Source organism: Cryptomeria japonica, chromosome 8 (genome assembly GCF_030272615.1).
Source record: "Cryptomeria japonica chromosome 8, Sugi_1.0, whole genome shotgun sequence".
In the NCBI taxonomy this organism is placed as follows: Eukaryota; Viridiplantae; Streptophyta; class Pinopsida; order Cupressales; family Cupressaceae; genus Cryptomeria; species Cryptomeria japonica.
The window spans coordinates 34,240,996-34,313,084 of record NC_081412.1 but is presented as its reverse complement, the minus strand read 5'-3'; the positions used below and the strand labels follow the sequence as shown (position 1 = coordinate 34,313,084).

General features: G+C 32.5%; 2 pseudogenes; both read right to left on the bottom strand.

Moving 5' to 3' along the window:
* Positions 1 to 19,188: 19,188 nt before the first annotated feature.
* On the bottom strand, positions 19,189 to 41,031 carry LOC131064593 (sesquiterpene synthase Cad-like; annotated as a pseudogene).
* Positions 41,032 to 68,665: 27,634 nt separating this feature from the next.
* LOC131064594 (sesquiterpene synthase Cad-like) overlaps positions 68,666 to 72,089 on the bottom strand; it is a 24,854-nt pseudogene continuing 21,430 nt past the window's right edge.

The following is a 72,089-nucleotide window of genomic DNA, read 5'->3' as shown; positions in this document are numbered from 1 at the left end:
CAGAGAGGCATTGAAACTAGAGAGTCTAGGGGAGAATTATCAACCTTTGAAGGATGACTATGAAAAGAATGTGAATCCTCACCATCACTGTCACCATCTAAAGTGGAGGAAGATGACTCCTCATCAAGATTTGGAGGATTAAGATCCTCAGAAGAACTTTCATCATCATGCAATGTCTCCAATGTGATAGTGGATGGAGAAGTGGTATGAGAAGAAATAGAAGAACTCTCCTCAAAACGAACACTCCTCTTAATGAACAACTCATGTGTAGAGGGATGGATAAGTCTATAACCTTTGACATCATCTAGATACCCAACAAATATGCAAGGCTTGCTCTGCAGATCCATAGCCTTGTGTTTCTCTACTGGAATGTGGGCCCATGCAAGAGAACCAAACACTCTAAAATGCTTAACTGTAGGTTTCCGACCAGTCCAAGCTTGAAAAGGAGTTACCCCCTTCACAGCTTTATGAGAAACTCGGTTCTGGATGTAACATGCACAATTGATGGCCTCTACCCAATACTGAGGCGCCAAAGACTTGGAGTGAATCATACAATTTTCCATCTCCTTCAAGGACCTATTCTTCTGTTCTATGACACCATTCTGTTGAGGACTGTATGGAACGGTGTGCTACATGTTGATACCTTCTAAAGCACAAAATTGTTCAAATTGATTATTAACATATTCACCCCCATTATCTGTACAAAGAATCTTGATGAACTTCCTAGATTGTTTCTCTGCAAAAGCTTTGAAATCTAGAAAATTCTCAAATAGCTCAAACTTTTGTTTGAGAAAGTAAACCCATGTAAATCTGGAAAAGTCATCAATAAATGTTAAGACATATCTAGCCCTACTGAAAGATGGTTGTGGAAATGGTCCTGCCAAGTCACTATGTACCAACTCCAATAGCTGTGGAGCTCTCCATGCTTTGCCTTTATCATACTTCTCCTTAGGATGCTTACCAAGAATACATCCCTGGCAAACTCCATCAGAAAATCGAATAGAAGGCAACCCTAAAACCATGTCCTATTTACTGAGTTGTTGCAAGTAACAATAGTTCAAGTGGCCAAATCATTGATGCCACAAACAACTAATCTCATCTGCATGAGTGAGTATAACTATCGAAGGAGAGTCAAGAACAAAGTGAGAAAACTGATATAATCTGGATTGATGATCTACTTTTCCCATAGCAATAGTAGACCCATTATGCATTTCACTGAGTACCATTGTATCTGGTGTGAACTCAACTCACTTGCTAGAACCAGTGTGAGTGATCTGATAAACAGATAGGAGATTAGTTGATAAATATGGAACACAAAGGACATCCTTAAATGTTCCTTCACCCACATCAATAGAGCCTCTCCCATGCACTTCAATAGGAGTGTCATCACCCATTAGTATGGAAGGCATAGAACATGGCTCTAAAGAGGTGAAATCATCTTTTGAAGAAGCCATGTGGTGCGAAGCACCCAAGTCAACTATCCAAGAATTGGTTTGTGAAGCAACAACAACTAGGGCCTTACCCTTTCCTTTCCCTTTACTCTTATCTGTATCTTTAGAAGATCCTTCTAATGAACTCTTTTTGACTGAATCAGGCACCTTGATATAATTCTTTTCAAGAAGATTTTAAAGGCGATCAATTTGTTTCTTTAAACACTTATGTTCATCATGACCAAGCCTCTTACAATAAGAACACTTGACCATCTCCTTCTTAGGTTATTCACCTCTTGATGAAGAGGTCTGATTATCTACTTTTGAAGTAGCAGATTTCTGATCTTTTTTCTTCTCTCCTTGGTTCTTTTATTTCTTATCTTGCTTACTAGACCCTTTTTGTTCTTTTGTGCCTTGATTTACAACTAAGGCATGTGACTTAGAGAGTTTTATTGTACCCATTTGAACCAATTTGTCTTGCTCCCTAGTGAGTTCTGCAGCAAATTCATCGAGAGAAGGAATTTTGAATGTTGTACCTACGGAACATTTTGTAGCATAGAATGTAGAAACAAACACTGAATAGTTAGGACCAAGCTTAGAAAGAATACTCAAGATCAGTTGTTTATCATCTTTCTTAGTTCCACAACATTCCAACTGCAATCTTACAGATATAAGTTTAGTGAAGAAGTCTTGTATAGTATCAAAATTGGTTGGATTCAACCCTATGAGTTCATTCTCTAACTGATGACCTCTTAGCTCATCTTGCTTACCAAAGAGGTTTTCCAAAGTGGTCCACACTAGATTTGGTGTAGTGGCAGATTCAATGTGAAAAAGAAGGTCTGGAGAGACTGACATACATAGAGTACCAAAAGCTTCATCACATTTATTAAACCATTTAATCTTTTCTGCAGCATCTTGAGGTTCAATTTCAAGTCCCATAGCAACACGATAATATCCATGTCTTTTCAGATATATTATCATCTTAGATTTCGATTCAAAATAATTATATGGTGTTAAAAGTGCAACTATAGATGCATCCATGATAGTAGAAAGAAGATTGCAAAGAATCAAGAAAAGTGCAAGAAAGAAGGCACAAGACACAACCCCCCTTTTCACTAGTCTCAGAAATCACCCCCCCCAAATATTACAAGGTTGACACTTTATAATTAGTGCATTTACAAGGCTTTTTATCAGATTACAATTCTTTTAAGAAACCAATAGAGATTTTAATTACAAATAATTTGAGACAATATCTGAAACAAATTATCCTTATAATTGCTTAATTTATCTTGATACCTTTCCAACAACTATTAGTTTTTGAAAAACAAAGTTGTGAGGAGAAAGATATGACCAGTTGAAGAGAAAATGAAGTAGCTGATAGAACCTTTAATATCTGATAGAAAAAGGCAAAAAATTTCAATTAGACCTACAATAATGGAGAGTGCTCATTTCCATCTTTGTATCAAGTATTTGTTTGCAAAAATCTAACACCCGAGGCAAAAGTTGTACAACTTTTAAGAAAGGTTGCTGAATTTCCCTCATAGAAAAATGGCTTAGGCCCTATTCAAGCTTGATTTTTGCAAAATTTATTAATTTTCTAGAAATACCATCTGAAACCTAGATGTTTGTCGATGCTGGGAAGAAACCCCAAAAATCATTTTTTGTGAAAGTGATTAGAAGTTGGAATACTAAAGCCAAAATAAAAATAGCTCCAGTAAAATAAATTTACTCTGATTTTTATTGTGTCCTCCAAACTCTGATTTTGGTGAAGTAAAAGTCACTTTTGACTTTGTCAAGCCTTATGGACACTCTGGAAATTCTTATTAAGCTTCCAATATTACCACAATGCTACAATCACCCAGATCTTACAAGAACACATACATGTAAACCAGATTTAACTAGAAGTTATTTTCCTTTAAACTGTTCTGATTCTCCAGATCACACGAGAATGCAGGAGAAGAGCATACTTAGTTTTTAAGGAAAATATTAGCTATATAAAATTCTCAAATCCCTCAAATAAATTAAAAAAAAGCAATGAGCTATACCAGACAATAAGCTCTCATACCATGTGAGATTCTGCGAGAAGTGAGAACTGAGCCAAGCTCTGATGTCAGTTGTAGATCACATGCAACTCCTCATGCAATAGATGATCGAAGATGAATGAAGATAATTTTGACATGAGAGAGAAATAGAGACAAATAAGATAATTTGGAGAAGACTCTCACCGAGCTATCACTTCATCTGCTTCACTAGTGAAGGTGAGAGTATAGTACTTATTATATAGAAAAAATAAGCATATACATCCAAGGGGTGCATTAATTCCTATTCCCCATAAAAAGTGGGAGTTTTTACCTTCTTGGTAAATGTAAAAACATGTGACATAACCTCCTTACATGAAGACAAAAAAGGAGTTGAGAAAGTTGGCACATAAGGCCAAAAGAGGGTGTGAAACCCAACTACCCCATAACCCACTTAGGAAATGATAAAATAGTGGTTATGAGAGGTGGCACAACAAGCCAAAAGAGGGTGTGAAACCCAACTACCCCATAACCAATTTAGGAAATGACAAAATAGTGGTTATGAGAGGTGGCACAACAAGCCAAAAGAGGGTGTGTAACTCAACAACCCATGTGAGGTGGAGAGTTATACATGTAGCTGAAGTATTTCGCCATGTGTCCTGATATAAACCACTCCTATTAACCTAAGAAAGCTTAAATAATATGTGTAGGAAAAATAAATACCCCCTAACATAAGGAAAATAAAAACCTACACTAACACCTCTAACCAACCTTTCTCTCCAAGACCTCTGCAACTTGACCCTTCCTAGCCGGGCACTGTCTAGTCTCACCTAGGAGTGGTTCTTTGTATGGCCTCCTTGCATTTTCAAGGGCTCTTCTTGCATTTAACTATAGTATAGGGTCTATACTCTCATTCCCCTAGTTTCATGGTGATTCCACAATGGGGAATGGAGTTATGAGCCCATTTATTCAAACCAGTCCAAAACTGGACAGAGAGAATGCAAATTACAAACTATTTACAAACACACCTCACTTACAAACCATAACCTGATCTAATTGATCAAAATGAAAGCTAAACACCATACAAGACACTCCACATAGTTTTTCATGAAAATCAATCCATTAATGATCTTTCTTTACTCCGTTTGTGCCGACTGGCAACAAAAATTGCAGTCACAGTTAGTTAGTTTGCTTGGGCCGTACAACATCTGACATCCAACCCATTAATTTATGGTTTTCAAATACTTATACTACCCTCTCCTCGGTCTATGTTCCCATACTAGGGTTTTCCACCCTAACCTAAATATTTTGACCTCATGGTGGAAAAGTTGCCTGACAACTTTTAAAAGTTGTTATGCAACTTTTGAGCAACTTTCCCAATGTTGCTTTTCTTGACTCCTAGACCCACATTGGGCCAACCTAAGGACACTACCATGCTATGAAGGACCCGTAAACACCTCAAAGTCACACATAGCCTCAATTTTCAAGAAAATTTCAATCTTGACTTATGACCCTAAGACCTCAACCAGGACCCTACCTAGGACAAATGAGCACATGGCTCTTTATTTTATATACAATGGGTTCATAAAGAAGCAAGAACACAAAAAAAACAAATGGTGAGAGCCCTTTGAAGGGTGCTCTTGCACCATGTTGTCATGGTATATTCCCTTGGAATATTTATTCAAGAATTTTCCCAAGAATATTTACACATGCATATCTCCTAGCACCTATCACTTGTCACTCACCACTTGAGTGTCTCTCTCACTTTCCCCTCTACCACTTGTTTGTTGGAATCGGTTCCCTACATGACTATGCTTTCTATTTTAGCCCCTAGACACTAGCTCCTAATTATATTAGAAACTAGGGGGTCAATTTAGACCTTTGTTCCTTGTGGTGGTCTCCTAGGCAACATGAGCTATTTTTAGCCCTTTCTTTTCTTTTATGGCCAAATTTTACGACATGGGTATATCTTAGGCTTACAAACTTTGATTTATATGAGTCATATATTGTTGGAAATATGATTCCAAGTTGAATCTAGTTGTGATGATGAATTTTCTAGAACCTTATCTTGGTGATTTGTACAAGCCTCTAAAGTTATATCAAGTTGTAAATTAGATCCTCTAGTGGCTAGTTGCTTTCTTTTTGTTATTTACAAATTTGAATTTAGTTTGTCAATTTTGTATATCAATTTCCTATAAACTACAATTTTACAACCCAACTGATTTTTGACATAATAGAGGTTTAAAGGTATAACTTTTACACATTACAAGATCATATTTGTAATGGATTGTAGGGTCATACTATTTGGTCTATTATGATTTTATGAACATAATATGTTGAGGGATGAAATGGTGTGTGGGGATATGATAATATAGTATAGTTTGATGGTTGTAGATTCCAACATGTGGCATAAACTCCTTAACTTAGTTATAGTGGATAAATTATTATATTACAATGCTAGGAGACCTATATGGGTATGTTAGTTTACTCCTCATTAGGTTATTAGGAAAATGTCTATATAAAATAGGTGAATTCCATTGTAATAATGTGAGAAATTTTGATGTTTTGTTATTTTTTTGGTGCATAACAACAACATTGCTAATTATAGATAAAATTAGAGAAATCTTAAATGTTTGTTTGTTAGATCCTTAATTTTATATTTTAATCCTAGTACATGAAGCATTATTAAGATATTCCTTCTCTTTTTTTAGTTCTCAGGTTATCCATTAACAATCAATATGGGATTCTTCTCATGTGTACCTCAATGCATATTTTGTGCATATCCTTGTGTTTTTTCCACTATGCCTAATTTCTCCACATGGTTTAAAATTTACAAGCTATTTTTTGTCCTATTTATGTATGTTTGTTAGCATTTATTTATTTTTGTGCAGCATATCCTATATTTGTGAATCCTTTATTCAAGGTGCAATGAGATCTCATAAGATATTGGCCAGAACCTCAATTATGTGCATATCTTGTTTTACTCTTTTTTTATTTGCTAGGGAACTTGTTTCATGGCATTTAACAAGATTTACACTCACAAATTCTTAGTCCCATGGATTTGTTTGATACATTACTTAAGCCAATGATTTCCACACATACAAGATGTTGTAAATTTGATAATAATATTTTGGTTTTCCATTGACTAAAGTGTTGTGTATTCAATTGTAACCATTATTAAAGTAGGATTAATGTGTTTTTTATTAGGATAAGCAGGTTTTGAGGGAACCAGAAACCCCATACAACAAGTTTTGAAGGGACCTGAAACCCATAGATTTTTCACAGATCCAGAACCAATAAAGGGTAGGATTAATGTATTAATACCAGGCCTGACTCTAATTTTAAATGAAATCTTAACCATAACAATAAACCAAATTAAATTGTAACTATAAATGAAATTTAACATTTGATCTAACACAAAATCAAATTGAACCATAACCAAAATTGGTTGAATTCTAATCCTAATTACTTAATAGTGTTATTTAAACTCTAATCCTTAATATTGAATGAAAATTTTATTAAGGTTCAATTTTCTTTGTTATTAAGGTTCAATTTGATTTAGTTTAATTCAAGTTATCAATATTTGTTTTAATGTTAAATTTGATTTATTAAAAGTTTATTTTAATGGCTATACATTAGAACTAATTCTAATATTTAAATAAATTATTATACTTACAAATTAATAAATGTTTCTTTGATATACCGGTAAAGGTTAATATAAGTATATTGATGGACTGTTGGTCATGATATAATTGTGATATGATGCTTTATGATCAGTTATTTGTGTTGTCATTGATGGCAACCATGTTTGTTTATGTTTGGTATGTCATCTAAGTTATCTAATTTTAGTCTAATCAGTAATAGATTGAGATGAACAACAAACTGCTAAGCGGCAGTCAACCGGTAAGTAGGAACAGAGAAGGAGATGGTCAACAACTTTTATTTGGAGGGATTTAGATGAGATTTCAAATTCTCGCAAGGGTATTAAAAATGACATAATGAGAATTCTAGTTGAACCTATCTTTTTCTAGAGAAAAAGATACAATAATATGTTAATTTAATGCTATCGATAAGTATGTGTCATATGAGCCTGGTGAAATTTATTTAGAAAACATAAGTTGTAAGACTATAAATGAAGGTGACAATCATGTAATTATTTATATATAATTTTATTAAACTATTTTTTAAATAATTATTTATCAAAATTACAATTTTAAATTTGTGAATTTTGAACTTTGAATTTTATGACTTTTTGAAACTCCTTTAAAGGTGGATTTCACTATTCACTTAGTTTTTGATAAATTTTGGAACTTTTTTAAAATGTAATTTTGGTGAAATTCCAATAGAATGTTATGTGGAATTATGAATTCATATATGGAATTTCAACTTTTATCAATTTGGATCTTCTTTTATGAAGTTGATATGTTTTGGGAAATTGGGTGAACTTATAGGTAGTAGAGTTAATGATGAGAGTAGCTCCCTATTTATTTTGAACTTTCAGAAAAGGAAATTCATGTTGCAAGAACACAATATTTGACATTGTGTCATGCATACAATCAAACATAGGTGCTACATTATTTGTCCTTGTAGAAGGTGAGACAACTATCTTCTACAAGGCTTAGTGGAGCATCTTGTGGTATGTAGGTGAAATTTGAATCAATTACCAAAGGGAGATCTTAGCTAGGGTAGCACCGAGTTTCTCAACAAGATCATACTCCTCACTGAAATGTTGTGAAAGATAACGGGGTAGAGGAAGAAAAGGTTGAGAAGGATGAAGAAAATTTGTGTCATGTTTATTGTTATGAGTGTTATATGTGTGAATAACTACATGATAATGAGGTTGTTGTGAAATTTTTTGATTAAGTCTACTACTTTGAGTGGGTTGTTTTTCAAAGTTTAAGTAGTCACTAGGAGCTATAGGTGAGTATTTAATACCTTTGACAACAACCATTGGTTTCCTTTTTGGTTGGGGAATTGAGATTCCTCTAACAGTAATAAAACATGTATTTTGAGGTTGGGAAATATAAATTGTGCTCACTAGATATTGAATAGGATCTTTATTCACTAATGCTTCATCTCTAGAAGGGAGATTATTGAGACAAGTGAAATTGATATCATCCTCTTGCATCAAAATATCCTCATAAGAAGGATAATGTTTTTGGAGAGAGATAAGTATGATACATCAATTATTTATTTCTATAAGGTAGATCATTGGAGTGAATATAAGGTAAAGTGTCATTAAGGAAAGTGTTAATGGTATCATCCTCCTATTCTAAAATATTATCATGGGTAGAGAAATTTTGGGAGATGTAAAATCATGATCCATCAATGGTTATATCTATATAAGGGAGAGCATTGAGAAAAGTGCTAGTTCTATCATCCTCTTATTTTAAAATGTCTTTATACCTAGCATGAATTTCATGATAGGGATGGAGTCACATAAGAATAGATAAGAAAACATCACATCCATGCAATGTATTCATTATGAAATTAATTTAATCAACTAATTAAATACACAAGGGAACATTCAAAGAAACAACATTTCTCTAAACTATCATATATGTAATTAGTTAGGCAATTAAGCAATATAAAATAGTAATAGGAAATGTTGTCATTAATTAACCAATTGATTAAGAATTTTGATGTAGAAATGTTATGGTTAATTAACCAATCCAAGTACATAATATTTTTTTTATAAATAATTGCATCTAAATAAAAAATATTATACAAATAGATTAGATCACTACGTTAAAATCAAAAAATATGTTCAACTAAGTTCCTAATTGGAGAGATGAACACTTGGGTGTATATTCAAGTTTATTGCAATGAAATTGAGATTGCGAAGTGTGTGTGAATTAACTATATTAAATGATAGAAAAGTGGTGATTTTTAATAACAATAATAAGATACATAACATAAAACCGACATAGGCCAAATCTAGATATAAGACACAAAGAGGAATTTGGATCTAAAAATGGTAGATTGGTAAATTGGATGCCCTAGTTCAAGGGGTCTTCAAATTGATAGAATGAAGAGTAAATACATTTAGAAGGCCTTGTAGGCCTATCTCCCAAAAACATAGCATAAAAAAATTGTTACACATGTTGAGCACCCTAGTCCATGGTTTCTCACCTTTTCAAAATATGGGACTATCCATAATGATCTTCCTTGCACTCATGTAACACTTTTTGTTTTCAGATTTAAATCTACACAAATGAAAATGAGAAAGAATGGTTCTACTATCTAGGGGATTGCATAAATAAAAATTTGTGTAAGTGTTTGAAACTCCACATAAACTATAGTCAATGCAAAAGCGAGCTTTTCCTAGGGAGGAAAAATACTAAACAGTAATGAAAATGTTAAAATGAAATGATTATACTTTAGAAATTAAATGCTCTCATGAAGTCTCACACAAAGGTGATGATGCGATTTTTTTTGGACAAGTCTTGCAAGTTTAGTGAAATAACATGATAGACATAAATCATAAACATGTTGATTTAATTTGATTGGATAATGATTTCTCTTAGTAGTTATCTTTATGAATGATAATTGGTTTTCTTCATATACGCTTAACAAGGTATTTTCGATGACGAGTAGGATTAGGACTAGGGTTTCAAAGGTGGAAAAGTGCTCTAACAGTGGGGAGATTATTTTCAGCTCATTTTTCTCTGTTGGCTTTAACCTGTGGGTTTTGGGAATTTTCCCAAAACTCAGTTTGTTGTTGGTTTCGGGAGCTTTCTCAAAACCCATTGTGGTTTGCAGGGGCCTTGATATACCCTCTAGTTGTGGGAGTCATGCAAAAACACAATCTCTTGAATGTTATGGGAGCCTTTTAAAACCCCTATGTCTCGATTCAAATTTTAATGCTTCTTTTATGCAATCGCTTCTAGCTAGATGCTAATAGTTTTCGAGGGCCCAACATACACTATAGCTATTTTTGGTTAAGAGATGGGATAGCCTTTTGCTTCCTATTTTTTTAGAATATGGGTAGGGGATCCTAGAAAATCCTTGATGTTTGGTTGTGGGAGTCTATCAACTTCATCTAATGCTTTAGTTTGTTATGCCGGGTGATTTGGCACTGGTTTTTTTTTCTTTTTTTTGTTGTGCTATCTTTTGGCTAGTTCTAGCAAAATCTGTTGTTTTAGTCTGTTGATCTTATTTGTTTATCTTTATGGCAAAAGTTTCTTTGTAGGTTCTATATCCTGGCAAAATTATAGGATTTTGGGTCCCTTGAAAACCTGATGTGCGGGGTTTCTAGTCCTCTCAAAACCTATTTTCCCTTAATAAAAACAAAGTATTTTCAGTTAAAAAAAAAGTTGAAATAAAATAGTCAAGTACAAAAATTAAGACCAAAATTCAAATTATGAAAGCAAACATTTGCACTAACGATAATTTTAGGGAATTTTGATAAGATTGGTGATCTAGGAACCTAGGTCCCATCAAAATAGGATCCCCAAGAGAAAGACACAAATTTTTAGGTTTTTCTTTGTTATATCTAGTCCTAGTTTACGTATTTAACAATAGTTAAACTGTAAAATTAATGATTAAGTTCTAGAGTAGAATAGGGCTCAAATAGGGTTATAATGATTTAGGAAAAATGCACTTAAGTAGTTCCCAAATAGAGTGTGAAATTGTAAAGGGATATAATTTACTATATTAAACTTGCAATAATATCCTAATATTTGAAACTTATAAAATAGTTTTTCAATTTATTTCTTATTTTTGGAAATATATATTGTCTTGTGGAAATTATAAATTTCTTTGGAAATTGTGGATGTGTAAATTTGGAGACAAGATTCATCTAAAACACAAAAAAATATTATTAGTAACTCACAACCTTCTAATTGGGTTTATCATACCAATTCCTCTTATCTCTATATTAGTCACATTTATTGATGTTTCTAGAACTTATGTCTTACAAATCTTCAAAGTCAAGTTGATTTTGAACCTTTTTTCTTGCAAGAAGAATAATTATTACCTCTCAATAGATAAGATTTAGGAAGTGTTACTTATGGAGTTTTAGAATCCATTTTATTGGATGTAGTGTAATGCCCCGCCAGAAACCCTTAAGGAAGACAACACAACTAGGCAAATAAAGGGTGAAATATTTTTATTTTTATTTTTTTAAAATTTAAGTGTATTAATTATAACAATAGCACATTTAATAACACAACGGAAGTCTAACACCAGATTTCCTAAGGTTTACCAATGAAGATTACTTCATAAATTATATTAACACCATGGTTAATCCAATTGTTCATCTAATTAAGAAAATTAAATACTTAAGATAAAGCCTACACATACATCTAAATTCAATAATGAAAGAATTAAAGTAATAAAATGCATTTATTTATCCATAATTCATTTATACATAAGATTTAAACCAATTGAATTAACATACATTCCAATGATCAAATATTACAATATCCATCAATACATGGTTTCCAATAATACCACGGATTACAAGGTTGCAATGTCAAGGTTACATAATTGTTTGATACAATGACCACATGCTCTCAACTAAACAATGATCATGAACAAGAGCTGGTACATGAACCACAAACTAGAAAACACTAGTGAAACCTTTCCTTGCCTGAAGATACAATCCAGAACATCCGATGGGAAGTGGCACTACCACCCGACCATGTGATTCCGAAAGGGAAGCACCCCACCATGTTGGAAGATAGTAGAAGACCCTCAAGAAAGAAAAATAAGACAAGCACAATAGACTACATGAATCCGCAAACATTCATGTGACTCAGCTCATAAACACTAGTGACTCTAAGGAGAGAGTGTCATCGCATGGCTTAAGGTGGTTACCCTAGGTAGGCCTCCATAGGTCTTGACCCCCATCCTGGGTTATCCTAGTAACTTCTCCAGAACCCCCGGCCCCATCTAAGCATCATGCGGACCCTACCAATCCTTTCACGAAGACAAGGTGGTAGGTTTTCCATTCCAAGCCTTCCCACCACATCCTGAGCCTATACAAGCATTCAACCATGTGCAAGTAGCATTATCTTAATTAATATTTTAGCTACCCACCCCCTAATCAATTATTAGGTTATCACTTCTTAACTAACTTTTGAGGGGTTATCCTGCCATCCACTTTGGTCGTGGCCTCCACTCAAAAGCCACTCTCTCTCACAGGACACTAATAGGAAAGGTCTCTCTCTATGAGAACACTATGGTGAAATTGACAGCCATAACTAATCCTGACCAAATAACAAGTGAAAGGTACACTATCAGTAAACCAGGATTGACCATAAGGAATAGAACACACTATGGCTCACATCGACGAGTTTACACAACAATATCTAACCAAGGGGTATATCCATATATGACATGATGACAAGTTAATCAAAATTGCAATGAAATAATGCTTGACTGAAAATATCATTAACACTAAGATTCTAAAACTGACAATATTTTCTTAAAATAGCCAAGAGCATAAATAACTTGCAATTTAAGTGATTTCAGAAGGTAAGATAATACACTCTATCATAAAGGAATTCCAAGTTTCCATTTGTACAAAAGCTAAATTTATCACATTGAAATAAACCCCTAACATATTGCCATGATTAATTAGGAATCTAATTATATGCTTTTCTGAAAATAAACTAATTCTGAAATAATTATATATTAAACATAACTATTTGCAGAATATTTGATTATTCCCAATTAATAAGATGCCATTTCTTAAAACATAATTATATAAATATATAAATATATATATATATATATGTACATATTTTCAATAAATAAAAGAAATTGAATCATAAATTGTACAAGAGGCATGCGTAAACATAGGGGCGAGTTAACTTTTTGGCATGGCACTTATACTAACCCACGGTAGCCTTGCTATCACATGGTAGCAGATACTACCATAGGTAGCACTACTACCTTATGGTAGCAGGTGCTACCGCCGGTAGTACTGCTACTGTTCGGTAGCTTTGATACCATCAGTAGCAACTACCGACCCCCCCTCTTAATATTTTTTTTATTTTTATTTTAAATTTAAATTAAATTTTAAGAAAACACTTAGATCTCCAATTTACAAAGCCCCTTTCTTTTTATTTTAAAAAAAGGAAATTTTTACAACAGAGAATATAAAAACCAATTTCCATAGAATGTATAAATCAATTTTCATAGAGGTTTAAAAAAAAATAGTTTCCATAGAGATTAAAATCAATTTTCACAAAGATGCACAATTATTTAAAGAACAACCATAGCCAATAGCAAAGATAATCAAATCTCTAGATTAAAAAAAAACTTCGAGATAGTACAGGGAAGAGAAAAAATCAATCGCGGTCCAAAATTATCAAAACTAATACCAAGACAAGATGAAATATTTTCTTTGGCAAATCCCATTTTCTCCCAAAACTTGCAACTTTTTATGCATAGTAAAATTTCTTGGCAAAATTTTGCCAAAATAACTTTTCCAAATTCCTCAAAATATTTAAATCTATAATCACCCATGGAAATAACTTCTTTGCAAAAACTAAAAATAATTTTCAAGCAAGGATTTTAGTCCAGAACATGAAATAGCCAGAAAGGGGTTTTAGATTTGAAAATTTATTCTTAACACACAGAGGCTGAAATTTTTCTATAACTTTCATAATATTCATTTCCAAAACTACTACATGCATTCTAAACATCTATTTTTTAATTTTTTTTAAAAACACACACATCATTCAGAATGAGGGAAGAACTAAAATATTTTCTTTAAAACAGCCATAAGAGGCCACCCAACCTGTATAGCTTTCCTAGAAGAACTTTGTTGGAGAGATTCTATCCTTCAACAAGCTTTAAATCCTAAAGTCCCAGCCTTCTTCCAAACAACTCCAAAATCTTCCCCTTCTCAAGAATAAGCACTCCAGAAAATTTTAAAAATTCCTTTCATGCACAGTCGCCTCCTTCCCGTGAAACCCCAAAAAGAAAAAGATAAAAACCATTTAACCTAAACTTTTAGGTTTGCACATTATTTTTTAAAACCTAATATTTTATTATTACATAAAAATAAATTTTCTTTTCTTTTCTTTTCTAATTCCCACCACAAAGATAATTAAAATGAATATGCAAAAATCATAATCCCTTTCTTTCTTTCTTTCTTTTTTTTCTTTTCTTTTCTCATACTAAATAATTAAATTTCTAAAAAAGAAATAAAGCAATACTTTAATTCTAATTTATTCATTTATTATTTAAAATTCTAGGAAACAATAAATGAAATTAATCTAATTTATTTTTTTACTAAAATTTAAATAGGATATATTTCTAATTCAATGCAACTTGCAGCCTAATTTAATAATTTCTTTTAATTAATTAAATTTAAAATCTTAATGCATAAAATATAATATTCAAAAATACCAGCCATGAGATAACTCCATAAATTTAATTAATTAACTAAATCCACTAAACACACAAACTGAGCAAACCCCAAGCAAAGACTTAGAAAAAGTCAAACGACAAAATACGAAGGCTGAACAAACTAACAAGACAACCAACTAACATCACTCACAAGAGTGTAATAGGGTAAAATAGGGTCAACTACTACCTTCTCCACTTCCATCAGACAATTATAAGGCACACTCAGACCTATGGAGCCAGGTGGAGATGATACCCTGTACCGACCTAGTACTTGTACCTGCAATATCCTGCATCACCGAACCACACATGCATATATACAATATAGAAAACACGGCATGTACACCAATGAAGGAGAATCACGATGCTCCCTATCTCACCGGAGTGAGTGAAGGAAAATTGTCCCCTTGCATCCAATACACTCAGAGATAGGCAACATATAATTTCACATTGCATAGATAAAGTAAAGTGTCAGTACATAGAAATAATCCATAAAATGTCATAAATCATAAGTACTGAAATACCGCAACTAAATTATGCATCTCATATCTAGATAAAAGAATGAAATAATATCATATAAGTTTGAATAACACATAATAGTAATGTATCCATTGAAAGTAAGCAATAGTAAAATATGAGTCTAAATAAGTTCAACTGAGGAGGGGTACTACACATAGGGGGTTCTTGTCTCTTGAAAAACATATATCTTTATGCTTTTATGAAAATTTATATAATTAATGTCACAAACATATGGTTGCAATTAATTTAAACATTAGATATAGTCATTTAACATAAAGATATTACGCAAAAATGTGAATTAAAGATACTATTTATATTAAACACTATGATAACAAAATAATATCTTGTAATTTAAAAATATTAATTTTACTCCAACAATAAATATATTAAAATGCAAAAACTAAAATAATATCTTTAATTTAATGAACATTTTTTCCTATTATTGTTTATAATTATTCTCTAAAAATCAAATGTAAATCTTCCCTCATTTCTTATAGATTCTGAAATTTAGAGAAAAATAGAGATATACTTAAAAAATGCATCTTTAATATTCTTGGATCCTTCTTAACTTTTGAGATATTTCACGTTTTCTTGTTTTACTAGCACTCTTACAACATAGAGGGGATGTGTTGTTGTGCCTCACGTTGTTTTGTTTCTATTTTGTGGATGGTGTTTGATGTTCAATTGAACTTAATGCTTATTATTTCTCTTGTGCAAGGGTTGGGGCCATTTCAAACTCCTTGTTTATCTAATAGAAAACACATATAGGTAATGATTCATCCCTTGTGGCTAATAATCGTGTCTACTCCCATGCAAGCTCAAGTTGTTGTCCTTATGATTTATTATTAATTTTTTTCACAAATTAATCTCATTAAGAAGTTTTTCTAGGTGTTCCTATTTATGATCCCATGGTCTTTTTCTCCTAGTCTTCTATAGGCATATTGTTTAATATTAGTCCTCATATTTAAGAATAACAAAATTTTAAAATGTCCTTTATTAAATTAGAATTTTATTATTGAACATATTGTTTATATTATTATTTTAATTATAATAGAAATAGTTCATTCAATATTTGTCAAGTCATGTGTATACCATTAGCATTATTGTCAAATGCAATATAAATATATTGTTTAAATTACTGTTTCACATAATTGAATTAAAGTTTACTATTCTTTTCAATAGTGTTAGAATTAATGATATTATTGTATATGTAGATAATTATGATAAAATATATTTATTTATGTGTAGTGTTTTACAATTGAATACGCTCTTTTATGGAAAAATTCATGAAATCATATTTATAGGAAGCTCTCAAGGATACATTAGATGGTCAATTTGTTGGAAAACAAAAATGATGATGGTAGGTCTCGTTCACTTAGATATACCCCGACATGGATGAAGAGAAACCCATGTGAATGAAAACGATAGCAATGCATTGAGAGTTTACTTCATAGATTCCACTAAATGTAGATGTATCCATTCAACAACTTAAAATATAAATATCAATCATGTTATATACTTTCACTACATACAATATGATAATAATATATTTATGATTCATATTGCTCACTAATAACTACATACTCAATAAGTACACAATGGTAAACTTTGATGTAAAAATACAAAAAGTTTTAACGGATGTTTCGTGCCTAGAAAAGGTGCATGAGTTCTCCCCATGCAAGCCAAATTGGTTTTCTGCCCCACCATTATGATAATAATATATTTATGACTCATATTGCTCACTAATAGCTACATACTCAATAACTACACAATGGTAAACTTTTATGTAAAAATACAAAGAGTTTTTTTAAGGGATGTTTCGTGCCTAGAAAAGGTGCATAAGTTCTCCCCATGCAAGCCAAATTGGTTTCCTGCCCCACCATTCCTATGATGTCTCTCCTCGGTTCACAGGGATGACTACCAACATGGACGACTCTATAGCATTTCATTTATCAAAAGTAATACCAAAGGTCTATTTGGGATCATTTTGACGGGGATGATTATCTAAAGGATCATGCCCTCATCTACAATTTACAAAGACTTTGGCAAAATTTGTGCTAGGAGGTATCGAAGAAGAGGTTTACATTTATCTTTGTGCCAGCGGTTTTCCTATCCTTGAATTTGACTCACTAGAAGACTGGAGGAAGGTGTTGAATATGGGCCCATTGTCTCTCAATGAAGATTTCTTATGTCTGAAATGTTGGTTACCTTCCTTCGATCCATGTTTAGAGTCTTTTTCCACAACTTGCTTTTGGGTTTGAGTCGCTTACTTGCCTCTATAGTATTGGGAATTTGAGAGCCTATGAGAAATGGGAAATAGCCTTGGGAAGTATTTTTGCTCTCCTAAATGATTAACTATGCAAGCCCAACCTGTGCAGGCTTATGTGTTGAAATGGTGGACCTCTCTATCGGTCTTCCTATTGAGATAGATTTAAAGGGAGGTAACAAAAATTGTTGGCAGCCTGTAGCATATGGGAGAATCCCTTTCTGATGTAGAATTTTTTTCTCTATAAATCATACCACACCACTATGTAATAAAATGGCCTCTACACAAGGGGATCTGACCTCAAGAGATCGACCCATTTGGTTGGTGGGGATGGAGCCTCACCTTTATTTCATCTCCCCTCAGGGTCAAAATATTACTTCAGCACACTCAGATACTCCTAAGGCTACAACAAAATTAGATTATCCTCCTTTAGCAAGTTTGTAGGATCCATCTTTAAGACCTTCTCATGACGATGATTGTAATGGTGGTAATGCAGGGATAGACAATTGCTTGGCTCTACAACTTCTCCGAGTCTGTTATTGTTTTGAGGGGCTTGGAATAGATAGTAGGGAATGGCTATTTAGTTTCTAGAATGCATTAAGGTATCATTATGTTTTATACATTACAAATTCATTATAATATATCTTTGGTACATATTAAGGGTTGGATAACCATTTTCTAGATAGTAAGTTGAGACTTTTAGTATCTTCAGGACTGATGATATCAAGATTGACGAAGCTTGGCGAGTCGTTTTGAAGCCAGATTATCCTAGAAAATGAAAAAATCTTGAATTTCAATAAATTCTAGTGTCCATGTTAAGATTAATTTGTCATTAGTTCCCATGACAAATTGTTAGATTGCATGCTTTCGTTATTTTATGCATCCTATTCTTAGGGCATGCACTTCCAAATTTTTTCTTTGTTATATCGAGTACTCTTCCTTTATGCTTCTTATGATTAAAAAAATAACTATACAATAAACATTTAATAATAAGAACAAAATTGTGAGCAATTTTTGAGAAGTTGACAAGAAACACTATAAATAATTAAAATGAATTATTAAATGTAAAGTTATGAACATGTGAAAAAGGCATATAAAAATTATTTAATAATATTGTATTCAAATGAATTTTTTTCAAAATTTATGCTCCTTATATAGTTTTTATTTATATCAAAGATTCTTATTTTTAAATTTAATTTATTTATTATAATAAATGAATTAATTTAAAATATATTTTTAAAATCTAATATGATTTATGTTATATTTTATTTATGATGTAGTATTTAGGTTTATTAAAATAATTTATCAATTTTAGATTAAAAATCTCATTAATAAGAAAATATGTTAGGCTCAAATAAGGTTAATTAAATAATAAAAATTTCAATAAATAATATTTAAAATAAACATTCCATAGATTTCAATTGTGATAAACAAGAATTTTTTCTAAGAACAATATATGCTAATGATTACATAATTGTCACATTCATTTACAATCTTAAAACTTATATCTTTTAAATATTTTTCATACATATAATACAACATACACACATATCTATGCTACTAAACAAATCTATTAATTTTTCCCACTTATACTCTAAAAATATATAGGTTCAACTAGAATTTTCATTATGTCGTCCCTAATACCCTTGCTGGATTTAGAAAATCTATCCATATCCCTAAAAATGAAAGCTACTAACCTATACATATAAAATTATAATCTCTTGCAAGTAGTTGGTATGTCATACTCATAGAATATATGGCATTTCACCAATTCTTCAAAATTTAACTCAATAAGCATATTGATATGATCTAAAGCTTGCTCCCTTGTTGTTCCAGGATTGTCCTTCATATAACACTCTATCTATGATGCATTCTCTCCATGCTCTTTCTCATCCTTCAAAAAATAATTGAAATAAATATTTATGTCTTTTTTTATTAGAATGTATACTGAATGAATAATGAATCAACACTATTTACATAATAGTGGATATGTACCTGAAAATCTTTGGAGTCATCAACTAGTCGACATCTGCATGCAACACAACTTTAGAACTTATTCATTTTTTCAATAATATCATCATGAAAAAATGTGTCAATTAAAAGCATGGGAAATAATGAGAGCACTAGAACTATTGTAGATGGTACATAACTCTTTAAATATTCAGTCAAACTTGGATGATATTGTTTAGTGATCCACTCAGCATCTTGAAGTTGTGCCTGAATAATAGTCTTCTACTTCAATTTAAAATAAAAAAATATACCATTAGATTTACGGTAAAAAATAATTTCAAACAAAATCCAAATGAACTAATATTTTTTAGATATTTAAACTCTAAATTAGATTTTGTTACATTCAAATAACTTACATTATCAAGCATCCACTTTTGCACACATAGACCATGTATCTTCTCTACCTCAACAACTATTTCCGTGTATGTTTCGTGGACAAATTGGAGACATGTTTTCATATATTATGGAAGTTGATTCATCATTGAAATGTCCCATCTAACATTAGAATTATAATAAATAACATATACATAAATAATACCAACATATACAAGAAAAGGTTATCATAATAACATATTATATAATATATTTACATACTTGATCAAAGCTGATGCAAAACGTACAAGCTCATCGATGGTTCCATAAGTGTCAAAAATGTCATAAAGAAGAGTAATGAGTGTACCCACTTTAGCAAAGAAAAGCCTAATTGCAGAGAGTTCTTTCTCATAAATTCCACATGTATACAAAAAATAGAACTCCACATGTCATTGCCTGAAGAAATTTTGTTCCTTTATTTTTGTGTCATTCCACCATCTATTTATTTGTATCCCAAAAACCAAAATATTTGACCCTATTAGCATTACAAGGAACATAATGAAATCCTTAAATAGATTAATTTAAAATTTATTTAAAACTAATAGCGGATGGTTTAAACTAAACTTTGATGGTGCCTCGAGGGGTAACCCGAGGTGAGTGGGTCTTGGTTGCAGCCTTCATAACTCAAATGGGGATGAGGTGGCCTATATGGCCCTCCCCTATGGCAATTGTACAAATAATGTAGCAGAAATGCAAGCACCTGCTATTGGAATAAATCTAGGTATTATACTCAATATTAAAAGGATCATCATTGAAGGAGACTCGGCCATTATCATCAATGCCCTTAGAAAAGGGGCAATGCTTGATTGGAAGCTAAATGCCTCCCTAGCTAAGGTATTAACAAACATTAAAACATTTGACAGGGTCATCTTTAATCATATCTATAGGGAAGGCAACAAAAGAGTTGATTCCCTCACTAACATGCGAGCTGATGGTAAGACAATAATTCATGTAGCTCCTAACATTACCCCTTAAAACATTATTTTAAAACTAAACACAAAAAATATAAATAGTTTTCATACCACATGACAGCTCATATAAGAGGCTCATATACATAAAATCAGTAGGAGCCAAGCCTTACCTATCCTCAAAATCCTTTGATTGAAATCTTCTAAGGCTCCATAGTAATTAACTAATATACTTGACAATTTTATCAAAACCTTCTCATACACAGAAGACTACAAATATTTAAACCATAATTAGATAAAAACATCCACAATTAAAAGTACATCTAGAAGATATATATATATATATATATATATAGATATCTGTGTATATATACAGATATATATACAAAGATATAGATATATATAGATATATAAACACATATATTGACTCTCATAGAAATTTATTATATTAATTATCAGAAACTAATAGTAATAATATTTATATAACAAACATATCAAAATTAATACATATATATACCTTAGATACATATATTTCTATACATGTATACTTTAGAAACATATATATATATATACAGACATATATATATAGATATTAATTCATATATAAATTAATTCATATTTACAACCCAAAACCAATAATAATAGTTAGTAAACAAATTATCATATTTAAAATTTACACAGACATACCTATAGAACATTTTATCTTAAACCTGAATTAATTAAATATACATTCATAAACACTATGCTTAGAGGCTTATATGTCTCTCATCTCACGGAACAGAGGGCAATTATTAACTTAGTAGGCAGAGGCACTCATATCTAAACATAGCAATTATATAATAATAAACCCTCTGATAGGAGTGCCTGATCATCAAAGCGTGTATGATCCTCAAGAAATCTTGACCATTATGACAAGTCAGGGCTTCGGTGTGAGGTGTACTCGTTTGATCATCCGCCAAAATTAATCATGGCTCCTCAACACAATTTTCCCAGAAACAGCGCATCATTTAAGGATATGCACTATTTCTTAACCAATAAGATTCATCCAAAGTGGGCTACGGCTCACATGTATTTATAATGAATGAGTAAACTTAGAACTTTCACATCATTAACCCATTCGGCTATTAAACCAAGCTTTAGGTTAAATTAAGAAGCTCTGTAATCCAACATAGTCCTAGAATTGAGAAATAATAGGTGATGGATACCCCAATCAAATTATGTAGTTCGAAGATGCAAATGGCTTTTGAAGGGGCTATTACCATAGACCATCTCAAGCACATCATGCGACTTCCCCATATCTTAGTGATTGATGTGGTTGAGAACATCCTGGGCCTAGACTTTCTCACAAATTCAGACAGAACTAGAGCTAACATAGATGTGGCCACCATGTTTCTTGCTGTGATGGTTACATCCTCCAAAAAATGCGAGGATACAGGTGCTCTGTGTAAAGAGGTCTTCATTGCCTCTATCTTAGGTGATCTGGAGCAGGTTTTAGTCAATATCAACAGCAAATGGACCATTCCAAGGCCGCAAAACTATGATATTCTCATTCAAAACAATAGGCTGGTCTCAAGATTCCCTATCATCTCCATGGGTGGTGAGTGTATATGGTGAAAATGGATAACAATAATAACAATATTGAAAGGCTAAATGAATTCAACCACAAAACCCTAGCCTAACAACAACAAAGATCCACCATAATATATGAAGATTACCTAAGACAATGCAAATCAAACGAAATCATAAAGATTATACCATCACATGTCCAATAGGGTTTTTGATCTCCATTCTTCCTATCTCCATTGATCTTGCTTGATATATTTGCTCTTAGATTTTATGTGCACAAGAGCTCAACAAAGAACGGAATGTGGTTGCAAGTAGGATCGTAGTGTAGTCAATTGATCAAGTAGTTCATTAGGGTTTGATAATGAAGGAAGTATCTCCTTATATAGAAGACACTATAAGAAATGGAGGGATAAGATTGAGAGGTGTAAAAGGAGGTCGGCTATGATTAGAGGGTAGGTAGAGAAAATAATAAAATAATGAAAGGGGTAGGTAGTGTAGGAATTAAGAGATAAATGACATGTGTCATGGGTAGAAAAGGTTAATGAATTAATTAAATAAATAAAGATTTATTTAATTAATAGAGGAAGTGAGATCAATTAAATAAATAAGATATTTATTTAATTTAGGAAAAGGATAATTTAAATAAATAAATGTATTTATTTAAATGAGAAATAAGCCTAGAAGAGGATAAATGAATTAATTAAATAAATAAAGATTTATTTAATTAATAGAAGAATTAGGATAAAGTAATTAAATAAATAAAATATTTATTTAATTAGACATGACAATTTTAGGTGTCTACATTTTGCCCCTCGTTGAGAGAATGCGGCTTGTCGCGTTGTTTCAAAGAAGATAAGATGAACTGATATAGAGTTGCCCCAAGATGGGAATGATAAGCCCCCTCGAGAGATTGGATGAAAATGTCTAAAAAGATTGCAGACAATCTCTTGATAAGAAAGAAAGGCTAGAACGGACTAACCGGATAAAGTGACAGAGTCATGGGATAATGAGGACTGACCTGGGAAATGAGGGCTAGGACTAGGGTAGTCTATAAGATAGACCATGGGCAAAATACATCCTCATTGTTATCCACACATCCACGAGAGCAGAGTGCAGAGCGAAAATAGAGCAGTAGCAATCAGCAGCGATGGCTTTTGTTCACAGATTCGACTGCGTTCGTCGATTCCAGAGGCTAGCAGAGGCAAGAGAGCCGGTAAGTACCACAAAACCACCTCGTACTTTGATGCATTTATTGCTATCATTAATGCATGGTAGATAGGGCAATAAATGCACTTAGAATAGGGTCCAAAAAAGTCCAAAAATGGCCAAGTGCGTCTACGTTGGTGCCAGGCGCATCTATGCTCGCGAGGCACATCTGTGTTTGTGCCAGGCACATCTGTGTCAAAAATGTGTCTGTGATGAATTCGACCGCGTCTGTGATGTGTAGGTGCATTTATGCCAAGAAGGCACATCTATGTCGCCCAGGCGCGTCTGTGTAGAGTATAGGTGCGTCTATGTCTTTCAGGCGTGTCTGTGTAAAATAGGCACGTTTATGCAGTCTTCAAGCATGTTTATGTCAGGAAAGCGCGTTTGTGTCAGAAAAATGTGAATTTGTGTCTTCTAGGTCAAATCGGCAGTTCTGTGATGAACATACGCTATCGATTGGATAAGCTGCTGAGAGGATACACTCAAACAGGTCCTCTAGGGAAGACTAGAATTGATCAAGGCACTTTGTGATGAACAGTGAGTACCAAGATAGAGTACTTTGTGATGAACACGAAGTACTAAAATATGAGCAGCACTTTGTGATGAACAGGGAGTACAAATGTGAGCAGCACTTTGTGATGAACAAGGAGTGCATAACACGTAGTACTTTGTGATGAACAGGGAGTACCACTAGGATAGAAGAAACACTTTGTGATGAATAGTGAGTGTCACTAGGATAGAATGCTAGATGCATTTAGATAAAAAGTAGCATTTTGTGATGAACAGTGAATGCCACGATGACTGACATGATTGATTTGCTTGACTACATGAGTATTTGACGATGTTGGAGTCATGGGAGAGATTCCCGTCGACTCAGAGATTGCGACCTGAGTTGACTTTCGAGGACCAAGCTGCGATTGAGACTATGGGATTGAGACATGTTCTGTATGTGCCTGAGTTTTAGGTGAACATGGGACTGCTGACTGCACTGGCGGAGAGATGGCACTCCGAGACTTGTACTTTCCATTTGCTGATGGGTGAGATGACAGTCACCCTAGAGGATGTATACAGGATCTTGAGGATACTAATCGATGGGGAGCTGATTCCCTACAATTGAGATGGAGATAGGGAGGCCCTTAGATAAGTGTTTCGGGACCCAGGACTGGAGATGAGGGCAGGACATGTGGCTTGGGACACTATGACTGCTACAGGATTAGTGCTTCCCGCAGTGATAGGAGGAGCGATCAGTGGGTTCCTATGTCCGGACAGAGTGACATGAGGGTTGGCTGTGGGCTGGGGAGGTGCATTGGAGACACTAGTGACACAGCACACCAAATATGCCTAGGGACCGTGTGTGCTAGCACACCTGTACTATGAGCTGCATCAGTTTGTGTACCACGAGTCAGTGGGATTGGGCTACAGGGTGACACTGTTATAGGTGTGGGCTTATGAGCATCTACCAGTGACAAGACTGATACATTTTAGAGGTAGAGGTCACGGGCATAGTTTTGTTCATTTATACGACATGATTACCTCACAGCCACGGATTGGCAGGTTAGAGCATTGGCGGCGAGTGATTGATGACATTGACATGGTCATATGGAGGCCATACCTGGGATGTGAGCAGTGGGAGGATGATGCAGTAGAGTTTCCCTACACCTTCCAGAGCAGGTATCTAATTGGGTAGATGCCTTATGAACTAGAGAGGCAGCTAGTGGATAGGGTGGGTAGGTAGTTTGGCAGGATTCAGCGGATGCCATGGGGCTCAGGCATGTATGCATGGACTATCAGAGATCGGGCACAGTTTGGGCCATTGCTATTATATGATCAGGCTGTTACATAGCTAGTAGAGATGATGCCCCTACCCTGGGACATGTGGCCGAAGATTGAGGATGGTAGCATGGATGTCGAGTACACAACATACTGGGCCGAGCATCCATTCCCACGCCTAATGGATCCAGGAGAGCTATTAGATGGAGATGGTGGTGGGGATGGGGATGATGATGGAGATGATGGGGGCAGAGGTTGATGGAGGAGGAGGGGAGCAGTTGGAGAGAGGAGGGTGGCACCACGGAGGGAGGGTGGAGAGGACAGGCAGGCTCGGGTGGTGAGAGGTCGCGGTGGATTGCTGCTATAGGTGCCAACAACACAGGGTCCCAGACAGGTGAAAGTATAGGGATAGGTACAGGGATAGATACAGGGATAGGTACTAGTACAGGCACCAGTACAAGCACAGGCATAGGGGCAGGCACCCATACAGGGGGAGCCACAAGGGGCTGAGGCAGAGGAGGATGAGCTGACGGAGCTGAGGGAGATCTGCCAGGGACATGCAGATGAGATCTAGGACCTGGAGAGGGAGAGGGATAGGCTCAAGAGGCATCTCAGAGATACTGAGTGAGAGTGGGATCAGGCCATTTAGCACTACATAGAGGCTGAGACCGCACTGGGGGCTCGGAGGCAGGCATCAGAGGACACAGGGGCTGGATATGCCTATGTTCTGCTGGCAAGGGAGGAGATTACCTACTAGCAGGACCTCTATTATGGTGCAGTGCCAGCGAACCAGGGGGCAAGGAGCTTCCATAGACCATCGTGGACAGCGATAGCTACGGGAGGGAGCCAAAGGAGACAGGAGTCTAGTGGTGGGGTTATGGGTCCTCCACCACCACCAGATAGAGGGGACAGGAGAGATAATCCTGGGGTGGGTCTTTCGGGGGCTCAGATTCCATCGAAGTGAGGTGGCTCCGAGGGAGGGAGTTCATCATAGCCGTAGAGGGCTCCCTATGTATCAGTATTGTACCATTTTTTGTATGATGATGTAGACACCTTCGGGTGATTGTAGCCATATGATTTTGACATCATTGTATCATGACACTGTTGATTATATATATGAGATGATTCATCTTTGCGGTAGCTATATGCATGTGTACCTATGTGATGAGATGTTCTTATGTGATGCTTATGATATGGATGCAAATATGTATATGATGCAATGCAATATTTTTGTTCTTTTATGTTTTAAAATGTGTATGCATGATGCAAATGTGAATGCATGTAATGCAAATGAATATGATAATGCAAATGTAAATTGTGCTGATAGGTGTTGTGTGCAGGATGTGATGCACTTGTGATATCTATATGTATGTATGAAATGTTTATATATGGTAATGCAGGTGCAACTACATGAAATGCATATGTTTTTGGTGTGTCATTATACTTAGTCATGTGATAGCAGGCTACACGAACTCGAGAAGGATGATGGAAGTCAATCAAGAAAGGGGGATGGAAGATAGAAGATATGAAAGTGAAAGAGCTTCTTGTGCATTATCATCATTGAGCTTTATTATGGCAAGTAGGTTATGACAATCGAGGCATATGTTCAACCCAGAAAGTCATTGTACCTGTTTGCATGGAGATAAGACAGTCACAAACAAGGAATGCCCTAGTTCATACTAGACTCACAGTGTCCTCATATCCTTGGACAAGTCATAGCATTACTAAGAGACAATCCACAGATAGCAAATACAAATAGGTGACGATACCCCATCCTCGCCTTTCTAGTCAGAGACATCCTGGAGATAGAATCTCTAGTTAGAGACATCCCGGAAAAGCTAAAAGACATGTCACCAAAAAGATAAAATCAAAAGAAAACCAAGACTCGACACCAACATCCACTGTAGTCCTCAAGGTTAGTGTCTCTTGTCACTTGTATAAGTCATATTTGATTGTGGTCACAATGTTTACTTTCATAGAAAGGATAGATAGCACTGAACCATATGTTGTCTGAGTCTATTAAAAGATTTGATTTGTTGAAGCCCATTGTTGCTACTGTGTCTCATTTGAAACTGACTAAATCCATGAAACTGATACTTTATTGCGGAGAAGATGAAACTTTATTGCAGATCTGTGATGCAAATGTTGCTTTATTGCAAATTGTGCGCAGATAGACTAAAGGAAGCTGGAAGAAACTGTACTCCTCAAAACATGTGATGCTCTCAATTCCACACCCATCACTAGACGTAGGATTTTCCTTAGCCACAGATAGGATCAGATTTATTATGGATGGAAAGGGAGGTGAAAAGGGAGGTTTATTATGAATGGCGAACCAATCCTGGGTAGATCAATAACAAGCCATGATGGGAATGGGTAAGTTTATTATGAATGAATAGGTTGTGAGTGTGTGCAAAGTGAAAGGATGAAAGTGAATCTTGAAGGAGGGAGGAGCAATGTCTCTACACATGGCGTTGGTGACCCAGTTTTCACCATGGTACTTGCCCAGGGCACCACTGAAGTGGTTTTCACCGTTGGACGAAATTATTTCTCTTTACTTTTTTTGATTTTTCAATGTTTTTTGTGTCACAAGGCGCCTGTTTGCTAGGTTTTCACCAAGTAACAATTTTTTTTTTGTTTTAAAATTTTTTTTTTTGTATTTTTGATTTTTTTTAATTTTTTTGTATTTTTGAATTAGGATATTCCAAAGAGCTATGTGTAGAACCTGCGAAAGTGCATGTTGTTGATAGGATCCTCCAAAGGTTCACCTTCTATAGTTGAGAGCTAATATGCCCCAAATCCATATGCTGCTGTAATGATGTAAGGACCAAGCCAATTTGGTTCGAATTTGCCCTTCTTCTCTCTGTCTTGCTAATTTTTAGGATTTTCTTTGAGAACCAAATCACCTACCTCAAATGTGTGAGGCTTGAATTTGTGATTGTAGCTGTGACTCATTCGTTGTTGGTAAGCCTTGAGATGATTAAAAGTAGTTTGTCTTCGTTCATCTAGTAGTTCCAGTTCTTGTAAGCAAGAGACCCATAGTCTTCATCACTGATGATGTTTTGCAAAGAGACCCGTAAAAAGGGTAGCTCGACCTCAATAGGCAAGATGGCTTCAATGTCGTAGACAAGTGAATAGGGTGTAGCTCCTGTAGGTGTGCAGACACTTGTGCGGTAGGCCCAAATTGCAGGATTAAGTTGGATATGCCAATTACAACCAGCGTCATTGACTATCTTTTTGAGGAGTTTAAGGATTGTCGTATTAGATGCCTCAGCTTGATCGTTACCTTGGGGGTAATATGGCATGGAGAAATGATGGGAAATATGGAAATGGTCACAGAGTTCATGAACATCCTGATTTTTGAAGGGACGCAATCGGCAAATGATATAGTTGAGGATAAATGTAGCAATTTGTTTTCCAGTGACTTGTGTGAGAGGCACAGCTTCAATCCATTTTGTGGAATACTCTGTGGTAGTAATAATGAATTTATGACCATTGGAAGAAGGAGGGTGAATCTTGCCTATGAGATCGAGTCCCCACTGATAAAAGGGCCAAGGAGATGCAATTGGTTGTAGTTCTTGTGCTGGTGCATGTATGAGGTCTCCATGAATTTGATGTTGCTTACATTTCTTGACAAACTGATATGAGTCCTTTTCCATATTGGGCCAGTAATATCCAGTCCTGATGAGTTTCTTGGCCAAGGTAGGACCACTAGCATGTGGACCACATATCCCTTCATGTACTTCATGTAATGCAATCTGAGCTTCATCATTTTCTAAACATCTAACAAGAGTGCCATCTAGACCTTGCCAGTATAGGATATCAGCTAAAATGACATATCGAGAGGATTGACGAATGAAGGTGCAACGTTGGTTATTTGATAGATCAGGAGGTAGGGTATTGTCACGAAGGTATGTGAAAATGGAACCATATAACTGGGACTCAGGACCGATGACACATATCATCTTAGTAGGAATGATCTCATATGAAGGAACCAAAAGGTTATCCACCAAGAACTCATAGAGGGTCTCATTTGGAGGTAGATTGATCAATGACGTAATTGTAGCCATGGCATCTGCAGCGCAATTCTTCTCTCTTGGTATCTGCTCAAAATCTATCTTTGTGAAGTGTTGTTTTAGGTCATCCACCATTTGTTTGTAAGGCATTAATTTTTCATCTTTTGTTTGGTAATCATCAGTTGCTTGACAGATGACAAGTTGAGAGTCCCCAAAAACATGAAGTTCCTGGATCTTCCACTGAACTATGATCCGTAATCTAGTTGTTAATGCCTCATATTCTGCTATATTGTCAGTGCAAGGAAATGATAAGTGGTATGTTTTTGGTATAGAATCCCCTTGAGAAGTTATAAAGAGGATGCCAGCTCCTGCCCCATGTTGTGTGTATGAGTCATCAAAGTATAGTTGCCATGGCTTTGCATGTGACATTGTTAAAATAGATTCATCTGGAAATTCTGAACTTAGGGGAACATCATCAATCATGGGAGCGTCTGCTAATTGATCTGCGATGGCTTGTCCTTTTATTGCTTTTCTATCCACATACTCGATGTCGAATTCACTCAGGATCATTACCCATTTGGCCAATCACCTAGTAAGTGTTGCCTTATTGAGAAGGTATTTCAATGGATCTATCCTTGCAACCAACTTAGATTTATGAGTGAGCATGTAATATCATAATTTCTGTGAAGCAAAGACCATGGTGAGACACGCATGCTCGATTGGTGTGTAGTTTAGCTCATATCCCACCTATGTGCGACTGATATAGTATACTACTTTTTCCTTGCCCTCAGCAATTTGTTGTGCTAAGAGTGCCCCCAGTGCTGTTGGAGTAGTTGATATGTATAGTAATAGAGGCTGATCTAGAACTAGTGGCATCAAAACTAGTGGATTCAGAAGATAATCTTTGAGTGTCTGGAAAGCCTATTGATAGTTATCATCCCATTTGAATTTGATGTTTTTATGTAGTAGGTGCTGAAAAGGATTACACTTATCTGCAAGTTGTGCGATGAATCTTTGTATGGACTGGAGTCTCCCTTGTAAAGACCGAAGTTGACTGATATTTCTTAGTGGTTACATCTCTAGTATGGCCTTGACTTTTGCTGGATCAGCTTCGATTCCTCTTTTGGATACAATGAATCCTAGGAACTTCTCGGAGGTTACTCCAAAAACGCATTTCTTGGGGTTTAATCTTACTTTGTATTTTTCCAATCGATCAAAGATGACTGAAAGTATGTCCAAATGTGTATTTTTGTCTATTGATTTGCGCAAGAGGTCATCGACATAATCTTCCATGGTTACGTGCATGAGATCATGAAAGATAGTAATCATGGCTCTTTGATATGTAGCACCTGCATTTTTTAGCCTGAAGGGCATGACATTCTAGCAGAAAGTTCCCCAAGGACAAGTGAATGATGTTTTGTGTTGATCATCGGGCGTGATCCTTATTTGATTATAACTAGAAAATCCATCCATCAATGATAACATTTCATGACCTACTATGAGATCAACAATCAAGTCAATATTTGGTAATGGAAAGTCATCCTTTGGACAAGCTTTGTTGATGTCTCTGAAATCTGTACATATTCTGATGCTGCAATCTAGTTTACTAATAGGCACTAAGTTAGAGATCTATTCAGGATAGTCAATTGGGCATATGAATCCGACATCCAATAATTTCTCAAGTTCTGCTTTGACTAGTAATGACACTTGTGGATGCATTTTTCTTAATTTCTATTTCACTGGCTTTGCCCCTGGTTTGACTGTCAAATGATGCATTACCAAATCCGGATCTAATCCAGGCATATCAGCGTATGACCATGCAAAGTTGATTTGTCGTTCTTTGAAGAAACTTATGAATTTTGACCTTTCTGACTCCGTCAATGATTGAGCCAAGAATATGTTGTGTGGAACCTCTTCTGTACCAATGTTTGTTTTGATAGTCTCTTCTACCAACATGGATGACTTTTCCTCATATGATGCTGGGAGAATGTCGAGCCTTCCATCTTCGGGTGCCTCAGAGAGGTTTTCGCCCTCAGATACATCCTTTCTTTTTACTTTTTTGGGGTCAGACAGCACCACAGTGTGGTTTTCACCATAAGACCCTTAGTTTGTTCTTATTTTCACATTTCTGCGACTGGAAGGTCCGACACCCTCACCAAAATATGCCACGTTGTTGAGTTCTATAGTGTATCCCACTTTATGGTCCCCAGGGGGAAGATCATCTCGTATGCCAAGATAGTCAATAATAGATTCATCATTTTGGAATGTGTCAAACTATGTAGGTCCTTCATGATTTCAGTCAATGAGTTGGTGGTGAACAAGGGGAAGGCCTTCAATGTCTTTGAAGTTAGTGGGGCTATGAGTGAAGATGCAGTTATATTCGGGTATGTTAAGGTAATTATCGAGGTCATCAATGGCACTCACCTCATCAGTCTCGATTGCGAGCAAATCCAAATTATCATCAGTAGTAGCGCATTCCAGGACAGGTGTTCTCATCCTATGTGATGTCAACCAAGAGCCTTGAGACAAGGACTATGTGGAATCCTCATGGGTTGTTTCTTGACCAACTCTAAACTTTTTATAAAATTCCTCTTCTTCTATGGGTTCATCTGGCTCTCTAAATGTCTCGGTGAGCTCGTAGTCACTAGAGGATTTATCTAAACCCCATTCCCATTCGTTGGAGTCTATGGAATAGCGATCCTCCTATTGAATTTTGGCAGCTTTGATTTGTAAGGCTTCTTCTATCCTTTGAGCGTGGACCTTGGAAGTCAGGAAACCAAGTCCTTTCAAGCATTCCTTTTTGAATGTCAATTCAGGTTGTAAAGGTTCAATGATGCCTTCCTTTCATAACCCAAGAGGGCTTTTTCCATCGTACCCGAATTTTTGTAGAATCTTGAAGCCCTTGCCATATTTCTCACATGGTAGACTGATATGATCTTGTGTGTTATCTTCAATGTCTTTGTAAAGCATTTTGTATAGATCTTCCTCTTCCAGTTCACCCAGGGTCCCATTTGAGTACCATAATGGATACTTGCTTGTTAGGATGTGGTCTTCCATATTCTTTTGGGGAACTCATGACTTTCTGTAAGTACATGGTCTGATTTAAAGTGTATTCCCCCATGCCTTTGTCCTGAAATTTGCCTTTTAGCTCACCTTGTTTTGATGTCAAAGGTTTTAATGACTCAGGATCAATGTATGCCGAAGAAGGAACAGCTTCGCGATTACTAGGAATGATGGTCTCAGTTTTTGATCTCAGGTTATTACAGTATATGAACGGATTAGGATCAACATTAACTGTTACCTCTACTCCATTGTGGGGAAACTTAATGCATTGGTGATATGTCAATGGGACTGCCCTCATTTCATGAATCCAAGGACGTCCTAGCAATATGTTATAAGTGAGATCTAGATCTAGGACTTGACAAACCACATCCTTTGTAACTAGCCCAACTCTGAGAGGCAAAGTGACTGTGCCCTCGGACGAATGCTCTTCATCATCATATGCCTTGATGGTGATTTGATTTGTATCATTCACAGCTTTATCAGAATATCCCAATTGTTTAATTGTGCTCAATGTAAAAATGTTTAGACCAGCTCCTCCATCTATCAGGACTCGTTTTATTCGATGTTTGTGTATGAAGGCTTCAACATGTAGTGGTGCATTATGTGGCTGACTTATGGAGGCATCGTCAACTTCTATGAATGTAAGGGAATGTTGAACGGAAAGGTATCCCACCATGGCTTGAAACTGGTCCACGTTCAGATCAGTAGGAACGGTGATGTCTCTCAAGATTTTGTCAAGAATATCTTTATGAGCAAGGAATATGTGTAATAGTTCAAGGATGGAGATGAGCGCAGGTGTCTTCCCTAATTGTTCTACAAGGTCATACTCAGGTTTGGTTGATAAGGAAGTGGTGTTTTTAGTTGGAGCACCTTGCAAAGTGATTTTACCTCGACAAGTTGTGACGTGACATTTAGAGGTAGGTTCGGAAGAAGATCCAAGACCTTTTAGGACAATCATGGGTCTCTGAGTAGAATTCTCGGGGGTTTTGTCCTTGATGATAATGGTAGAGACATAATTGTCCATCGAGATGTGATTGATTGTTGAATCATAGTTATAGGTTTCTCTGGTATAGTTGGTTTGGTCATCTGTGGCTTTAGCTTTTCCCTTGTCATGCTTTGGGAACGGTTCCTTAAACATCTCATGTTCTTGATTGGATGAGTGTCTCTCAATCTCAATGTCACCTCTATCAATGAGATCTTGTATGATGTTCTTCAGTCGATGACAATTTCCTATCTTATGACCCTTGCTCTTATGAAATTCACAATATTCATCATCATTCCACCAATTTGGTTTGACCTTTGGCTCATATGGAGGAAAATCTGGAACTGTGATTACCTTGTTTGCCACTAGTTTCTTGAAAACTGACTCAAGTGGTTCTCTCAATGGGGTGTACTTCCTTTCTGATCTAGAAGTTGTTTGAGTATTCACCTGATTGTTTGTAGGACTTGATCCTGAAAAGATAAATTTGGGTCGTACTGTGTTGGCGTCAACAACACCATCATTGATTGTGTTCTTGTTTTTGTTCCAAAATCTCGGCTTGTCTTTTCCCTTAAAGTCATCTTTATTTTCCTTGAATATCTTAATGACTCCTTGCTCAATTAGGACCTTTTCTGTCACTAAGCCTTTTTCAATGATGTCCTTGAAGGTAGACAAACAAGCTTTCCTTAGATCATAGCCAATGTCTTTGTTAACGTTTTGGGTGAACATTTCTACCATTTGTTTTTGTGGAATTTCATAAGAGCATCTACTGGCTAGATTTCTCCATCTTTGTAAAAATGATGCAAAAGATTCTCCATCCCTTTGCTTGGTGTTACACAAAGTAGTAACTGATATGTCTGTCTCTATATTGTAGGAGAAATGTTGAATAAATGCCTCTGCTAAGTCACCCCATGACTTAATACCAGGTGGGAGCTGGGAGAACCATTCCATAGCTTGATCACCTAAGCTTTGTGGGAATAATCTCATCAAATATGTCTCTTCTACTGCTACTTCAATGCAAGCTGTGAAAAATTGTCTTATGTGTGCCTTAGGATCCCCTTTTCCTCTATACTTATCAAATTTAGGCGTCACAAAGTGTGTAGGAAATGGAGGCATTGGAATGCTCTTGTCAAATGGATAAGGACATATGTCTCTCATTGTGTATGTTGGCTTTGATGTATTTATGTCCTCCATTTTCTTTTGTAAGTCCCTGATTTGTTGCTCCAAATTTATCTTAGGTGGAGATCGACTTCTTGAACCATGCCCCATGTTTGAGGCACCCATTGGAGGAGGAGCATGTTGCATATATGGATGATATTGATCATACACATGTTCATATGGAGGAGGTCTATAGTGATGCTGCGTATATGGACCACTTGGTATAGATTCATGTTGAGGAACGCCATATCTATTTTGTCCATGTATACCATAGTCTACAGGTATGTCATGTTCTAATGTGTTGCCCCCAAATTTGACACGGGGTTTCCTTCTGTCCAAATTTTGAGCATGCTTTTGAATATCCAATTGCTTTGGTGGTTGATCCTTAGCATTGGTATGTGATTGAGCATATCTTTTTGCATAAGACTTCCATAATGGTCTACAAAGGTGAGTATCATATGCTTGACCATGTGTATGTGGGACCTCTAGTTTTTGAAGCAAAGATGATGGTGATTTCGGTACCATATATGGTCCTCTATTTCCTCCACTATTAGGTCTCCTTTGATCCATGTTGGAGTGAGGTTGTTGCGACTGTTGATTTTCCATTATTTGAGACATGTCAAAATCATGAGGTATCTTGGCTCCAGTTTGTGCCATCATTTGTAAGAAGTATTATCTATCCCTCCTCATTATTTCCTCAACCAATCGATTGAAATGGGGATTCTTAATGGATTCTTCCACATCTATTGAATGTACTGAAAACTTGTCCATATTGTCATTGTGTGTATCATTGTTATTTGTAGTGTCCATGTTCTCAACATTTGGAATGTTTCTATAGACATCCATGTCAGGTAATGTAGTATGATCAGTATTGAAAAAGACATCATTTTCATACTCATAAACACTCATGTTTGCGGACTCTTGAGCCTCTTTAGTTTCTCTCCTAGATTTTTGAAGACGGGTTTCAACCTTGAACTAGGTATTGACCAAGATGTGTGAGATTAGATGAAAAATGGAGAAAGTATGGAAGACCAAGAGTTGGATGGAATGTAAATGAATCTGAAGTGTACTTGCAATGTCCAAAGTGTAAGACCAAGTATGTATGTAGTAGAGTAGGTGTGACTTCCAAAGAGAGGATAGTTTCTCTTGATGAGGTAAGTTGACCTTGACTCTAAGTAAGACCAAATGAGACCCAAAGGTAAGAGACCTTGATGAGGGACCACTTAGCAAAGTGTTGTTGTATGTAGTGTGTTGACAAAGTATGATGAGGACAAGCAAGTGACCGTTTGACTCAAGTTTAGACAATTGTGAATGTAAAGTGAGATGTGAAGCAATGATGGACTGTATGAGACCCAAAGATAGGTTGAATGCTAAATGAAACCCTGGAGAAATGACCTAGGAAGCTCAAGAATTTTGAAACTGACTGCTCTTGTTTGCTGGACTGTAAAATTTTTCCAATTCTGAACATAGATGCGCCTGTATACTTCATAGACGCGGTTTCCTGACACAGACATGGTTCTATTTAACACAGACACGCTTCTGAGATTTTTGCAAAGTGCACTGTTGATTCTGGAAACATAGACGCGTTTCTGCCCTTCACAGATGTGGTTATACAACATAGACGCTATTATGTCAGACATAGACGTGTTTCTGAATTTTTGCAAAGTGTAATGTTGATTCTAGACATAGATGCGATTATGCAACACAGACACTATTATGTCAAACATAGACGCGTTTTTGCAAAATTTGTGCAATTTTTTCCTATCTGTGAAGTCATTTTGTTGTGACCAAATCTGACAGTTTGGCTATTTTTCGTGACAAGAGGACATAGTGTTGATGAAGACACAATGTTTGCAAGTGTCTAGACTCCAAAATGATTCCAATAAAAAGTGTGTTGTTCAATGTAAAAATGTTTTGCATACACTTGAAGACACAAAAGACATAATGTTTTGCTATTTGGTCTTGAATGTTTTGAATATTTAAAATAAGTCAAGCACAATTCTTATGGCTGGCCAAGACAATAGTTGTTGATCCCACATGGGGTTTTACCCCCGAGGCTATGCTATTCAGAGTGGATACTTAGATGCTTGACCTCACTGGCTCCACCCTCAGCACTCACTTCTTGGGTCAGCCAAGCATTAGTCCCCACGAAAACTCCCCGTGGCAAACTTTGTATCTCTACTAAGAACCGTATGTGTGTGGGCCGCTACCAGAGGTCCGACCTCCTTCCCTAACAACTAGAAGGATTTGGGCTTCTAAAACAAAAAGGTGCTAGTAAGGGCATCCACTCGTGTGGCCATACATGCGGCACTTTCAGCTCTATAAATACAGAAGGCTCCCAGTCGGTAGGGGTTATGCCCTACAACTGATCAAATAAATTTGATCAAATGGGTTTATGGGGAGACATAGTGTCGGTATGAACTAATTAGCACACGTTATCCATAGTTTTCACCATGAATACATTTATTTATAGTGGTTCAGAAGAGGTGGGTTTTCCTCACTACCACTTGGGTCGTTCTATTCTCACTAGTAGTCCTAATGACCACACGGGAAGACAAGCCCTCTAAAGATTAAACAAAAAGAGCCTATTGCTCAAAACAGAAAAGATAATGATTTAATTTTAGTGCACCAGTTGAAGTGTTTTCTAGTCTATGAAAACAAGGCACACAATAAAAATCCGAAAACCCTTGCCAAGGACCTGCAACAAAGAGTTGTTAGTAGTTTGGGTTGTTTCAAATAATCACCCCTTCCTGCAAGCACACAAGTTAGGTAAATTTTAAACCCAAAAGACTTTTGTGAAAAATAGGGGCCTTCAACCAAATGATTTTTCTTTCAAGACAAGATGCACCAATTTCGTTAGCTAGATCTGAAAATGTTAGCTCAAAATAAAACAGATCTAAAACCTTAAATACAAAAATCCAAAACTAAATCAATAAACCCCAAAATATGAAATCGGTGAACACAGACATGATTACCCTCAACACAGACATGACTTCCTGACGTAGACGCGGTTCTGTGTGACGCAGATGTGGCTCTAGAATGCAGACGCGATGTCTCGACACAGACGCAATGTCTGGACATAGATGTGACTTTAGAACACAAACGCGATTTCCAGAACCTACAAAAATAAAATACTACTGATAACACAAACGCGATTCCAGATGTCGCAGATGTGCCAGAAAGTCAAAAACGCAATCCGAAAGTACGCAGACGTGAAAATATCAAAATGCTGTTGAAAATGTCAGATCTGCAACTTCAAAACACAAAATCTGCAACAAGGATGTTAAATGCAAAAAGGGACAAGAGTCCCACCGGGCGTGCCAAAATGTATATGGTGAAAATGGATAACAATAATAACAATATTGAAAGGCTAAATGAATTCAACCACAAAACCCTAGCCTAACAACAACAAAGATCCACCATAACATATGAAGATTACCTAAGACAATGCAAATCAAACGAAATCATAAAGATTATACCATCACATGTCCAATAGGGTTTTTGATCTCCATTCTTCCTATCTCCATTGATGTTGCTTGATATATTTGCTCTTAGATTTTATGTGCACAAGAGCTCAACAAAGAACGGAATGTGGTTGCAAGTAGGATCGTAGTGTAGCCAATTGATCAAGTAGTTCATTAGGGTTTGATAATGAAGGAAGTATCTCCTTATATAGAAGACACTATAAGAAATGGAGGGATAAGATTGAGAGGTGTAAAAGGAGGTCGGCTATGATTAGAGGGTAGGTAGAGAAAGTAATAAAATAATGAAAGGGGTAGGTAGTGTAGGAATTAAGAGATAAATGACATGTGTCATGGGTAGAAAAGGTTAATAAATTAATTAAATAAATAAAGATTTATTTAATTAATAGAGGAAGTGAGATCAATTAAATAAATAAGATATTTATTTAATTTAGGAAAAGGATAATTTAAATAAATAAATGTATTTATTTAAATGAGAAATAAGGCTAGAAGAGGATAAATGATTTAATTAAATAAATAAAGATTTATTTAATTAATAGAAGAATTAGGCTAAAGTAATTAAATAAATAAAATGTTTATTTAATTAGACATGACAATTTTAGGTGTCTACAGTGAGTCCTTCACCAAGGAGAGGATTGAGGCAATCAATAGGAATGTCAACTTTTTGCTCTATTTATTTCATCTGCGACACCTTCCAAAATCCACTTGGTTTGAGGACTTCCTCAAGGTTGAGGGCCTAGTTCTGGACAATGAGAATGCTTCTACCATGCCTTTTGGGTCAGAGTGAGTGGGCTCAGCCCTCTGTGAGTGCATGGGGCCTTTTTTGATAGTAAAACAGAGTTAATTTTGTATGGGATAATATTGTCACTAAATGTCTGGATTATATTGGTGATCCAAGTAGATTACTATCTCTACAAAAACAGGGTTAAATGTTTAGCTAACAAAGACCGTGGCGAAGATATTAATTAGTATCGAATCTTAAAAACAAACTTAAGTGACCTGCAGGACATTAAATTAGTTTGATGAAACTGTAATTTCTAAAAGTTACTAAGACTAAATAGGTATGATGAAATATCTGTTTATATAGACACACAGAGGGGAAAATATATTAGCATTTTGTTTTGATACCTAGCATTTTGAATAGATACTCTAGATATTTACAAGCATCTGGATGCATGCATCTATTGGTATTTATTCATATTGGTGGAAATCACATCAGGGGGGTAATATTGGCTTATTTTAAAACATTAAACACTAGCTGTAGTACTCAAGTGCCATTTGCTGAAGATTTCTATATTTTGAAATCCTTCTGTCATATCTTAAGACTATGGCTTATAAGTGGCAAACATGCAAAATTTAGGGTTTGTACAAAGGTTATATCCAGCCTTGAATAATCATATACTCCGTCATCCTCTCTGCTATAAATTTACAGGGAAGGGGAGGTTGGAATGACTGAATCACATTTACCTACTCTTGTTGTTGCAGCCTGGATTTTATCCTTACTAGGGATAGCATCCAAGAGCACAAACAAGAGTTGGTAAACTAGAGATACATTGTTTGGATGGGTGAAAGGATGATCATGATTCCTTGAATAATCATTTACATCATCATCCTCTCTGCTATAAATTTATAGGGAAGGGAAGGTTGGAATGACTGAATCACATTTACCTACTCTTGTTGTTGTAGCTTGGATCTTATCCTTTACTAGGGATAGTATCTAGGAGCAAAAACAAGAGTTGGTAAATTGGAGATACATTGTTTGGATGGGTCAAAAGATGATCATGATTGGTGCCCTAAGATATATGATATTGGAAACCCAACTCTATATAAGATTTTATATCTCTTTATTTATGATCTGTGAGGATAAGTCTCACGAGATATTTTGTTGTAGAAATTTTCTAGCTTGACAAATAAAATTTGATTTGAGATAATTGACTGAATGATACTAACAATTTGCCAAGTGTTTGAGAAACTAACCATGCAGGACAAAGAGGTATATCTTTGAGGCAATTAAGGGATACTATATACAATCAAAGAATAACTTCAGAGCCAAGCCATGAGAAGTTGAGGGATAAATGACTACCCAAATTTGAAATTTGTAATTTGTAATTTAGGGCTTGTAAGGGAGCGAAAAATAGAAACACCCTCCCACCTGCTCACCCTGGCTTGGGGTGATGATGTGTTATTAAAATCTAAAACTATTGTATATTTAGATAAAATCAGCTGGACTATGGTCCGAGCAAGGCTGGAGTTTTCTTGCCTCCACTCTTTCCTACTAGTGCCCACATGAGTGGAGTAATGTAAAAATTAAAAATGATTAATAAAATTATTTGGCCATGGCCTCTTATCGATCAAAAAAAAATATACATTTAAAACAAGGATAAAGTTCTATATATTTCCCTTACTTGGATAAAGTTTTGAGCTCATTATGGTGTTGATTTTGCAAACTATTAAAATCTAGTATGGCCAATTCCAAAATCTTCTTCCTTTTGTCACTTGACATTCTGAAAGACAAAGTAAAAAATATTATTACTAAATAGATTAGATTTGGTTAGTTAGACAATATGATACTCTTGCAAAATCTTCTTCGTTTTGTTACTTGACATTCTGAAAGACAAAGTGTAAAATATTATTACTAATTAGATTAGATTTGGTTAGTTAGACAATATGATACTCTTGGTTAGTTAGAAAAAATAAATAAATTTATATTAAGAATAATTGAATGAAAGCTTACTGTGTAAATTATTTAGAAAGGTTCATATGAAATGATGCTTGGACTTACTCATAAACTTCCTTCATGCACATTGACGAATTAATGTCTTGTCTAAATATTTTGATATAGTTCCATGCCTCCCATCTAGGGACTCTACACTTCCATGGGTTCTTCATAACATATTCAACCTATACAATCAAAATTAAATAAGATTATATTAATTTTAACAATGATCGAACTAAATTAATAACTCAAGAAAATATTTACAAACTACAAGTTGAAAAAATTAATGAAGCCTCATCTAAGGACCTCTTATTTGGTTAAGTGGTAAGATGAATTGATTAGTATAACAAGTTAAAAGGTTCGAGCTCTCAAAAAATAATTGATTATTTTTTTATTAAAAAGAAAACCCACATCTAATCACATTACAATATCGAACTTTTAATATGATAATGGATCACTTAGAAATAAAAATTTTGTTAACTAATTTAAAGATTAAAAGTACCTTCATGCACATATAATAACTATCAATTATTCTTTATCAAGATTAAACTTAATAAAAATCACAAATGAATATGTCATCTAAAGAATTTTATATGATAAATCTTCCTATTTTTATATTATCACAATCTAGTAATATGCTTAAATTTTGAATGCCAAAACCATTGAATGATAACTAGGTGACCCTCAAATGGAAGATGGAGGAGATGATGACCTTGAACAACCAAGTGTCAAAGAACTCTACAACTCTCCAAGCCATTCATGAGGAAATTGACAAAAGGCATGATAAAAAGAAATGACAAACAAAATCATCTCTTGCTAGTGTGAAGAGTAGTTGTTGTCCAATGTGAAATCTACACCGTACTCCCCTACTATTTCTTCTAGAAAAGGTACGAACAAGAGGTTCTACTTCTCTGAGAAAGTGAAAGCGATGAGATGAGACTAGAAAATTGAAAAGAGCCTCACCAAGTAGACCATTGGTTCGTGTCTTTGGTGGTGGGTGTGGTTGTTTACTTTTTGTTTTCTTTGGCTTATAGTCTAGTCTTTAGTCTTTTTTTTGGTTGTTTGGCTTTGGGTGTCAGTTGGATTTTGTTCCTTTTTGTCAATTTGTTCTCTAGTTCAGGGTTGTCACTCGTAGTGAGACCCTTGGTTTCTTTGCTTTCGTGGTTATGTAATGGCTTGGGCCTCTCCTAGTAGTTTAATAGATAATCAGAACATTTCATCATATTTCTTAGTTTATATATTAAATGAGAAGTCTATAATTAAAATTTGTTAAAATGTGACTCGTGAATATTGCATATGATTTTATATGGTCATGGGTATTTTTTGGGAGATAGAAAATCTTATTAATAATCTCAATAATATTATTTTAAAATTTCAAATTCTTTATCTCAATAACTATTATGATAAAAATTTTATCATAATACTCATTTATTTATTTATTATTTATCCTCTTTATGTTTAATTCATCTTACATTGTAGACAAGTATAGGATCTCAAACCAACTAGGATTTTTTTTTATCTATCCATATGTAATTATAATATTATTACTCAAGGAATAGCTTTTAAAACTCTCAAGATAATGCATTTATCTTGAGAACTTTGAAGAAGAAAAATCCAAATTAAGAAACCAATTGAATTTATATTGATTATTACATATTTTGTTTCAAGTGGAGAAGATCTTCAAATGAGAATAGCAATGTGCTTCTACATACCTACTAAAAAATTGAAGAAATGAGAAGTTAATAGAAAAAACATAACTTCTAATTGAGATTACAATTCTATTAACTACAGATAACTTTAATAGCCCATTATAAGAAATAATATTATAAAAATATCAATAGTAGAACTCAAGGATTGTGACATGCAAAATTTAGGGTTTTAACTAGATTATAATAATATAATTTAGTAGTTAGGCTTGTTGTATACATAGATAAAAATTTAGATTGCATGTTCATTAGTGTAGATACCTAAATTGTCTGCTAATTAAATAAATATTTATAATTTATTTAATTCTTTCAGCCTTATGTCCTCTATTGATTAAATAAATATTTCTATTTATTTAATTAATTTGTTAACCTTTTCTACTATTAATTAAAGAAATATTTTAATTTATTTACTTAATATACCAAACCACTTCTTTCTAGTTTAAATAAATACTTATTATTTATTTAATCTCATCCTTCTTTCCCAAATTAAATTAACATTTTATTTATTTAACTTATGTGGTTTTTGTTCTATTAACTAAACAAACACTATTATTCAGTTAATTAATTCATTTACATTTTTTTCTTATCCACATGACAACATGCCTCCCTAAATACCAACTCATTTCATTTTTAACCTCTTAATCTAAACCCTCCATTCTTAGGGCGATCTCTATAAGAGAGGCTTCCTCCTCTCTTTTTTCAGATAGCATAGTTAGAACACACCTAAATCTCATAACAATCACACTAGCATATATCATCATATCATCTTTGTATCATAGCTTTACATCATCTCAATCACATGATATGTTTTTCCTTAAGCTCTTGTGCAAGTGCAACACAAATCTAAGAGCAACAGTATCAAATACAAGATCATGGAAGATACTAGGAGAACAATGGAGACAAGCCTTTATGTGTGAATAGTATAATATTTGTCATTTCATTATTATTTACATGCATGGTAGATCTCTATTCATTTCAAGTTGAATTTGTTTGTAGATCTAGGTTGGTGGTTGGCTTTGTTAGGGTTTACAAATAGATTCAAATTCAGCATAAACAATTAGTGTTTTTGTTAAGTTTCATTTTGATGTGGGATATATGTTTGAGTTAGTTCGAACAAGAAAATTTTCCTCTAATTGATTAATATAACAAGTTAGTCAATTTTTTTGACTTTGACCTCTCACCTTGTCATGTAATAGTTAAGTGATCTTAACACTTGGACAAAGAGTAAATCCTTGAAGGAGGCTCCATTTATTGTTTCAACTTGTGGTGTTTATTTCTTTCGTGCAGTTGTTAATTTTATTTTAGTAATTTTTAAAAACTAACACAATTTCTTATGATTTTAATTGTATAGATCAAATATATTATGAAATATCCATATAAGTGTAGAGTTCCAAGATGAGAGGCATGTAAGTATCAAAATATTTAAATAATAAATTGATGATTTAATGTGCATGAAGAAAGTTTATGAATCAGTCCAAACAACATCCTACACCCACGTTCCCTAAAATTGTGTACAAGTGGATGTATGATTCTGTATGTTATTTTATTGCAACTGAATATATTTTGGTGTTGAAAATACTCAAAATTTTAGTATATTTTGGTTTTGTTTACAATGATTTGTTACTATAATTCTAATGATTTTTCTATATTTAAAAATTAAAGTAGAATATTACAATTTTGACACAACTTCAATATGCAAAATAGAGTGTTAATTATTGTCATCCAAGTGTGATTAACTATTTAAAGACTATTATAATATATATGATAATTCTAGAAGTCACACTAGTTCCCATACTTTTAATTAACATGTTTTTCCTTGATGATATTATTAAAAAAATTGAAAAATTCTAAAGTTGTATAGTACAAAATTGTTGATTTATTGATGACTCGAATATATATGTACTATTTTATAAATAATTTTGATTCATTGTCTATAAAGTATACATTCCAATAAAAATTGATATTATTATTTATTTTGAACAATCTTTGAAGGGTTCAAAAGAGAATAGAGGGAATGCATCATAAATATAGGGATCTATGAAGAAAAAACCTAGAACTACAAGGTAGTAGGATTTAGATCAGGTCAACATGATTATTGAGGTAAATTTTGAATAATTGATGAAAAAAATTCATATGTATTTATATTTTGATATATATAGATAAATAATTTTCACTAAGAGGTATGATATAATGGTATAATTTTACTTTCAAAATCTAGACAAACTTATAATTTTAGAACAAAAGAGAGATGAATGGTAGATTTATTTAGTACTATTGATATTTATGTGTCTTATTAAGTTTTTTAAATGTATATGAGAGAAATAGGTTATGGGACTATAAGTGAAGGTGATTGCTACATATATTATTAGTATTATAATTAGTTCTAAATGAAATAAATAAAAATATTTATCAAAATAAAATAAAAATTGAATATTTATTTTAGATATTAGTTATTGAGATGGTTATTATTTAACTAATATTAATTTACTCTACTACAAATTTTATTTATAGTCATTTAGAATAAGACAATAGAGTTCACCCCTGATTCAATGCTTATCAGAAGCCCACACAATAGAGAGTTTATTATAGTTGGCAACATTGATCATGCATATCTCTTGTATGAATTCTCTCATTTTTCTCCCATCGAGCATGTAGTTCAATTGTCTAGTCCTCACTCTCATGCATCTAGTTATCGAAGACCTACACAGTAGAGAACTTATTTCAGTTGGCATCATTGATCATGCATCTGTCTTGTATGAGTTCTCTCATTTTTCTCAAACCAAGCGTATAGTTGCATTATCTAGTCCTCACTCTCATGCATCTAGAGCGGATTAGAAATCTGATGAGAGGTTAAATGGTCACTTGAAATTATGTGTGCTTCCATCATTGAGTGTGGTTCTTGCTCAAACTTCTATTGTATCTCCTCCACCCTATACTTCTTTAGAGATTAGTTCAATTTAGCAAGATGATTGTTCCCATCTAGTTTCAATAGTGTGGGATGAGTACTTGTCAGACATTATAGAGTTATTTGATAAATCACATATTGTACACATTGGGGCACATGATTCAGGACTTTTCTTTCATCTTTGATGGAAAGTTGAGCATCCCTATTATATATTTAGCGGTTTATTATGAGATAGTTCATTAGGTATCTTCACAGTTGTTTGGATTTTCTTCATCTGATTTGGCATCTTCTGATTCCAACAAGTAAATAGTTGAGAAATCTTCCATGGCACAAACTTTGAAGTCTTTCCTTCCATTTTTCATGAAGTTGTTTATGTCTTGGCCATTAGATTTTTTCTTCCTAAGGAGAGAAATGTGGTTTTCCATTCTTATATCATTATCATCATCATTCATCTTCAGCATTGGAGCTTCTTCATTATGGGAGGATACATCATATCTTCCTTTCTTTCTTATGGGGAGATACTCACTTATATAGGAAAATTATTGATGCTCAAATCAATCATCTTTTCTAGTCTTATTTACCTAATGTCCAATCTTAAAACAACTTTTAAAACTTGCGATAGCTTGGAAAAATAATGTATACAATTAATTTAAAATAATATTAAATAAAAATTTAGAAAATATTGTATATTAAAATAAGATTGAGTGAGCATGTCTGCTCATTTAAAAGATACAACAATTGCTTCTATAAGAGTTATTAATCATTAATTTAGTTCTTTGTAAAGAATCTACCATAATATGATATATGACAATTCGTCAATAAGCAATTTTTTTTGTCCTAGTCACTGACATACATTAATTGCTTATTAAGTAGAACCAAAAGAAACTCCCTATAAATACAATAAAAGAATTGAGCGGACACATCTCATTTATAGATACAACAATTACTTATATAATATTTTTTTATCCTTCACTCAATTATCTGAAAAGAATATACTATAATATGCTAGAAGACAATTCATCAAGAAAGAACCACTTTGTGTCATGATCACATGCATACAATAATTACTTATTAAGTAGAACCTAAAGAAACTTCCTTTAAATGCAACAGGAAGGAGTGGGCATGTTCACCCATTTAAAAGATACAACAATTACTTATACAAGATTTTTTTATTCTTGATTTAATTATTTGAAAAATTTTACCATAATATGATAGAAGGCAATTCATTATAAAACATCAATCTTTTGTCGTAGTCGGTTACAACAATAAGTAGAATGAAAAAAAAATTCTTAAAAATACAAAAATAGGAGTGTGGGCATACAGAGTCATTTAAAAGTTACAACAATTAATTATATAATATTTTTTTATCCTTATTTCAATTATCTAAAAAGGATATACCATAATATGGAAGAAGACAATTTATCAAGAAACAACCACCTTTTGTCCCAATCACATGCATATAATAATTTCTTATTAAGTAGAACCAAAGGAAACTTCCTAGAAATACAACAATAAGACTGAGTAGACGCATCCACTCATTTAAAAGATATAACAATTATTTATCTAAGATATTTTTATCTCTAATTCAATTTTTTTTAAAAATCTACCATAATATGATAGAAGACAGTTCATCAAGAAATGCAAATCTTTTATCCAATTCTTCGAAAAAAACTACCATAATATGATAGAAAACAGTTCATCAAGAAACACCAATACTTTATAGATAAAAAATAAATTTCTTAAAAATAGGAATACCCACTCATTTATAAGAATTTTAAATCATTAATTCTATTCTCTGAAAAGAATCTACCATAATATGACAGAAGGACATTCATGAAGAAACAGGCACCTTTTGTCTTGGACACTGTATACAGTTATAAAATAGAACGAGATTTTTATCGTGAAGAAATATATAAAAAATAAGAATGAATTAACAGATACACCAATTACATATATAATTTTTTTCCCTTAACCCAATACTCTGAAAAGTATCTATGGACAATAACAATTGCTTACTAAAAACAAAAAAATCTCCGAAAAATACAAAAATGACTGAACTACAACCACACGAAAATGTCAAGGAGACCCTTAAATGTATCCATCTTAATCTGCTCAGAAAATGTATCCATCTCTCTCGCAGTATGAGGGCGCCAAGATGAAATATTAGCCTGGAAACAACACAAAGAAAACCAAAAGGAAATTGACATTACGTAACACCACATGGTGACGAAATTGACATTACGTAACACCATGTCCCACAGGCATTTAAAATAGCAAAACAATATCAACAACATCACCGACAGAAACAAGATAGAAACATGACGCATATCTTAATCTGCTCAGTAAATATAATGTTTTAATTCTCTCGCAGTACGAAGGCGCCAATATGAGATTTTAGCTACAGCTCGCTCACCCAGCCCATATGACATATGAATTATCGTCGAGGCCTACTTCAGCCATTACGTAACACCTGCATGTCCCACTGGCATGATAAGTGGACACGGTGCCCTAATTTTCTGCGTCCTAATTTTTCGGAGATTTCTTTTGGTTCTATTGGATAAGCAATTCTTGCACGTCTGCGATCAGGATAAAGAGCTTTTGTTATTTCTTGGTAGTTGATTAAGACTTAAGAATTAGGTTTCTATAGGTTTTGCAAGTGTTAAAAAAACTAAGATTGTATATATATGTATATGTATATGTGTATGTCTATATGTATGTGTATATGTATATGTATGTGTATATGTATATGTATATGTATATGTATGTGTATGTGTATATGTATATGTATGTGTATAATGTACATATGTATATTATATGTATATATATATGTATATGTATATGTATATGTATATTTATATCTATATGCATACATGACAAGAAAATATGCAAGACAAGACTTGTAAAAAATTATTTATCAAGATAACATGACCAAAATAGACAAATAAAATCCAAATTCAAAGTGATCTCACCTAACTCTTGGTGCACATCAAAACAATATATGCACAAAGACATCATTCAGTGTATGCATGTGCATAAGTTTTCTAAGTCATGTGATGCACATGTCATTCTATATAAATTTCTTCCCTATCTCGGATGATGCTTTCCCTCCACTTTGAAGAGGGGAACTAGTTTTTCCTACAACCACCTCCTCCAACCATCAAGGTAGTTAGTCCATTAATCAATAGGGTCATAACGCAATATAATTTTTTTAGTAAACATTATCAAGATAATAAATTCACAAGCATATCTTTTCAATCAACATCTAATTGATAATTTCATTTTCTTTAACACAAATAATCATAGCATAAATATAAAAAATACATTTTTGATATTATAATTGAAACAAATATCAAAGTATTTAAAGTTTATAGTTAGTTAAAAATGCCTTGGTCAACTTAATCCAAAAATAAGGTGCGACAAAATTAGAGAAGTTATTATAAAAATAAGTGGTATCATGGTATTAATGGCTATTCAATGCAATATGTGAAGGTGAATTTGATACACTACCATCCCATGAATTTATAAAATATTAATAATTTCTTCCACTCATCTACTTACCATCATCTACTAAAATACTCATCTATTTAAAAAGGTCTTGCTACGTTTAAATCTTATCATTTAGAGTCCAAGAAACTCTTTTGCAAAACTACATTTTATTTTTTCTTCCTTACCATTAACAATAACAATAAAAATCTCTCTAGCTCTCTTACTATCTTATATCTTATTTGTACACTTCATTGTTGTGGCTTGCTCAAGAAAAAATATTATTACATTGAATTAGCATCTCTACATGCCCTCAATATTTTCTTCATCAATTGGTTGGTAATGTTATTAAGCATGTTTCAATTCTTTTTTTGATAGTGATTATTTTCTTTCTATACAATTTATCTCTATCCTCCTTGATAAATCTATTGGTTAGTACCACCAGCTTTTTATCAAATATTATACACACAATCTATAGTATATCAATCCTTGTTGACCTAGGATTTGATATTCATAGTTTTACTAAACTAATTTGTTGTTCTTATTCCTAAATGGACATAGGATTATAGAGAATACAATTCTAATCTCCATTTTCTATATGAATACATTAGAAGGTTGAAAGACCAAATTGTGAGCTTGACCATTATTATCTATAAGACTAAATATGCTAATAACCTAATAATTAATCGACAATGTATTGGTTAAAGCTATGAGATTTCCACAATCCATTTTGTATACTAATGTATTGGTTACTTAGGTTCTTTACTACTTTATTCACTTAAGATAAAATTAGAATTTTTTTTTGATATTTATACTGAGCTAATAATAAGTCATGTTGTCTGAATTACATAAGATGAGTACAATTGTCTTGATCTATCTTAATCCTTGCTTAGGGTTTCATCTTGTCACTTTTAGAAGAATTCATTTATACATTCTAATAACCCAATTGTATCCAAGTTAATATAAATATAAGATGATTTAATGGATTTATTTATCTCTAAAGGTTTTATAACAAAATCCAAAATATGAACCTGCAAATGAAGGGGAGATGATGGTCACCCTTGGGATGTTTGGCGGAAATAATCCTCCCAGATGGGTGGCTAGCAAATAAAAAACCACAAGTAAATTGATCTCCAAGACTGAGCCACTCTCCCAAAAAAAAAAGCTGACGTCTAAGGACCACAACCCGAAGATTATGGACCAGGAGATTAAACTGGATATTCCTATCAACGTCCTAAAAGAAAAACAGGGGACCATAGCCAATGAAGAGAACAGTGGGAACTAGAAGATTGGTAATTTGATGAATTTGGTTATGGAAGCTACCAGAAGCTAGGAGATCTGTTGGAAGTTGGTTGAGTGCAAAATTGATACCCTCAAAATGGGGGTTAAAGAGATAATTGATATCTTCAATGCTTCCCCTGGGCCCAGCAAACTAGAGAAACTCGTGATTATGACACCAAAACTCTCCCAGGACATTGAGGTGATGAAATGAAATCATGAACAAAGGATTGATATGGTGGAGCAATCCATGGCAGAGATTAAGAAAAATCTCAAGGAATTTGGTCGAGATAAGCAAAGAAGCCATTGACAACAGTATTGAGGGGCTTGTAAAGATTAATGCCATGGTTGTTGATTATAGATCCTACCACAGTGAACCGGTGAATGATCTTGGAGGAGATGATATGGTGGCTAGAGACAGCGAAACCACTGGACCCAGTTCAAGAACCAAGAGTAGAATTAGCAACAAGGGTACCTCCAGATTCATTATGGAGGAGCAGGAAGAAATCAACAAGATTTCCATCCAAAGAACAAGGATATGGTTCTCTCTCTTAGCTCAAATATTTTTCTTTTGTTTTGTCTTGTTTTTTTGTGTTTCCTTTTCTTTCATGACTTCTTAGGGTTGCTCCCGTGTTTTGATGTCATTTCATGTATGTTTGGCTGATGGCTGGCTGTTGTAAAACTTTTGGTTTCAGGTCCATGTAAAACCCATTTATCTTTATCAAAAATAAAATAATGATTTTTTTAATCTTAATTTGTGATAAGTATTTTGGTTGTAGGTGATTTCTAGGAGCTATGGGGTCACTATCAATGCAACATGGTATCCAAGCTCCAAATCTATGAGTTTCTATTTTTTTAGGGATATAGAATTGATAAATAAATATTTACATACAAGAGATAAATATACCTTGCCACTATAATCAAAGGGGCAAAAAATGTAAGATCGATTAACATTTCACAATAACTTGAGAATTTGGTTTTGGGTGATCTTTTTGGAGAGAAGAGAAATAAAAAATTTTGTACAATCATAGCAATGTGTATAATCATGTTGATTCATATAGGGTACCTATTTGTATACCATCATTGTCCTCTACATTTTTTTTGAGATTTGGCATCAATTTTTGGCCTATCTACATTATATTTTGATGCATGTACAAAAGCTAGAGAATTGTCATGATTTTTTGTTGTTGTTGTTGTCATGGTATATTCCCTTGGAATATTCATTCAATAATTTTCCCAAGAATATTTACACATGCATATCTCCTAGCACCTATCACTTTTCACTCACCACTTGAGTGTCTCCTTCACTTTCCCCTCTACCAATTGTTTGATGGAATCAGTTCCCTACATGACTATGCTTTCTATTTTGGTCCCTAGACACTAGCTCCTCATTATATTAGAAACTAGGGGTCAATTTAGTCCTTTGTTCCTTATGGTGGTCTCCCAAGCGACATGAGCTATTTTTAGCCCTTTATTTTCTTTTGTGGATAAATTTTACGACATGGGTATATCTTAGGCTTACAAACTTTGATTTACATGAGTCATATATTGTTGGAAATATGATTCCAAGTCGAATCTAGTTGTGATGATGATTTTTCTAGAACCTTATCTTGGTGATTTGTACAAGCATCTAAAGTTATATGAAGTTGTAAATTAGATCCTCTAGTGTCTAGTTGCTTTGTTTTTGTTATTTACAAATTTGAATTCAGTTTGTCAATTTTGTATATCAATTTCCTATAAACTACAATTTTATGACTCAACTGATTTTTGACATAATAGAGGTGTAAAGGTATAATTTTTACACGTTACAAGATCATATTTGTAATGGATAGTATGGTCATACTATTTGGTCTATTATGATTTTACGAACATAATATGTTGAGGGATGGAATGGTGTGTTGGGATATGATAATATAGTATAGTTTGATGGTTGTAGATTCCAACATGTGACATAAACTCCTTAACTTAGTTATAGTGGGTAAAGTATTATATTACAATACTAGGAGACCTATATGGGTTTGTTAGTTTATTCCTCATTATGTTATTAGGAAAATGTCTATATAAAATAGGTGAATTCCATTGTAAGAATGTGAGAAATTTTGATGTTTTGTTATTTTTTTGGTACATAACAACAACATTGATAATTATAGATAAAATTAGAGAAATCTTAAATGTTTGTCTGTTAGATCCTTAATTTTATATTTTAATCCTAGTACATGAAGCATTATTAAGATATTCCTTCTCTTTTTTTAGTTCTTAGGTTATCCATTAATAGTCAATATGGGATTCTTCTCATGTGTACCGCAATGCATATTTTGTGCATATCCTTGTGTTTTTTCCATTGTGCCTAATTTCTCCACATGGTTTAAAATTCAAAAGCTATTTTTTGTCCTATTTATGTATGTTTGTTAGCATTTATTTATTTTTGTGCAGCATATCCTTTATTTGTGAATCCTTTATTCAAGGTGCAATGAGATCTCATAAGATATTGGCCAGAACCTCAATTATTTGCATATCTTGTTTACTCCTTTTTTATTTGCTATGTTATAGAACTTGTTTCCTGACATTTAACAAGATTTACACTCAAATTCTTAGTTCCATGGATTTGTTTGATACATTACTTAAGCCAATGATTTCCACACATACAAGATGTTGTAAATTTGATAATAATATTTTGGTTTTCCATTGACAAAAGTGTTGTGTATTCATTCATGATGGACCTATTTCAGTTTATTGTCTACATTAGCCCATGGAATATGCTTTTTCACCTAAATACTTGGTGCATATCCTTAGTTTTTTCTTCAATACTAGTACTTCACATTGCATAATTCATTTGTGAAGGTGCACATTGGAAACATTTGGATTTTCTATCTCTCACATGCACAAGGCATTGAAACTTAAAATTATAGTATTTGTAGTAGCATATGGTTTTCTTCTGCATCATGGAGAGGCTGTTAGACTAGCACCATATCCTCATTGCACTCTTGCTTACTTCAATCCATGTCTGATATCCAATCCAAGAAAATAGTTTAAGGAGATTGTTTCATTCTTGTGTGCTCGATTTTTTTCCCCACCACCTATTCCTTTATAATCATGTTCATTCCTACAACTAAGCTATGAAACCAAATCTAATACAAACCCATTCTAAATTATCACAAACAAAGAACTCTCCTTTTTCCTAAATTTCACAATTAATTTATTCAACCATATCTTATTATGTGTTTTCCATCATCAAAATAAACTTTATATTATTTTGGCACAAATTATCTCATTATTATTAAATTATGTTAGGATTTGTACACAATCTAAAACATCAAGAATATAACATGAAAAATGTACCTTCTTTCACCACTTACTCTTTATAGATTAAAATGTTTTCCTTTACCCATAACTATAACTCTATTATTATTACTTAACTTGATGTCAAATTTAATAGATTTATCTAATTTTCAAACATCTCTTTCATGTTATTATTAAATAATTTTTCAAACTGTAAGAAAACTAAAAAGTGTAGACAATTGCAGAGAAGACCAATACCACATAACCCATAGATTTTACTTGGAAATGCCTAGTAAAATTATACTAGTAAAAACCATGGGCAAATATTTTTCATATTGATTCTTAGGAATTTTACAGAGTTACAACAATATTTAAACTATAAATCAAAACACGACTTCTAGCTGCATAAAAAAATGAGTTGCAAAGTCCTAATTGAAGATATCTTAGTAAATATAGTAAGCATGACTTGCACAACTACATGTTAAACACATGTTGAAATTACTATTTCTAATAAGTCTCCTAACAAAAATTACTATCGATAGTAATTCTCAAATAAATTTGCACCTTCGACATGTTCCCTAACAGCAAGTGCCTAGCGGTGCAGTAAATGAGAATCCCTGATGACTCAACCATATCTAAATGAAAATCCAATTTAGACTTCACATTCCAACACAAGCTACAAGAAAGGAAAGAAACATAGTAAAAAAGAAATAAGAAATAAAAGTTAATTCCTTCAATTGTTCTTAATCACCAGCTGACAATAAATTCTTACCTAAGAACTTTTTTTTTAATTAAGTCACCTGTTTACAATGATTTCTTACATAATAATTCTGACGAATAAGAACCATACAAAATCTCTACAAAAAAATCTCTTCGATCAATATGACATATTACTTACAACTTTCTTCTATATAAGGCTCACGAGGTGAAGTTTCTTTCCCATAATTCGCTCTGAATTGAGTCTCTAAGTTTCATATATTTGTTGTTCCTTAATGGCCGAAGTAGGTCTCCATGTTAGCACTTCTTGTTAGGCTAGTACTACAGCAATCGGTTGCATCCAATTTTCATTAACTGGTTATTATTCAATTGCCTTTCCATCAATTATAGAAATGAATTTTTTGTTTTGATGTTTATTTTTTAAGTTTTCAATAGTTAGATGCATGATTTTTTAGTTTTCAATTTATATAAATTATTTTCCTTCAATCTAATTGGCTCAAACAATTTGCATCTTATTATGGGAATTTTCAGATCCATTGTTTACATGAGATTTTTTAGACAAACTTTTAGATCATCAAAATAATATTTAGTATGTTTTTAGTTTTCTTTCCAAATTATTTTGAATCTATATGTAAATATTTAAATCTTTTATATGATTATTTTAATTATCCTTGTGCAATTTGATAATATAAAAAAATTCATAAATTTGATAAATGTTACTATCATGACAAATAAATTTTGCCTTTATTAATGAGACTATTAAACTATTTATAATACTAATTGAATGTTAATTTAAATTAAACATGTTTAGAGATATTATAGTTAAGTTTAAATGAATTAACTTAAAATAAAAAAATTAACCCAAACCTTACACTAAATCAAATTGAAATCTAACCCTATAACAATGCAAAATTGAATCCTAACTTTAAACATAATTTTAAACTAAGTAATGTTAAATGCTATCCCTTTATGTAATTTAAGACAAAACAAAACTAAACATTAAAACTAAAAGTAAATTTTAACCTTTACCCTAACCTATAAAAAAATTTAACACTAACACTAAACCAAATTTAACTACCAACCTAAACTATACAAAATTGAAAGCTAACTTTAAACATAATTGAACACTAACCCTTAACCTGAGTCAATACTAATCAAAACTAAACACCAACACAAAAACCAAACTAAATTTAAATCCCCACCCATAACCAAATTTAACCCTAACACTAACACCAAACAAAATCTAACCACCAGCCTAAACTATACAAAATTGAAAGTTAACTTTAAACATAATTGAAGACTAACCCTTAATTTGAGTTAAGACTAAAAAAAACTAAACACTAATAGAAAACCAAACTAAATTTTAATCCCCACCCATAACCAAATTTAATCCTAATGCAAAACAAGATTAACCCATAATCAAATTTAACAATAGTCATAATCTTAACCCTATACAAAATCGAATCCCCAAGTTAAATATAATTAAACAATAAAGCTAATTCAATTGTAACCATTATTAAAGTAGGATTAATGTGTTTTTTATTAGGATAAGTAGGTTTTGAGGGAACTCGAAACCCAGTACAACAAGTTTTGAAGGGACCTGAAACCCATAGATTTTTCACGGATCCAGAACCAATAAAGGGTAGGATTAATGTATTAATACCAAGCCTAACTCTAATTTTAAATGAAATCTTAACCATAACAATAAACCAAATTAAATTGTAACTATAAATGAAATTTAACATTCGATCTAACACAAAATCAAATTGAACCATAACAAAAATGGGTTGAATTCTAATCCTAATTACTTAATAGTGTTATTTAAACTCTAATCCTTAATATTGAATGAAAATTTTATTAAGGTTCAATTTGGTTTAGTTTAATTCAAGTTATCAATATTTTTTTAATGTTAAATTTGATTTATTAAAAGTTTATTTTAATGGCTATACATTATAACTAATTCTAATATTTAAATAAATTATTATACTTACAAATTAATAAATGTTTCTGTATTTAATTTCTTTTGACTTGTGCATGTGGATGCTTTATGATTAGTTATTTGTGTTGTTACTAATGCCAACCATGTTTGTTTATGTTTGGTATGTCATCTAAGTTATCTAATTTTAGTCTAATAAGTAATAGATTAAGATGAACAACAAACTGCTAATCGGCAGTCAATCGATAAGCAGGAACAAAGAGGGATATGGTCGGCAACTTTTATTTTGAGGGGTGTAGATGAGATTTCAAATTCTAGCAAGGGTATTAAAAATGACATAATGAGAATTCTAGTTGAACCTATCTTTTTCTAGAGAAAAAGATACAATAATATGTTAATTTAATACTATCGATAAGTATGTGTCATATTAGCCTAGTGAAATTTATTTAGAAAACATAAGTTGTAAGACTATAAATGAAGGTGAAAATCATGTAATTATTTATATATAGTTTAATTAAATTATTTTTTATATAATTATTTATCAAAATTAAAGTTTAAATTTGTGAATTTTGAACTTTGAATTTTATGCCTTTTTGAAACTCCTTTAAAGGTGGATTTCACTATTCACTTAGTTTTTGATAAATTTTGGAACTTTATTAAAGTTTAATTTTGGTGAAATTCCAATGGGATGTTATGTGGAATTATGAATTCATATATGAAATTTCAACTTTTATCAATTTGGATCTTCTTTTATGAAGTTGTTATGTTTTGGGAAATTGGGTGAACTTATAGGTAGTAGAGTTAATGATGAGAGTAGCTCCCTATTTGTTTTCAACTTCCAGAAAAGGAAATTCATGTTGCAAGAACATAATATTTGACATTGTGTCATGCATACAATCAAACACAGGTGCTACATTATTTGTCCTTGTAGAAGGTGAGACAACTATCTTCTACAAGGCTTAGTGGAGCATCTTGTGGTATGTAGGTGAAATTTGAATCAATTCCCAAAGGGAGATCTTAGCTAGGGTAGCACCAAGTTTCTCAACAAGATCATACTCCTTACTGAAATGTTGTGAAAGATAAGGGGGTGGAGGAAGAAAAGGTTGAGAATTATGAAGAAAATTTGTGTCATGTTTATTGTTATGAGTGTTATATGTGTGAATAACTACATGATAATGAGGTTGTTGTGAAAGTTTTTGATTAAGTCTACTACTTTGACTGGGTTGTTTTTCAAAGTTTAGGTAGTCACTAGGAGGTATAGGTGAGTATTTAATACCTTTGACAACAACCATTGGTTTCTTTTTTGGTTGGGGAATTGGGATTCCTCTAACAATAAAAAAACATTTACTTTGAGGTTGGGTAATATAAATTTTGTTCACTAGATATTAAATAGGATCTTTATTCACTAATGCTTCATCTCTAGAAGGGAGATTATTGAGACAAGTGAAATTGATATCATCCTCTTGCATCAAATGGTATCATCCTCCTATTCTAAAATATTATCATGGGTAGAGAAATTTTGGGAGATATAAAATCATGATCCATCAATGGTTATATCTATATAAGGGAGAGCATTGAGAAAAGTGCTAGTGCTATCATCCTCTTATTTTAAAATGTCTTTATACCTAGCATGAATTTCATGATAGGGATGGAGTGACATAAAAATAGTTAAGAAAACATCACATCCATGCAATGTATTCATTATGAAATTAATTTAATCAACTAATTAAATACACAAGGGAACATTCAAAGAAACAACATTTCTCTAAACTATCATATATGTAATTAGTTAGCTAATTAAGCAATATAAAATAGTAATAGGAAATGTTGTCATTAGTTAACCAATTGATTAAGAATTTTGATGTAGAAATGTTATGGTTAATTAACCAATCCAAGTACATAATATTTCTTTTATAAATAATTGCATCTAAATAAAAAATATTATACAAATAGATTAGATTACTGTGTTAAAATAAAAAAATATGTTCAACTAAGTTCCTAATTGGGGAGATGAACACTTGGGTGTATATTCAAGTTTATTGCAATGAAATTGAGATTGCATAGTGTGTGTGAATTAACTAGATTAAATGATAGAACAGTGGTCATTTTTAATAACAATAATAAGATACATAACATAAAACCAAAATAGGCCAAATGTAGATATAAAGACACAAAGAGGAATATGGAGCTAAAAATGGTAGATTGGTAAATTGGATGCCCTGGTTCAAGGGATGTTCAAATTGATAGAATGAAGAGTAAATACATTTAGAAGGTCTTGTAGGCCTATCTCCCAAAAACATAGCACAAAAAAATTGGAACACATGTTGAGCACCCTAGTCCATGGTTTCTCACCTTTTCAAAATATGGGACTATCCATAATGATCTTCCTTGCACTCATGTAACTTTTTTTTTTTTCAGATCTAAATCTACACAAACGAAAATGAGAAAGAATGGTTCTACTATCTAGGGGATTGCCTAAATAAAAATTTACTATATTAAACTTGCAATAATATCCTAATATTTGAAACTTATAAAATAGATTTTCAATTTATTTCTTATTTTTGGATATATATATTGTCTTGAGGATATTATAAATTGCTTTGGAAATCGTGGATGTGTAAATTTGAAGACAAAATTCATCTAAAACACAAAAAAATACTATTTGTAACTCTCAACCTTCTAATTGGGTTTATCATACCAATTCCTCTTATCTCTATATTAGTCACATTTATTGATGTTTCTAGAACTTATGTCTTACAAATCTTCAAAGTCAAGTTAATTTTGAACCTTTTTTCTTTTGAGAAGAATAATTATTACCTCTCAATAGATAAGATTTAGGAAGTGTTACTTATGGTGTTTTCGAATCCATTTTATTGGATGTAGTGTAATGCCCCGCCAAAAACCCTTAAGGAAAACAACACAACTAGGCAACTAAAGGGTGAAATATTTATTTTTATTTTTATTTTAAATTTAAGTGCATTAATTATAACAATAGCACATTTAATAACACAACGGAAGTCTAACACCAGATTTCCTAAGGTTTACCAATGAAGATTACTTCGCAAATTATATTAACACCACGGTTAATCCAATTGTTCATCTAATTAGGAAAATTAAATGCTTAAGCTAAAACCTACACATACATCTAAATTCCATAATGAAACAATTAAAGTAATCAAATGTATTTATTTATCCATAATTCATTTATACATAAGATTTAAACCAATTGAATTAACATACATTCCAATGATCAAATATTACAATATCCATCAATACATGCTTTCCAATAATACCACGGATTACAAGGTTACAATCTCAAGGTTACATAATTGTTTGATACAATGACCACATGCTCTCAACTAAACAATGATCATGAACAAGAGTTGGTACATGAACCACGAACTAAAAAACACTAGTGAAGCCATTCCTCGCCTGAAGATACAATCTAGAACATCCGATGGGAAGTGGCACTACCACCCGACCATGTGATTCTGAAAGGGAAGCACCCCACTATGTTGGGAGATAGTAGAAGACCCTCAAGCAAGAAAAATAAGACAAGTACGACAGAACTACATGACTCCACAAACATTCATGTGACTTAACAGGTAAACCTAATCTTGACCAAATAACAAGTGAAAGGTACACTATCAATAAAATAGGATTGACCATAAGGAATAGAACACACTATGGCTCACATCGACAAGTTTACACAACAACATCTGACCAAGGGGTATATCCATATATCACATGACGACAAATTAATCAAAATTACAATGAAATAACGCTTGACTGAAAATATTGTTAGCATTAAGATTCTAAAATAGACAATATTTTCATAAAATAGCCAAAAGCATAAATCACTTGCAATTTAAGTGATTTCAAAAGGTAAGATAATACACTCTATCATAAAGGAATTCCAAGTTTCCATTTGTACAAAAGCTAAATTTATCACATTGAAATAAACCCCTAACATATTGCCATGATTAATCAGGAATCTAATTATATGCTTTTTTGAAAATAAACTAATTTTTGAAATAATTATATATTAAACATAACTATTTGTAAAATATTCGATAATTCCCAATTAATAAGATGCCATTTCTTACAACATATATATATATATATATATATATATATATATATATATATATATATATATATATATATATATATATATATATATATATATATTCAATAAATAAAAGAAATTGAATCATGAATTGTACAAGAGGCACACATAAACATAGGGGTGAGTTAACTTTTTGGCATGGCACTTATACTAACCCACGATAGCCCTACTATCAAATGGTAGTAGATACTACCGTAGGTTGCACTACTACCTTATAGTAGCAGGTGCTACCACCAGTAGTACTACTACCATTCGATAGCTTTGATACCATCAGTAGCAACTACCGACCCCCCCCCTTAATATATATATTTTTTTAAAATTTTAATTAAACACTTAGATCTCCAATTTACAAAGCCCCTTTCTTTTTTTTAAAAAAAAATGGAAAATTTTACAATAGAGAATATAAAAACCAATTTCCACAGAATGTATAAATCAATTTTCACAGAGGTTTAAAAAAAAAATAGTTTCCATAGAGATTAAAATCAATTTTCACAGAGATGCACAATTATTTAAAGAATAACCATAGCCAATAACAGAGATAATCAAATCTCTGGATTAAAAAAAAACTCTCAGATAGTACAAGGAAGAGAAAAACTCAATCGCGGTCCAAAATTATTGAAACTAATACCAAAACAAGAGGAAATGTTTTCTCTGGCAAATCCCATTTTCTCGCAAAACTTGCAACTTTTTATGCATAGTAAAATTTCTTGGCAAAATTTTTCCAGAATAACTTTTCCAAATTCCTCAAAATATTTAAATCTATAATCACCCATGCAAATAACTTCTTTGCAAAAACTAAAAATAATTTTCAAGAAAGGATTTTAGTCCAAAACATGAAATAAATAATTTTCAAGAAAGGATTTTAGTCCAAAACATGAAATAACCAGAAAGGGGTTTTAGATTTGAAAATTTATTCTTAACACACAGAGGCTGAAATTTTTCTATAACTTTCATAATATTCATTTGTAAAACTACTGCATAAATTCTAAACATCTATTTATTTTTATTTTTTTTAAAACACACACATAATTGGAAGAACTTTGTTGGAGAGATTCTATCCTTCAACAAGTTTTCAATCCTAAAGTCCCAGCCTTCTTCCAAATAACTCCAAAATCTTCCCCTTCTCAAGAACAAGCACTCCGAAAAATTTTTAAAATTCCTTTCATGCATAGCCACCTCCTTCCCGTGAAACCCCAAAAAGAAAATGATAAAAACCATTTAACCTAAACTTTTAGGTTTGCACATTATTTTTTAAAACCTAATATTTTATTATTAAATAAAAATAAATTTTCTTTTCTTTTCTTTTCTAATTCCCACCACAAAGATAATTAAAATGAATATGCAAAAATCATAATCCCTTTCTTTCTTTCTTTCTTTTTTTTTTTTCTTTTCTCATGCTAAATAATTAATTTTCTAAAAAAAAAATAAAGCAATAGTTTAATTCTAATTTATTCTTTTATTCATTTATTATTTAAAATTATAGGAAACAATAAATGAAATTAATCTAATTTATTTTTTTACTAAAATTTAACTTAAGATATATTTCTAAGACAATGCAACTTGCAACCTAATTTAATAATTTCTTTTAATTAATTAAATTTAAAATCTCAATACATAAAATACAATATTCAAAAATACCAACAATGAGATAACTCCATAAATTTAATTAATTAATTAAATCCACTAAACACACAAACTGAGCAAACCCCAAGCAAGGACTCAAAAAAAGTCAAATGACAAAATACAAAGGCCGAACAAACTGACGAGATGACCAACTGACAAACTCAAAAGAGTATAATAGGGTAAAATAGGGTCAACTATTGCCTCCTCCACTTCCATCAAACAATTATAAGGCACAATCAAACCTGTGGAGACAGGTGGAGACTATACCCCGTAAATCCCATTTTCTCCCAAAACTTGCAACTTTTATGGATAGTAAAATTTCTTGGCAAAATTTTTCCAGAATAACTTTTCCAAATTCTTCAAAATATTTAAATCTATAATCACCCATGGAAATAACATCTTTGCAAAAAATAAAAATAATTTTCAAGAAAGGATTTTAGTCCAGAACATGAAATAACCAGAAAGGGGTTTTAGATTTGAAAATTTATTCTTAACACACAGAGGCTGAAATTTTTCTATAACTTTCATAATATTCATTTGCAAAACTACTGCATAAATTCTAAACATCTATTTTTTTTTATTTTTTTTAAAACACACACATCATTGGAAGAACTTTGTTGGAGAGATTCTATCCTTCAACAAGCTTTCAATCCTAAAGTCCCAGCCTTCTTCCAAACAACTCCAAAATCTTCCCCTTCTCAAGAACAAGCACTCCTGAAAATTTTTAAAATTCCTTTCATGCATAGCCACCTCCTTCCCATGAAACCCCAAAAAGAAAAAGATAAAAACCATTTAACCTAAACTTTTAGGTTTGCACATTATTTTTTAAAACCTAATATTTTATTATTAAATAAAAATAAATTTTCTTTTCTTTTCTTTTCTAATTCCCACCACAAAGATAATTAAAATGAATATGCAAAAATCATAATCCCTTTCTTTCTTTCTTTCTTTTTTTTTTCTTTTCTCATGCTAAATAATTAATTTTCTAAAAAAGAAATAAAGAAATACTTTAATTCTAATTTATTCTTTTATTCATTTATTATTTAAAATTCTAGGAAACAATAAATGAAATTAATCTAATTTATTTTTTTACTAAAATTTAAATAAGATATATTTCTAATACAATGCAACTTGCAACCTAATTTAATAAGTTCTTTTAATTAATTAAATTTAAAATCTCAATGCATAAAATACAATATTCAAAAATACCAACAATGAGATAACTCCATAAATTTAATGAATTAATTAAATGACTTAGAAAAAGTCAAATGACAAAATACGAAGGTCGAACAAACTAACAGGACGACCAACTGACGACACTCACAAGAGTGTAACAACGTAGAATAGGGTCAACTACTACCTCCTCCACTTCCATCAGACAATTATAATGCATGCTCAGACATGTGGAGCTAGGTGGAGACGATACCCCGTAAATCCCATTTTCTCCCAAAACTTGCAACTTTTATGCATAGTAAAATTTCTTGGCAAAACTTTGCCAGAATAACTTTTCCAAATTCCTCAAAATATTTAAATGTATAATCACCCATGGAAATAACTTCTTTGCAAAAACTAAAAATAATTTTCAAGAAAGGATTTTAGTCCAGAACATGAAATAACCAAAAAGGGGTTTTAGATTTGAAAATTTATTCTTAACACACAAAGGCTGAAATTTTTCTATAACTTTCATAATATTTATTTGCAAAACTATTGCATAATTCAAAACATCTATTTATTTTTAGTTTTTTTAAAACACACACATCATTGCAAGAACTTTGTTGGAGATATTCTATCATTCAACAAGCTTTCAATCCTAATGTCCCAGTCTTCTTCCAAACAACTCCAATATCTTCCCCTTCTCAAGAACAAGCACTCTGGAAAATTTTTTAAATTCCTTTCATGCACAGCCACCTCCTTCCCATGAAACCCCAAAAAGAAAAAGATAAAAACCATTTAACCTAAACTTTTAGGTTTGCACATTATTTTTTAAAACCTAATATTTTATTATTAAATAAAAATAAATTTTCTTTTCTTTTCTTTTCTTTTCTAATTCCCACCACAAAGATAATTAAAATGAATATGCAAAAATCATAATCCCTTTCTTTCTTTCTATTTTTTTTTTTTTCTTTTCTCATGCTAAATATTTAATTTTCTAAAAAAGAAATAAAGCAATACTTTAATTCTAATTTATTCTTTTATTCATTTATTATTTAAAATTCTAGGAAACAATAAATGAAATTAATCTAATTTATTTTTTAACTAAAATTTAAATAAGATATATTTTTAATACAATGCAACTTGCAACCTAATTTAATAATTTCTTTTAATTAATTAAATTTAAAATCTCAATGCATAAAATACAATATTCAAAAATACCAACAATGAGATAACTCCATCAATTTAATTAATTAATTAAATCCACTAAACACACAAACTGAGCAAACCCCAAGCAAAGACTCAGAAAAAGTCAAATGACAAAATATGAAGGCCGAACAAATTGACATGATGACCAACTGATGACACTCACAAGAGTGTAACAGAGTAAAATAGGGTCAACTATTACCTCCTCCACTTCCATCAGACAATTATAAGGCACGCTCAAACCTATGGAGCCAGGTGGAGATGATACCCCGTACCTACCTGGTACTTGTACCTACAATATCATGCATCACCGAACCACACATGCATGTATACAATATAGAAAACATGACATGCACACCGATGAAGGAGAATCATGACGTTCCCTGTCTCACTAGAGTGAGTGAAGGAAAATTGTCCCCTTGCATCCTATACACTCAGAGACATGCAACATATAATTTCACATTGCATAGATAAAGTAAAGTGTCAGTACATAGCAATAATCCGTAAAATGCCATAAATCACAAGTACTGAAATACTGCAACTAAATTATGCATCTCATATCTAGATAAAAGCATGAAATAATGTCATATAAGTTTGGATAACACATAATAGTAATGTATCCACTGAAAGTAAGAAATAGTAAAATATGAGTCTAAATAAGTTCAACCGAGGAGGGGTACTACATGTAGGGGGTTCTTATCTCTTGAAAAACATATATCTTTATGTTTTTATGACAATTTATATAATTAATGTCACAAACATATGGTTGCAATTAATTTAAACATTAGATATAGTCATTTAACATAAAGATATTACACAAAAATGTGAATTAAAGATACTATTTATATTAAACACTATGATAACAAAATAATATCTTGTAATTTAAAAATTTTAATTTTACTCCAACAATAAATATATTAAATGCAAAAACTAAAATAATATCTTTAATTTAATGAACATTTTTTCCTATTATTGTTTATAATTATTCTCTAAAAATCAAATGTAAATCTTCCCTCATTTCTTTTAGACTCTAAAATTTAGAGAAAAATAGAGATATACATAAAAAATGCATCTTTAATATTCTTGGATCCTTCTTAAATTTTGAGAGATTTCACATTTTCTTGTTTTACTAGCACTCTTATAACATAGAGGGGATGTGTTGTTGTGCCTCACGTTGTTTTGTTTCTATTTTGTGGATGGTGTTTGATGTTCAATTGAACTTAATGCTTATTATTTCTCTTGTACAAGGGTTGGGGCCATTTCAAACTCCTTGTTTATCTAATAGAAAACACATATAGGTAATGATTCATCCCTTGTGGCTGATAATGGTGTCCACTCCCATGCAAGCCCAAGTTGTTGTGCTTAGGATTTATTATTAATTTTTTTCACAAATTATTCCCATTAAGAAGTTTTTCTAGGTGTTCCTATTTATGATCCCATGGTCTTTTTCTCCTAGTCTACTATAGGTATATTATTTACTATTAGTCCTCATGTTTAAGAATAATAAAATTTTAAAATGTCCTCTATTAAATTAGAATTTTATTATTGAACATATTGTTTATATTATTATTTTAATTATAATAGAAATAGTTCATTCAATATTTGTCAAGTCATGTGTATACCATTAGCATTATTGTCAAATGCAATATAAATATATTGTTTAAATTACTATATCACATGATTGAATTAAAGCTTACTATTCTTTTGAATAGTGTTAGAATTAATGATATTATTGTATATGTAGATAATTATGATAAAATATATTTATTTATGTGTAGCGTTTTACAATCGAATATGCTCTTTTATGGAAAAATTCATGAAATCATATTTATAGGAAGCTCTCAAGGATACATTAGATGGTCAAGTTGTTGGAAAAAAAAATGATGATGGTAGGTGTCGTTCACTTAGATATACCCCCACATGGATGAAGAGAAACCCATGTGAATGAAAACTATAGCAATGCATTTTGAGTTTGCTTCATAGATTCCACTAAATGCATATGTATCCATTCAACAACTTAAAATATAAATATCAGTCATGTTATATACTTTCACTACATACAATACGATAATAATATATTTATGATTCATATTGCTCACTAATAACTACATACTCAATAAGTACACAATGGTAAACTTTTATGTAAAAATACAAAAAGTTTTAAGGGATGTTTCGTGCCTAAAAAAGGTGCATAAGTTCTCCCCATGCAAGCCAAATTGGTTTTCTGCCCCACCATTATGATAATAATATATTTATGACTCATATTGCTCACTAATAGCTACATACTCAATAACTACACAATGATAAACTTTTATGTAAAAATACAAAGAGTTTATTTAAGGGATGTTTCGTGCCTAGACTATGTGCATAAGTTCTCCCCATGCAAGCCAAATTGGTTTCCTGCCCCAACATTCCTATGATTTCTCTCCTCCTCAGCTCACAGGGATGACTACCAACATGGATGACTCTTTAGCATTTCATTTAACAAAAGTAATACCAAAGGTCTATTTGGGATCATTTTGACGGGGATGATTATCTAAAGGATCATGCCCTCATCTACAATTTACAAAGACTTTGGCAAAAATTTTGCGAGGAGGTATGGAAGAAGAAGTTTACATTTATCTTTGTGCCAGTGGTTTTCCTATCCTTGAATTTGACTCACTAGAAGACTGGAGGAAGGTGTTGAATATGGGCCCATGGTCTCTCAATGAAGATTTCTTATGTCTGAAATGTTGGTTACCATCCTTCGATCCATGTCTAGAGTCTATTTCCACAACTTGCTTTTGGATTTGACTCACTTACTTGCCTCTATAGTATTGGGAATTGGAGGGCCTGTGAGAAATGGTAAATAACCTTGGGAAGTATTTTTGCTCTGCTAAAACAATTAACTATGCAAGCCCAACCTATGCAGGATTATGTGTTGAAATGGTGGAGCTCTCTATCGATCTTCCTATTGAGATAGATTTAAAGGGAGGTAACAGAAACTATTGGCAGCCTGTAGCATATGGGAGAATCCCTTTCTAATGTAGAATTTTTTTCTCTATAAATCATACCATGCCTTAATGTAATAAAATGGCCTCTACACAAGGGGATCTAACCTCAAGAGATGGACCCATCTGGTTGGTGGGGATGGAGCCTCACCTTTATTTCATCTCCCCTCAGGGTAAAAATATTACTTCAGCACACTCAGATACTCCTAAGGCTACAACAAAATTAGATTATCCTCTTTTGGCAGCTTTATAGGATCCATCTTCAAGACCTTCTCATGACGATGATTGTAATGGTGGTAACGTAGGGCACTCCACAAATGTGATAGGAATAGACAATTCCTTGGCTCTACAACTTCTCTGAGTCTGTTATTGTTCTGAGGGGCTTGGAATAGATAGTAGGGAATGGCTATTTAGTTTCTAGAATGCATTAAGGTATCATTATCTTTTATACATTACAAATTCATTATAATATATCTTTGGTACATATTAAGGGTTGGATAACCATTTTCTAGATAGTAAGTCAAGACTTGTAGTATCTTCAGGGCTGATGATAGCAAGATTGATGAATCTTAGTGAGTCATTTTGAAGCCAGATCATCCTAGAAAATGAAAAAATCTTGAATTTCAATAAATTCTATTTTCCATGTTAAGATTAATTTGTCATATGTTCCAATGACAAATTGTTAGATTGCATGCTTTGGCTATTTTATGCATCCTATTCTTAGGGCATGCACTTCCAAATTTTTTCTTTGCTATATTAGGTACTCTTCCTTTATGCCTCTTATGATTAAAAAAATTACTATACAATAAACATTTAATAATAAGAACAAAATTGTGAACAATTTTTGAGAAGTTGACAAGAAACACTATAAATAATTAAAATGAATTATTAAATGTAAAGTTATGAACATTTGAAAAAAGCATATAAAAATTATTTAATAATATTGTATTCAAATGATTTTTTTCCAAAATTTATGCTCCTTATATAGTTTTTATTTATATCAAAGATTCTTATTTTTTAATTTAATTTATTTATTATAATAAATGAATTAATTTAAACTATATTTTTAAAATCTAATATGATTTATGTTATATTTTATTTATGATGTAGTATTTAGGTTTATTAAAACAATTTATCAATTTTAGATTAAAAATCTCATTAATAAGAAAATATGTTAGGCTCAAATAAGGTTAATTAAATAATAAAAATTTCAATAAATAATATCTAAAATAAACATTCCATAGATTTCAATTGCGATAAACAAGATTTTTTTCTAAGAACAATATATGCTAATGATTACATAATTGTCACATTGCATTACAATCTTAAAACTTATATGTATCAATTATTTTTCATACATATAATACAACATACACACATATCTATGGTACTAAACAAATCTATTATTTTTTCCCACTTATACTCTAAAAATATATAGGTTCAACTAGAAGTTTCATTATGTCATCCCTAATACCCTTGCTAGATTTTGAAAATCTATCCATATCCCTAAAATTGAAAGCTATTGACCTGTACATATCAAATTATAATCTCTTGCAAGTAGTTGGTATGTCACACTCATAGAATATATGGTATTTCACCAATTCTTCAAAATTTAACTCAATAAGCATATTGATATGATCTAAAGCTTGCTCCCTTGTTGTTCCAAGATTGTCCTTCATATAACACTCTATCTATGATTCGTTCTCTCCATGCTCTTTCTCATCCTTCAAAAAATAATTGAAATAAATATTTATGTCTTTTTTTATTAGAATGTATACTGAATAAATAATGAATCAACACTATTTACATAATAGTGGATAGGTACCTAAAAATCTCTGGAGTCATCAACTAGTCGACATCCCCATGCAACACAACTTTAGAACTTATTCATTTTTTAAATAATATCATCATGAAAAAATGTGTCAATTAAAAGCATGGGAAATAATTAGAGCATTGGAATTATTGTAGATGGTACATAACTCTTTAAATATTTAGTCAAACTTGGATGATATTTTTTAGCAATCCACTCAGCATCTTGAAGTTGTGCCTGAATAATAGTCTTCCACTTCAATTTAAAATAAAAATATATACCATTAGATTTATGGTAAAAAATAATTTCAAAAAAAATCCAAATGAACTAATATTTTTTAGATATTTAAATGCTAAATTAGATTTTGTTGCATTCAAATAACTTACATTACCAAGCATCCACTTTTGCACACGTGGACCATGTATCTTCTCTGCCTCAACAGCTATTTCCATGTATGTTTCATGGACAAATTGGAAACATGTTTTCATATATTATGGAAGTTGTTTCATCATTGAAATGTCCCACCTAATATTGGAATTCTAATAAAATAACATATACATAAATAATACCAACATATACCAGAAAATGTTATCATAATAACATATTGTATAATATATTTACATACTTGATCAAAGTTGATGCAAAAGGTACAAGCTCATCGATGGTTCCATAAGTGTCAAAAATGTCATCAGGAAGAGTAATGAGTGTACACACTTTAGCAAAGCAAAACCTAATTGCAGAGAGTTCTTTCTCATAAAGTCCACATGTATACAAAAAATAGAACTCCACATGTCATTGCCTGAAGAAATTTAGTTCCTTTACTTTTGTGTCATTCCACCATCTATTTATTTGTATCCCAAAAACCAAAATATTTGACCCTGTTAGCATTATAAGGAACATAATGAAATCCTTAAATAGATTAATTTAAAATTTATTTAAAACAAGGATAGAGTTCTATATAGTTCCCTTACTTGGATAGAGTTTTGAGCTCATTATGGTGTTGATTTTGCAAAATATTAAAATCTAGTATTGCCAATTCCAAAATCTTCTTCCTTTTGTCAGTTGACATTCTGAAAGACAAAGTAAAAAATATTATTACTAATTAGATTAGATATGGTTAGTTAGACAATATGATACTCTTGCAAAACCTTCTTCCTTTTGTCACTTGACATTCTGAAAGATAAAGTAAAAAATATTATTACTAATTAGATTAGATTTGGTTAGTTAGACAATATGAGTCTCTTGGTTAGTTAGAAAAATTAAATAAATTTATATTAAGAATAATTGAACGAAAGCTTACTGTGTAAATTATTTAGAAAGGTTCATATGAAATGATGCTTGGACTTACTCATAAACTCCCTTCATGCACATTGAAGCATTAATGTCTTGTCTAAATATCTTGATATAGTTCCATGCCTCCCATCTAGGGACTCTACACTTCCATGGGTTATTCGTAATATATTCAACCTATACAATCAAAATTAAATAAGATTATATTAATTTTAACAATGATCGAACTAAATTAATAACTCAAGAAAACATTTACAAACTACAAGTTGAAAGAATTAATGAAGCCTTATCTAAGGACCTCCTATTTGGTTAAGTTGTAAGATGAATTGATTAGTATAAGAAGGTGAAAGGATCAAGCTCTCAAAAAATAATTGATTATTTTTTTATTAAAAAGAAAACCCACATCTAATCACATTACAATATCAAACTTTTAATATGATGATGGATCACTTAGAAATTAAAATTTTGCTAACTAATTCAAAGATTAAAAGTACCTTCATGCACATATAATAACTATCAATTATTCTCTATCAAGATTAAACTTAATAAAAATCACAAATGAATATGTCATCTAAAGAATTTTATATGATAAATCTTCCTATTTTTATATTATCATAATCTAGTAATATGCTTAAATTTTGAATGCCAAAACCATTGAATGATAACTAGGTGACCCTCAAATGGAAGATGGAGGAGATGATGACCTTGAACAACCAAGTGTCAAAGAGCTCTACAATTCTCCAAGCCATTCATGAGGAAATTGACAAAAGGCATGATAAAAAGAAATGACAAACATAATCCTCTCTTGCTAGTGTGAAGAGTAGTTGTTGTCCAATGTGAAAGTTACACCGTACTCCCCTACTATTTCTTCTGGAAAAGGTACGAACAAGAGGTTGTACTTCTCTGAGAAAGTGAAAGTGATGAGATGAGACTAGAAAATTGAAAAGAGCCTCACCAAGTAGACCATTGGTTTGTGGCTTTGGTGGTGGGTGTGGTTGTTTACTTTTTGTTTTCTTTTTCTTATAGTCTAGTCTTTAGTCTTGTTTTTTGGTTGTCTGGCTTTGGGTGTCAGTTGGATTTTGTTCCTTTTTGTCAATTTGTTCTCTAGTTCGGGGTTTGCACTCATAGTGAGACCCTTGGTTTCTTTGCTTTTGTGGTTATGTAATGGCTTGGGCCTCTCCTAGTAGTTTAATAGATAATTAGAACATTTCATCATATTTCTTAGTTATTATATTAAATGAAAAGTCTATAATTAAAATTTGTTAAAATGTGTCTCGTAAATATTGTATATGATTATATATGGTCATGGGTATTTTTTGGGAGATAGAAAATCTTATTAATAATCTCAATACTATTATTTTAAAATTTCAAATTATTTATCTCAATAACTATTATGATAAAATGTTTATCATAATACTTATTTATTTATTTATTATTTATCCTCTTTATGTTTAATTCATCTTCCATTGTAGACAAGTATAGGATCTCAAACCAACTAGGAATTTTTTTAATCTATCCATATGTAATTATAATATTATTACTTAAGGAATAGCTTTTAAAACTCTCAAGATAATGCATTTATCTTGAGAACTTTGAAGAAGAAAAATTCAAATTAAGAAACCAATTGAATTTATATTGATTATTACATATTTTGTTTCAAGTGGAGAAGATCTTCAAATGAGAATAGCAATGTGCTTCTACATACCTACTAAAAATTTGAAGAAACAAGAAGTTAATAGAAAAAACAT